The sequence below is a fragment of the Miscanthus floridulus genome, chromosome 7, assembly GCF_019320115.1.
Source record: "Miscanthus floridulus cultivar M001 chromosome 7, ASM1932011v1, whole genome shotgun sequence".
Taxonomy (NCBI): Eukaryota; Viridiplantae; Streptophyta; class Magnoliopsida; order Poales; family Poaceae; genus Miscanthus; species Miscanthus floridulus.
The window spans coordinates 125159465-125231553 of NC_089586.1; the positions used below are offsets into that span (position 1 = coordinate 125159465).

General features: G+C 44.1%; 2 protein-coding genes, 1 long non-coding RNA gene and 1 pseudogene across 9 annotated transcripts in view; 2 read left to right on the top strand and 2 right to left on the bottom strand.

Moving 5' to 3' along the window:
- LOC136467856 (uncharacterized) overlaps positions 1–634 on the bottom strand; it is an 11860-nt gene extending 11226 nt beyond the window's left edge. The window contains exon 1 of the mRNA XM_066466653.1: positions 271–634. The gene's annotated coding sequence lies outside the window, so the exon portion shown is untranslated. The remainder of the gene's footprint in view (positions 1–270) is intronic.
- A 27979-nt stretch (positions 635–28613) lies between these two features.
- LOC136466202 (BTB/POZ domain and ankyrin repeat-containing protein NH5.1-like) lies at positions 28614–29454 on the bottom strand (annotated as a pseudogene).
- Positions 29455–40726: 11272 nt separating this feature from the next.
- Positions 40727–48514, top strand: LOC136464628 (LRR receptor-like serine/threonine-protein kinase ER2). 3 transcript variants are annotated; one of them, XR_010761216.1, is made up of 28 exons: positions 40727–40960; positions 41613–41754; positions 41847–41918; positions 42009–42080; positions 42354–42425; positions 42518–42589; positions 42654–42725; positions 42934–43005; positions 43092–43163; positions 43243–43311; positions 43403–43474; positions 43576–43647; positions 43802–43873; positions 43951–44022; positions 44117–44188; positions 44273–44344; positions 44477–44548; positions 44630–44701; positions 44778–44849; positions 44987–45058; positions 45217–45285; positions 45370–45441; positions 45526–45611; positions 45694–45822; positions 46047–46412; positions 46681–47054; positions 47603–48111; positions 48232–48514. XR_010761216.1 is itself a non-coding variant. In XM_066463582.1 (27 exons), exons 1-27 carry the CDS (start codon positions 40852–40854, stop codon positions 47969–47971), a joined length of 3009 nt encoding a protein of 1002 aa, XP_066319679.1. In that variant the 5' UTR covers positions 40727–40851; the 3' UTR covers positions 47972–48212. The 3 variants fall into 3 exon arrangements, 2 of the variants coding, with proteins under 2 accessions (XP_066319679.1, XP_066319680.1); XM_066463582.1 differs by lacking the exon at positions 48232–48514 and having other exon boundaries at positions 47603–48212; XM_066463583.1 differs by lacking the exon at positions 48232–48514 and having other exon boundaries at positions 46684–47054; positions 47603–48212.
- Positions 48515–49747: 1233 nt separating this feature from the next.
- LOC136464629 (uncharacterized) lies at positions 49748–54678 on the top strand. 5 transcript variants are annotated; one of them, XR_010761220.1, is made up of 4 exons: positions 49748–52332; positions 52408–53512; positions 54088–54237; positions 54347–54678. It is a non-coding gene; the product is annotated as an uncharacterized lncRNA (long non-coding RNA). The 5 variants fall into 5 exon arrangements; XR_010761219.1 differs by having other exon boundaries at positions 52408–52498; positions 53402–54237; XR_010761218.1 differs by having other exon boundaries at positions 52408–54242.
- The last annotated feature ends 17411 nt before the right edge of the window (positions 54679–72089 follow it).

Below are 72089 nucleotides of genomic sequence, written 5' to 3' on the forward strand. Positions count from 1 at the left end.
GAGTGACAGGGACCAGCTCTCTGGTGCCTGGTGGAGAACTGAAGAGCCTATTCACAGTTTCACACGCATGGAGGTCGAAATAATCGGCCAGAATTGCTAGTTGACTACTCCAAAATTCATCAATCCAGTGTTCAAACGGGGAGGGAAATCCGCCCACTCCAACCCACCAGATGCCTCCAAAAATTAGCAGCGGCGGCCGGGGAAGCAGGAATCAGACCTAGGCCACCGGGGGAAAAAATCGGCAAAACCCACCGAGAACAAATCGCTCACCAGTGATTCCCGCGGCGGAGATGGGTTTGACGCCTCGCCCCGCGCTGATCTCTTCCTCCTGCTGCGTGCGGCGCCGCCCAAATAGACCCGGACAAGGATCAGGACCAGCCGGCGAATGGGATGGCCTCCGCCTCCCTCTCTCTCCCTGTCCTCCTTTTTTTTTCTTCTTCTCCTTCTTTTTTTCCCCCTCGTTTAATGCTTCGATTAACTATGGCGATTCGTTATGAATCGCGCAGATTTAAGCGATGCGATTTGGGTGAGTTTGGACAAAAGAGAGAGAGAGATTTGGAAAGCGAGTTTTTTCGTGGCGGAGTTGGACTCTGCTGGAACTGGGACCCGATCTGCTGCCGCTGCGCGTGGGCTCCGGACTCGGGTGGTCTCGTATGCGGGCCCAGCTATGAGGAAGCAGGGTTCTAGTTTGAGTTGACCTGGCCTATCTGCGCTCCACGCCACGTCTTGCGACGCGTGGCCAGCTCTGGGTGGAGCCAGCAGGGTCCCCCTCTTCAGTTTTCTTTGGCTACGGCGTACACGGCGGCTGCCAGGCAGGCACCAGATGTTTTTTTTATACTCTCTGGAATTTTTACTGCTATCTTGTTGAATTTTGGTCCGAATAATTGACTAATTATTTTAGCTTTTTATTAGCTACCTGTTCAGCCAGGCATATATAGAGATAGAAATACGCAGGAAGAGCTTCCAATCCAATGACGTACGTATAGGCAGTGTTCAACTAGTCTAGTTCCAGCAATCAATTTTGCTGTCATTTGTTCACTGCTTGATTAAGATAGTAATATCCAGCAATCAACTTTGTTGTCTTTTGTTCATTGCTTGATTAAGATAATACGGCATCGGTTTTCCAGTCGTTTTCAGCTGCTTGCTCCTACCGAGCATGGCATTAGCTGTGTTTTGGATTTGGGAAGACTGGAAAACGCCCTGTGGATATCAGGATATGCATGCTTATGCTCAAAAGATTCTTTCCTGTTTCTATGTATGGACCTATTGGCTATAATTTCTTTTTCTAGTCCATAGAGAATTATAAAGCAGAAGCTGAGGATTGACGAGTCTCCATTGCATGTCAGGTTGTGTTTCAGATTAGTGGTCGCGTCGGTTCGCCACACCCACACTCATCTTCTCTGTACTGTTCCGTGCAATCCATCGAGGAATTTGTTTTAAGACAGCGATCCATCATACTAGTCCAAGTGAAGATCGATCGACCAATGAGATGGAGTAGGCAGAAATCAAAGCGGTCGTCGTTGTCACTATTTTTCACTAAAATGGGGGGTTGACTGTAGCCAAACCAAGGATTCAGGGATACGTCAAATCGAGCTTTTGCGTTTTGACCTAATTAAGGCTGCCGTTTATGAATACAAGCAGCCCGTTTGTTTCGGCGTAAATTGATCATGAGTTATTTCCTGCTGACTAGTTTAATATGAGAGAAAAAATATTATTTTAGCTTATAATCCATGATCATATACGATCGTATAAGCCGCAGGCTGAAGGCCAGCCAGAAATCCTACACACTCTGGCAAGGTTTGGAAACCAGCTGTACAGAGCCATTACCCTACGTCCAGAAGCTGGATCCATCCAGGAACTTGTCAGAGCCGTTACTCTGACAGTTAGAGGGTATATGGTTTCTCCAAGTAAACTTTAGTCGTTGTCTCATCAGATGTTTGACACATGCATAGAGTATTAAATATAGACTAATTACAAAACTAATTACACATCTTACGACTAATTTGCAAGATGAAGCTTTTAAGTCTAATTAGTCCATGATTTAACAATGTAGTGCTACAGCAAACATGCGCTAGTGACAGATTAATTAGGCTTAATAAATTCGTCTCGTAGAGTACCGACAGATTCTGTAATTTGTTTTTTTATGAGGTCTTGTTTAGTTCCAAAAAGTTTTCTCAAAAAGTGTTATAGTAGCCATCACATCAAATCTTGCGATACGTGTATGGAGCATTAAATATAGACGAAAAAAACTAATTGCACAGTTTGGTTGGAAATCGCGAGACGAATGTTTTAAGCCTAATTAGTTCATGATTAAATACTAATTGTTAAATAAAAATAAAAATGCTACAGTGACCAAATTCCTAAATTTCACCCAACTAAACATCGCCTGAGTATAGGAACATCCGTGCTCCTGATAGTACGCGAATGTTGCACCTCCAAACGGTACGCGTGCTGCATGCAGGATCCGCGTGCGTCCATACGACCACGAGTCGGCACGGCACATCTGTGCTTTGGGAGGACATAAAAAATGGCACGAATGATCAGGCCAGGCGGGGCCACGTGGTCATATGGACGGCGGGCGACAGCGATGCGATGCGATGCGATGCGGCCCGGATGTCGTTTCCTGGCTCCTGAATTGGGATGGTGGTGGTGGCCTTTTCGTTTTCTTTGGCCCACGCCGTCGCCGCCGCGCGGGCCCGGGCGTGATGCGCGGGCCTGCACTGCTGCGAGCCCGCCTAACCGGAGATGCGAGCGGAGGAAATCGTTACGCGCACCCCTGGTCTCACTCCTCCTGCAGAACTGACGGCCCCTTCTTCTAGATCTTGCAGCGACCTTACTACACTTGGAGCTCGGCCGGCCCTCGGTTCGACCTACTACCCCTGAAGACGGCTATGGTCTCAAACTGCACTTTTGGACGTCAACCTGAACCAGAATAGTACGTTGAAATCTGAAACGGAAACATCGAAAAAGTCCGAGGGCACATGCCGGCACGCGTTCTGTCCATTTTTTTTTTCAAAACCCGTGTTGTCACCCTGAACACTTCTGGTTCCTGGTCTGACGTTGAGAGCTGAGGCTTGTGAGCGGAGCATTGGTGCATTGCGCCTTTGGGTGGCGCATGGCATGGCGGGCAGTTGACACTTGTGGACCGTCGTACGTTATTGGACGGCCTGATGCCTGGGTGTCACCGTACCAGTTGCCTGGACCTGGACCTCAGTCCTGAACGGCGGGGAGTGGACATGGGTAGGGTAGCATAGCACGTCGTGCTACGAAAGTCGAATGTGCTGAGCACGCTTCTGAATCCCGGTTGCCAGTTTGCCAAGCCAGGACAGCAACGTACCGTAATCTGATGAGATCATGCTGCTCGCGACAGCACCTCCTTGGACTCGGAGGTTGGGACTTGGGAGCCAGCCAGCGCTTCCTAGTTCAGAAACCAGAACCTAACTGGGCTACTACTCTGCATACCTGGCACTCGACAAAGATGCGTGCACGTTTCACCACATGCACATACTCCTACGTGACAAAGCAGACCGAATTTAGGGGTGTTTTGTTCTTTAGTCGTTCCTAAAATTCATGTCACATCGAATATTTAGATACTAATAAAGAGCATTGAATGTAGATTAATTACAAAATCAATTACATAGATGGAGGCTAATTTACGAGACGATTTTTAAGCCTAATTAATCTATCATTAGCACATGTTTACTGTAGCACCACGTTGTCGAATCATGAACTAATTAGGCTTAAAAGATTCGTCTCGCAAATTAGTCGTAAGTTGTGTAATTAGTTTCATAATTAGTCTATATTTAATACTCCATGCATGTGTCTAAATATTCGATGCGACAGAAATTTTATGTGCCTCTGTAGAAACCAAACAGGGCCTTAGAAGAAGAAAAGATATGCATCTCCTGCACACGACACGACACACCAGGGCAATTGTTAATTTTGGTTTGATTTGTAGCAAAAAAAAAGGGAGAATGGACGGCGCATGGGCAAACAATTGGATAGAAGAGTTTGAGCACCACGCGTTCACGCCGAGCTACCTAGCTTTACGTACGATCGCTACCATGCCCATAAAAAAATAATGACAGGGCCTTTTCGCGTGAAAAGGAACACACTTATTTATTTCTTCATTTGTACGGGGTATATATATATATATATATATATATATATATATATATATATATATATATATATATATATATATATATATATATATATATATATATATATATATATATCAGCAAAGGTTAGCGTCATGATAGTCGATGACTTGGCATACTAGCTGTCAACCACAGTCTTGGGATTATACTCTATCGGGTTTGGCCTGCCGCGCTGCGTGTGTCCCCAATCAGACGTTATGCCTTATCAAGGTCGTCATATATATACTTTCAACGAAAAAGAGTGCGGTGTCAGCCTCCATTTGACGGATCATTAGGCCATGCCTACCGGATGCAGGAACATGACCGTTTCCTAACTTTGATCACTAGGCCATGGCTATACCAGCCTGGCAAGTGTGGCAACTATTATCGTTTTTTTTTTTTTTTTTTGAGGAATCTGACTGCAGAGGTTACTTGCAAACTGTTAGTCTTCATGAAGCGATAAGTCACAAACATCATGTATTTAAAACTGGGGAAGTACTGTACTGCAGTACTTGTTTTGTTGATAGACTTAAGAAACATGGAGTCACTGCAGTCCATTTCTTTGCATGCATGCTTCTCTGCATATGGGTTCTTGTTGCTAATAACAGAATAACGGGTCTAGCAGAGCAACAGGACTGACACTTCATCCAGGTCTCCGGGCCAGGGATACTGCTGTCTCCTGCACAATTGCGATGTCAGGCCTTGTTTAGATCACTTCCAAATTCCAAGTTTTTTCACTCTCTCTCCATCACATCAATTTTTAGCCATTTGCATGGAACATTAAATGTAGGTAAAAAAATAACTAATTGCACAGTTTAGTTGAAAATTACGAGATGAATCTTTTGAGCTTAGTTGGTCCACGATTGGACAATATTTATCAAATAAGACGAAAGCGCTACTATTCATCGAGTTGCAATTTTTTGCAATCTAAACGTGGCCTCAAACACTGACGCTCTACCAACCAACTACTAGTTTTATCAGCAGTCCAGGACCTGCGTAAGCAGAGCTGCAGAGGAGGGGTTGGTATGTTCTGAACTGAACCCCATTATGTCCACGTTGAACACTTCTACTTGCACTGCGATTTTCTGAATACTTCACCTCTTGTTTTCTTCCAAGGTTCAACGCCCAACCACTTCAGGAGCAGAAAGAAAAATAGAGGGCGTTGGAATACTCATCCAATGATCCAATCCAGTAGGAGACATTCGACGCGGTAGGTTTGTATCGATCGCGCGGTGTCGAGTGGATATGCATCGATTTTGATTGGATAATATCGCCTGACCTTTTGTTTGGACAGAGACAGCAGCAAAGGCTTTACCCAGCAGTTGCAGTTCTGTGCGGAGCTAGCAAAGAGAGGTTCAGCGACGAAACCGGGGAATCTCGGCAAGGAAACGTCGTGCTCTGGATCTTCTAGGTTCCCGGTTACCATTACCAGGTCATGCTTCCGCTTATTAGGCTTTACTGAGTTACTGGTAATGATCCAAACTTGCGGAGCATCTGAGGCAAGCCAGCTCTGACAAAGATCCGTAAAAAAAACACTCATAATAAGGTGGTGTTTAGCCGTCCCATCGAATGTACACATATATAGTCTATTAAATATAGACCAATTACAAAATTAAACGCACAGATTAAAACTGTTTTGCGAGACGAATTTTTTAAACCTAATTAGTACATGATTTGACAATGTTGTGCTACAGTAAACATGTGCTGATGATGGATTAATTAGGCTTAATAAATTCGTCTCGCGGATTACTGACGGATTCTGTAATTTGTTTTTTATTAGTATCCGAACACCCCATGCGACACCCATATGTAACACCTCCTAAACTTTAGTCCCTAGATTCAAACACCTCCTGATAACAGTAAAAATATAATTGTTCGTAGGGGTCAGCCCATTAGAATCTTACGTTCATGATGCTTGTGTACTTGTACCGGACCACCCCAATTGCTTGTCTCCTACAGTCAATCATCCCATCTGGCTCAACCCTAAAGCTTCCAAACAAACAAAACAACTCCAAACTTAGCTCCACCGTTCCGCCAACCTGTTTCTAGTTTTATCCCCTCCACCCTACTTCCTCCGTTCTAAGGCACCGTTCGCTTGACTGAAATTGACTGAAAAAAACAAGTCAAAACTGAATTGTTGTGAGAGAAAAACATTGTTTCGGCTGAAAAAAGAAGCCGAACAAGCCAGTTGTTAAGGTAAACCAAACGGGGCCTAAATTATTATGAGTTGTTTTGACTTTTCTAGATGCATAACAAAGTTATACATCTAGATATAGTGAATATCTATATGTCAAAATAACCTAGGGTCCCTTTGGATTGAAGGAATGGTAAAGGAATTTTATAGGATTCCATTGTTATAAGTGCTAGGATCAACTGGTCATAGATCTAGTGGGTGAAACCATTCTATTCGGGATAAAACAACCTAGATCATGAAATGGACAGAGGGAGAGACTAAAGAGGAAGAGAGAGAGGTGTAGAGATAGCTAACCATCGTGGGCTTGGCGGAGCTGCTAGCCATCGCGCCGGTGGTGAGGTCGGTGCAGTCCAGTGGTGTCGGTGAAGACGGGTGGCGGTGAAGGAGAATCAGTGGATACCGGCGTCGGCAAAAGGGAGTCGAGGAGGACGGTGGCGACGCTGGCAGTGGTGCTCCCCGTTGCTGTCAGCGCTGCCCTCTCGATCGGACTAGGGTTAGGATGTATGTGGGGAAAACAACGGCTATGGAGAACCTCGTACCCTGCGCTCTGGCCCCCACCCTCCTCTTTATAGCGCTACGCGACGGGGGTCCACCAACCATAACTGGGTTGGACGCCCCCGATCAGGACGCGGATCAAAGACCCAAATTGGTCGTTCGACCAACTTGGTGGAGATCAACCTAACATTCTTCCCTTTGATCTCACCTTATGACTTAAACTTAAAATACTTTATCTTTTTTCATTCCATCATAGATTAGTGTCTAGAGCGTGCCTCGTCACAACATTTAGTACCATTGGATTGACAGCTATAATACATCTCTCTGTTTTGAAACAGTTTCTTAACTAGGCCCTTGTTGTCCAGGAATCATAGGCTTTCTCGTAAACCCATGTCAGCTAAGTGTTCTCTGAACACGTTGGGTGGTAAGTCTTTTATAAGTGGATCCACAAGCATCTTCTTTGTGCTTACATGCTCAAGATTAATAGCACGATCCCATACTTTGTCTTTTACAACATAGAACTTTATGTCAATGTGTTTGGCAACATTACTTGACTTATTGTTGTGAACATAAGTTGCTGCTAGTTTATTGTCACAGTATAACTTGAGTGGTATATGGATGTCGTCAACCACTTTTAACCCGGGCATAAATTTTTTTAGCCAATTCACCTGTCCCATGACCTCATAATAAGCTACAAACTCAACATACATCGTGGACGATGCAGTGACGATTTGCTTGGAACTTTTTCACAATATTGCTCCTCATGTGAGAGTAAATACATAGTCTGATGTGGATTTTCTATCATTTACATCTCCCATAAAATCTGAATCTGAATACCCTTCTATATGGAGGGAATCATATCTTCTGTACGTTAGCATGAGACCTTTTGTGCCTTGCAAATAACGTAAAGCTTTCTTTACCATTCTCTAGCCTTCTATTTCTGGATTACTCTGATATCTGCCAAGTATCCCGGTAACAAAAGCTAAGTCAGAGCGTGTACATACTTAAGCATACTACAAGCTTTCGATAGCCGAAGCATATGGAACAGCTTTCATTCGATCGATCTCATATTGGTACCTAGGGCATTGAAATTCTCCAAAACTATCACCTGTGATAGAACCGACCAATTATACGAAATTAAGTAAGAAAATCATCCACCAGAGCAGACGATTGACAAACTTAAGCTCGTATAACCCGGTAGTCCGTGAAATCACGAAGGATTTCAAACCAACTCGTGTCCCAGCCATGATCATAATAAGTTTAGCGGTCACCATCACATATTACATAAAAGTTCGTAATCTCAAATACATCAGAGTTTCAACATAGTTATTACAAACCAGTTCGAATGAAAGTAGCGGAAGTCATTTGTTCAAACCACACACACACTCACGCGGAGTTTAAATATAGTGCCAGCGGATGATCATCTCCAACAAAAGCATCAGATGAGACGTAAGGAATGACCATGCCCATGGTCCTAAGCATCACCCATCGCAGGATAAAGGCAGTTGATACAGTAGCCGTAATACATCTGCCCATCTGCAACAAGTGGGAATAAAACCCTGAGTACTAGAAGGTACTCAGCCAGACTTACCCGACATAACCGAAAATAAATGACACCAAGGATTATGAAGGGCTTTATAGTAGGGTAGCTGACTCATTTGCAAAAAGAAGCATTTTTAGCATTTCAAGAACCTTTCTAAAAGCATTATTGCCAAGTTAATTATTATTAACCTGTCAACTAGATTTGCACCTATGCTAGAGTAAACATGTGATTAAGCAGATAATGATAACCAATGATCATTAAACAACTTCCATACTGTCATATTCATTATAACTGTCCAAGTGTTCCATAACATTTACTACGATGAAGTAACTCAAGTCAAGTGCTCACTATCCAGGAGCGATGGCGATTCGAATCGATTCCTAACCAGCTGGTGATTTATTCCTTACACAAACCTCACTCACCCGCTAAAGTGAGATATTGATCACCGAGTCAACTTTCCAGGAATCTCGAGTTTGCCAGGAACCACATGTACCCGGGGGCCGACCGACTGCACTTTGGTCTTATCATCCCGCCCCCGTGTCCTACCACACCTGCTCCGGTACAGTGCGTTGCGGGCAATCTACTCGGCCCGAAAAATCTCCCAGCTTCGCGGTCGGAAGGTACTTTATCCGGCCAGCTAAATGTAAGGCATGCGTTCAACATGACTCGAGGCCCAACAACGGTCGGTCCTTAATCGACACAGACGGAAACACTACAGTCCAAAACTCTGCAAGTCTCCGTCCGGTCTCAACTTCATTTAACACTTAGTTATACCATGACTTCATAGTCATCCAAGCAGATCCAGGTAACCACCTATAGCTCGCAGGTGACAGGAAATCACCCGACTTCTACCGGTCTAAGCCAGCTAAGCATTGACTCGACTGTGGATACCAGGGTAACAAGGATATAGTATAACAAAGGTAAGCAAGGTATAATGCAGCAACGGTTGCAAACAACTCCTGAACGTAATGCATCAATTTAAAGTAAAGTATTTAATTAAATAATTGCAAACCGGGAGAAAAATGCTCCGGGGCTTGCCTCTCTCGAAGGAGCTCGGACGGTGATCGGGGCACTCCGGAAGTTCCTCAACGTCCTCCTCGTCGGCTTCTGGCACTTCCTGCTGCTGCACCTCGAGCTGCTCCTCGGGCTCCTCGGGTATGACGACTGGGTTCTCGGTTTGCGATCCTGTATGATGCAATGCGCGTAAGTGATTATGCAAACGGTGCATCGAAGGAGATGAATGCAATGGATATGTTTTAAATGCAAGGTAGTCAACATCATCCAAGAACTATACTACAAGCACATGTCATCTACTGCATTCTCTTCTACTACTAATATGTTAAGTTAACCTATCTTATGAAATGCTTCAAAGATACACCAAAGCTTTACTAATTTCTTAATCACACTTAAAGCAACACTTGCTTAAACCCTAATTAATAATAGGTTTGAATAGCAACCTATATTTCTGATGCTCCTAAAAATCTGAGAAAATTACAGTAGCATACTACTACCCTAAACAGACTACCATAAAAATTTCATGGCATTTGGATAAGTAAACTATCCTACACAAAAATGACAAGCTATAGCATAAAAATGAGCATGAAATTACTTTGTACTATGAAAAGTGTCAAACAACAGAATTACTATTTTTCCTAGGTTCTTCATAGCATATAATGACTGTCCAAAAATTATCACATGCATGTTTTATACAAAGTTTGCTCTCTAGCAAAAATAACAAAATTCAGCCATTAAATGGTACTTGAACTACACCTCAAAATTTTCCCACAGCACATGCATGAAACATATTTTTCCTAGGAAGTACATGACATAATAAGATTAACAAACTTGGAATCACATTTTTATGAAGCCTATAGATTTTTCTACATATTTTTCAAGTTATCAGCAATATTCATGATTAAATAAAATCCTACAGAAAAGTATCCCAAAAATGACATGCAATAATTTTCCCAAGTAGATCTGATGATAAGGAACCTAGCAAAATTTGTTTCAACAAATTTGGAGCAAGTTTGACCATCCAAATATTTTTCAAACCATTTCAGATTTCAAATAATAAAGAATAATGAAAATCAATTCACTTAAGCGTTACTGGGCCGGCCCGAAGGGACCCGACGGCCCACGACACAGCGCAGCCCAAGCCTGGCTCCCCCTTCGGCTCAGCGACTGACGCGCGGGACCCCCGTGTCAGTGACACAAAACAGGGGAGACGGCACACGTCGGCGCGGCGATGATCGAGCTCGCCGACGGTGATCTCCCCGGCAAAACCGACGGCACCAACGTGCACAGCACGCTGCCCCGCACCGATGGAAGTACAAAACGGACCCCCTAGCCATAATGGATGAGGTCGCCGGCGGCAATGGCGGTCGCGTCGGCGCTGCGCGAGGTACGCCGGCCAACTCCGACCCTAGCGGCCCGCTCTGAGCTTGGCGTGAGCAATAAGGTGACACAGGGAAACAGATGGAAGGGAGAGAAAGGAGTGAGCAGGCTCCGGTGGTGCTTGGCCACGGCGAGCACGCACTCCGGCGAGGCGTCAGCCATGGCGGAGCTCACAGAATCAGCAAAAGGGATCCTCACCGGGGCTCGATTGACGCAGAAACTGGCGCAGCAGGTGCGGCTAAGCAAAGCGGGGCTCGTGGCTCACTGGAGGCGGCAACAACATGAAGGCGAGTGAGCTGAGCAGCGGCGACTCACCCTGCGGCAATGGCGGAGGCGCGAGCTCGGCTCGGAGTGGACTGACGAGGCGAAGGGACGCGGGTGAAACAAATAAGCCAGCTGCGGGGCGCGTGGCGTCTTCGTGGCGGCGATGGCCTGACCGGTGGGGGCAGCGACGGCGTACGGCCACCACTTGGCCGCCATGGCCTGACGATGTCGGCCAGCTGGCCGGCCTGAACCGTCCATCAGAGACCGCCGAGACCGACTGACAGCGTGTTTTCGTTGCTTCCAAACTCCAAAACGGTGACGAGTTAGCAATTTTTCTTTGAAGCAAAGTTGTAGATCTACAATAGGGCTACATTTGTTCTATAGAAATCCTAAGCTAATTCGCAAAGGACAGAGAGTAATTTCGTGCCAAAGTCATGTTCAAGAAACTGAAAACTGGAATTTATACTTAGAAATTTCTAAGTGTTGAAATCAACCTAATTTCTGACTTGTGGGACCATTTTGAGCATGTTGTGCACATTTTCATGACTTGGTCACAAAATACTTTTTGTTCCTCATATAATTTGCTACAACTTTGTTTTAGGTTGCTCAGACATGCAAACATTCTAAGTGGCACTTTTTGAACAGTCAAACCAAAAAGTCCTAGGGTCAAAACAAGTCAAACCATGATTTGAAATCTTAATTGGGCAAAATGATCAACATGAACATTGCTCCTAATGACTTTCTAAGCATAGCTAAGATGTTTAATAATGTATTTAGCCATACCACACCTTGGTCATACAATAATCAAGCACTAAAGGTACTGAAACGATGAAAAACACTTGGAATGGTACTCTTGTTTCAAAGTCATGTTTCCCATGTTTCAAGGTGACATATGCTCATGAATGGATGAATGATGCTCATGAACATGAAATGCAAGTGCAATTAGGCAAGAATAACACCAGGGGTGTTACAGCCCTCCCCCCTTATAAAAATCTCGTCCCGAGATTTGGGTTACGAACCATTTGTTATAAAATTCTTCATAAGCTTTTTGTAGATACTCTCCTGTTTCCCAAGTTGCATCTCCCTCATCATGATGATCCCACTAGTATCTTGTATGTTTTTACCACACTATTCTGAGTAGCACGTTCCTTAGTGTCTAACACCCGTACTGGTTGTTCACGATACACCAAATCTGATTTGAGTTGGATACCTCGAGGTTCTATTCTTTCTTCCGGAACACGCAAACATTTCTTGAGATGTGATACATGGAAAACTGGGAAAACGGTACTCATTGTCTCAGGTAACTCTAACTTGTAGGCTACCGGACCTCTTCGTTCCAAGATCTTGTATGGTCCTACGAATCTCGCGGCAAGCTTTCTTCGGATTCCAAACCTTTTCTTCTTCATTGGCGTGACTTTTAGATAAACATAGTCACCAACTTCAAACACAAGGGGTCTCCTTCTTTTGTCTGCATAGCTTTTTTGACGTGATTGGGCAGCTTTCATATTCTGCTGAATAATATGAACTTTCTTCTCGGCTTCTTCTACAAAGTCAATGCCATAATACCTTCTATCACCAGGCTCGATCCAATTCAATGGTGTTCTACATTTTCTGCCATATAAAGCTTCGAATGGGGCCATCTTGATGCTTTCTTGATAGCTATTATTATAAGAAAACTCAGCTAACGGTAACCATGACTCCCATGATCCCTTAGAAGACAATACACAGGCTCTCAACATATCCTCCAAAACAGCATTTACTCGTTCAGTCTGACCATCTGTCTGAGGATGATAAGCGGTACTGCGAATCAAACTAGTTCCTAAGCCTTTGTGTAAATGTTCCCAAAAATGAGCCGTGAACTGTGAGCCTCTATCAGACACTATGGTCTTTGGTATTCCATGTAACCTCACAATTTCTGCGATATATCTCTCGGCATATTGAGGTGGTCGATAATCTGTTTTGACAGGCAAGAAATGAGCTGGTCTTGGTAAGACGATCCACAATTACCCATATTGAATCATGTCCTTTTTGAGTAGTGGGCAAACCCGTGATAAAATCCATACTGATATCGTCCCACTTCCAACTAGGGACTGATAAGGGTTGCAACATACCGGCAGGTTTCATGTGAATTGCTTTCACTCGACAACATGTGTCACATCTGACAACATATGCTGTAATTTCTTTCTTCATTTTGGTCCACCAATAACGAGATCTTAGTTCTTGATACATCTTACTACTTCCGGGATGGATAGATAGCTTAGAAAGGTGAGCTTCATCCATGAGTTTATTCCTAAGCTCTCGATCCTTGGGAACCACAAGACGGTTGTCAAACCACAACACGCCCTGTTCATCCACTTTAAAGTGTTGAGACGACTTTTCTTTTATTTTCTCTTTGATGTGGAATATCCCCTTGTCAGTTTTCTGACCTTCTATTATCTTACTCTCCAAAGAGCAACTAATCTGAATACTATGTAACACAGCAGGATGCATTAGATCGAATCCATCTTCAAGTAATGGCTGCACATTCAAGTAATGTGACTTTCTGCTCAAAGCATCTGCCACTACATTGGCTTTACCAGGATGATATTGCACATTCAAGTTGTAATCCTTGATCAATTCCAACCATCTACGTTGTCTCATGTTTAGCTCTGGTTGGGTAAAGATATACTTAAGACTCTTATGATCCATGAAAATATTGCACACATTACCAAGTAGATAATGTCTCCAAATTTTAGGGCGTGCACAACTGCAGCAAGTTCAAGATCATGTGTTGGATAGTTGACCTCGTGCTTTCTCAACTGTCGTGATGCATAAGCAATGACTCTCCTTTCTTGCATAAGGACACAACCCAATCCAGTCTTCGATGCGTCGCAAAACACATCAAATGGTTTCTCAATATCTGGTTGTGCTAGAACAGGAGCAGTGGTCAACAGTTTCCGCAAAGTGTGGAAAGCTGCTTCACACTCTTCTGTCCACACAAACTTATGATCCTTCTGAAGGAGGCTTGTCATTGGTTTGGCGATCTTTGAGAAATCTGGTATAAAGCGACGGTAATAACCTGCTAATCCTAAGAAACTTCTAACCTCAGGAACTGTGGTCGGTGCTTTCCAATTCATAACTTCTTGCACCTTACTTGGATCGACTGAAACTCCATTCTCTGACAGAATGTGACCAAGGAAAGGAACTTCCTTCAACCAGAATTCGCATTTGCTAAACTTAGCATACAATTGATGATCTCTAAGTCTGGTCAAGACAGTTCTTAGATGCTCTTCATGATCTTTTTCGCTCTCGGAGTACACCAGAATGTCATCGATGAACACTACCACAAACTTATCCAATTCTGGCATGAAAACTGTATTCATCAAAAACATAAAGTATGCGGGAGCATTCGTCAAGCCAAAAGACATGACAAGATACTCATACAACCCGTATCTGGTGGAAAATGCAGTTTTCGGTATATCCTGTGGCCTAATCTTGATCTGATGATAACCGGATCTCAAATCTATTTTTGAGAACACCTTGGCCTTGGATAATTGGTCAAACAGAACATCAATATGAGGCAAGGGATATTTATTCTTGATGGTCACAGCGTTGAGTGGCCTATAATCTACGCACATTCTCAACGTGCCCTCTTTCTTTTTCTTCACAAACAAAGCGGGACATCCCCATTCAGACTTGCTTGGCCGAATAAACCCCTTTTTCGACAAATCTTCTAATTGCTTCTTTAGCTCAGCTAACTCATCTGGAGGCATCCGATAAGGTCTCCTTGAAATCGGAGCTGTTCCGGGGACTAGCTCGATTCCAAACTCAATCTCCCTATCTGGCGGAAGACCAGGTAGCTCATCCGGAAATACGTCCGGGAACTCACACACTACCGGAATCTGATGAATAGGTGTGACTGCCATAGCACATGTAACACTTATAAGGTCTGTCCTTCGAGGCAATGGTACTTGGAAAGTACCCTTACCTAGGGGATCCTTAAGGGTAAGTACTCGACTTCCCGTATCTATGACTGCTCCCCAATCCTTTATCCAATTCATCCCGATAATGACATCCAAAACTAATCCAGGCATAACTATTAAGTTCACTCGAAACTTCCTGCTACCTAATTCAAGGGTTGCCCCTCAAACCATCTGGTTGGTCAAAACATCAGCCCCTGCTGAACTTATACGGTACCCATAACCCAATTCTGTGCATAGTTGTCCATGTTTCTGTGCAAATGCTTGACTCATAAAAGAATGCGATGATCCAGAATCAAATAGAACAACTGCAGGGTTTTCGTTGACAGGAAACTTACCAGCAGTGACGGGCTCTCCCTCTGGAATTTCATCCACTGTTGTACTATGCACTCTAGCATTATAAGTCTGCTGCTTCTTCTTAGGCGGGTACGGACAAAACCTCGAGAAATGACCGGGTTGATCACAGTTATAGCAGGGTCCTCTTACTGTCCCGGCAGATCCCACAGCTCCCTTGGAACTGCCTTGTACCGCAGTTGCGGCTGCTTTGTTGGGCTGTACTGCCATCTTGTACGGCTTTTGAGGTCCACGGAAATTCTGACTTCTTGGCTGAGGTGGCCTGAATCTAGCGCCAGGTGCCGATGGGCGATATGGAGGACGACCTCCCATAGGTGCCTCTAGCTTGAGACGGCCCACCTTCAAAGGCTCTCTTGCGTGTCTTGGCTGTGGTGCTGGCGTTGTTATTCTTCTCCTGCTTCAGACAGTCGCTGATGAAGTCGTTGAATCTGACGCGGTTGTTGGTACCAACATGCTTCATCATTTTTGGATTAAGACCCCTCTTAAAACTGGCTATCCTTTTAGCATCTGTGTCAACCATGTCGGGAGCATAGCGACACAAGTTGTTGAAGGCATGCAGGTATTGCGTCACGGTTTTGGTGCCCTGGTTCAATGCCAGAAACTCTCCCAACTTCATCTCGGTCAGCCCGGGTGGAATATAGACTCCACGGAAGGCCTCAGCAAACTCTCTCCAAGAAATTTGAGCATTTGGAGGGAAGGTGGTGCGATGGTGCTTCCACCACATTCCCGCCGGTCCTTGCAATTGAAGTGCAGCATATTCCGTTTTCAGCACCTCAGTCATTCTCAACACACGGAATTTATCTTCCATCGTGTTGATCCATTCCTCAGCATCGAGTGGCTCTGTTGCTTCCTTGAATACTGGTGGCCTGGTGTCCATGAAATCTTTGAAGCTGCTATATTGGTTCACTCCCATGCCACCACCTTGATTGTTACCACGTTGAACGTTGTTGGCGATGGTTCTGAGAAGATCCTCCATGTTCTTCTGAGATTGTTCCGTGTTGCGCTGACTCCCGAGCAGCTGTGCGAGAAACATCTCGGGGGTAAACGGGGGAGGAGGTGGCAAATGCGGTTCATGGGGAGGTTCATTGTTGTTGCTGTGGTTTCCACCACCACCACCACCACCGGTCCCCGCACCGTTGGCACCGGGCTCAGCGGCCTCATACGTGGTTCGGCGAGTGTTTGTCATCTGCATATTTCAGCAACAAGTACGATTGAGTGACGCTGTAATAATTGCGAGTGAAGGAAAAATTATGCCATACTGAATTTACTGGAGAGAATAAATTCATACAATAAAAACAGAGGCACAACAATCGCATTCCAATTAAAACAACAGCACTTAATCGAATTACTTCAACGGCAAACATTGCGTCCATACAATCACATTGCCAGCATACATACACTGGACTTTTTATGCGTTCAGATATCGCATTCTAAAATCAAGTTCCAACCATATGCCAAGTCTCATACGTTCGAAGCAACATACGATAGATTACATGCCAACAAAAGAAAGGTCATCGCGACAAGACCTAGATACTAGCGCAAAGCAACTAGCCTACTCCTCGGGGCCATCGTCGGGATCGGAGACGTCACCATCGCCCCCAGGTGAAACTAGCAGGCTCGTTCTCGTTGTCGTTGTCAACGTCCATGCCAGCGACGTTCGGTGGAGCATATGGGCCAACCCCATTGTAGAGCGCGTGAAACTCCTCGTGCAAGTAGCCGTTGTATTCCTCTAGCTCATCGACCCTCTGCAGCAGAAGGTTTCTTGCGTTCCAGGCTTCATTCCTTTCTTGAACCAGCTGTCCAATCATGCTGGTCTGCATTGTTGTTGGCTTGAGTCAACGTATGCACTCGCTGCATAGCTCTATCACCTCTCTCAACCGCTTGATCTCGCTGTAAGTTCATATCAGCCAACTGCTCCTGCAAGCTAGCTATAGCTCGTGCCTGTCTCTTCTTCTGCTTCTTCCCCTTGAGCTTATCCTCACTACGCAAGCCAGTCAAAGTCCAGTAGGTACTCTCGAGACCCTCATACGCTCTGATGGCGGCGAACATAGCACTCATTGCCTGGTTGTCGCTAGCCTGTCCCTCAGCTGGACCTCTGACCAATGCACTTCCCGGAGGCTGAACCCAAATGGCATCACGAGGATCATCCCTAGGAAAAGTACCAGCTAGAGCTGCTAGCAAGCTCACTGGGAAATCTGCTCATAATGTCCCTGATGACACGGAAGGCTGCTCCCTCTACACCCTCAGACTGGAGTGCGACCCTCAAACTCCAAATGCCAACCATCCCAATCTGGAGCATCACCGAGAGCAGGAACCGTGATCTCCACCACTGCAAGTCCATCATCTGCTAACTGGCTTTCATTCCAAGAGTACACCGGCTCTTGACCCTCTGGGTACCCCACATCATGGAGCACTCTCCAAAGCAAAGTTGGCATGCCAAACTCGCTCAAGAAGGTGTCCGTGGTGCGGTGCTCCCTCAGGGCCAACGGACGTCGAGGTGCTCTTCCTCCGGTGGACTTACGGGCGGTCTGCTTCGTGCGGGCCATCTGTAGCAAAAGTTCTCTTATTACCTTCAGGGAAACATATTTTAGGTGATACAACTTTTATCAAAATGAGATAATCAATTTATAAGGGGAGGAATGCATGAGATGAATGAAATGCACTAGTAACATGATGTATGTACGGGTCGTACGTTCTCACAAACTTAGGAAATAATAATTTCTAACGACTAATTCGGTGGCATACAACGATCTCTCAATACGTAGCTAATACGTTCTACACGATAGCGTTGTTATGTACCTGCAGAAGATTCATTTCAGCCCAATTCCCAATGAATGCATAAAAGCAGTAAAGTTTTATCTACACGCTCTACATGAATCCCCAGATACGTGTACAACGGTAGTAACTACCCGAACCATCGTCCTATTGACGGCATCGCCTCCACAGACGGAAGACCCTTACATGGGATACCTTTGTAAAACATGCGTAGAACATGTAATTACTCCAGCATCATATAAGCATTCACCCTAGATCGGCGGTGTATCCGATCATGCTCTCACAACTCACACTTACCGAGGCGTAGAGGCAAATGATCCATTCATTACCACTCAAACAAGTGGCACTCATACAATAGCACGCCGTATGAGCGACGAAAGAGAAATATGATGCAAGAACCCCAGTCAGTACTTAATTAAGCCACCTAAAGTCCTTAACTGGGCATAAAGGATATGATCACTGGCACACTTTATAGTTTTAAAATCACGTTTTCCAAATGCCTTTTTGTTTTAAATACACTTGTGAAGAGTAACACGCTAAACCATGCTCTGATACCAGCTGTGACAGAACCGACCAATTATACGAAATTAAGTAAGAAAATCATCCACCAGAGCAGACGATTGACAAACTTAAGCCCGTATAACCCGGTAGTCCGTGAAATCACGAAGGATTTCAAACCAACTCGTGTCCCAGCCATGATCGTAATAAGTTTAGCGGTCACCATCACATATTACATAAAAGTTCGCATCATCAGATACATCAGAGTTTAAACATAGTTATTACAAACCAGTTCGAATAAAAGTAGCGGAAGTCATTTGTTCAAACCACACACACACTCACAGCGGAGTTTAAATATAGTGCCAGCGAATGATCATCTCCAACAAAAGCATCAGATGAGACGTAAGGAATGACCATGCCCATGGTCCTAAGCATCACCCATCGCAGGATAAAGGCAGTTGATACAGTAGCCGTAATACATCTGCCCATCTGCAACAAGTGGGAATAAAACCCTGAGTACTAGAAGGTACTCAGCCAGACTTACCCGACATAACCGAAAATAAATGACACCAAGGATTATGAAGGGCTTTATAGTAGGGTAGCTGACTCATTTGCAAAAAGAAGCATTTTTAGCATTTCAAGAACCTTTCTAAAAGCATTATTGCCAAGTTAATTATTATTAACCTGTCAACTAGATTTGCACCTATGCTAGAGTAAACATGTGATTAAGCAGATAATGATAACCAATGATCATTAAACAACTTCCATACTGTCATATTCATTATAACTGTCCAAGTGTTCCATAACATTTACTACTGATGAAGTAACTCAAGTCAAGTGCTCACTATCCAGGAGCGATGGCGATTCGAATCGATTCCTAACCAGCTGGTGATTTATTCCTTACACAAACCTCACTCACCCGCTAAAGTGAGATATTGATCACCGAGTCAACTTTCTAGGAATCTCGAGTTTGCCAGGAACCACATGTACCCAGGGGGCCGACCGACTGCACTTTGGTCTTATCATCCCGCCCCCGTGTCCTACCACACCTGCTCCGGTACAGTGCGTTGCGGGCAATCTACTCGGCCCGAAAAATCTCCCAGCTTCGCGGTCGGAAGGTACTTTATCCGGCCAGCTAAATGTAAGGCATGCGTTCAACATGACTCGAGGCCCAACAACGGTCGGTCCTTAATCGACACAGACGGAAACACTACAGTCCAAAACTCTGCAAGTCTCCGTCCGGTCTCAACTTCATTTAACACTTAGTTATACCATGACTTCATAGTCATCCAAGCAGATCCAGGTAACCACCTATAGCTCGCAGGTGACAGGAAATCACCCGACTTCTACCGGTCTAAGCCAGCTAAGCATTGACTCGACTGCGGATACCAGGGTAACAAGGATATAGTATAACAAAGGTAAGCAAGGTATAATGCAGCAACGGTTGCAAACAACTCCTGAACATAATGCATCAATTTAAAGTAAAGTATTTAATTAAATAATTGCAAACCGGGAGAAAAATGCTCCGGGGCTTGCCTCTCTCGAAGGAGCTCGGACGGTGATCGGGGCACTCCGGAAGTTCCTCAACGTCCTCCTCGTCGGCTTCTGGCACTTCCTGCTGCTGCACCTCGAGCTGCTCCTCGGGCTCCTCGGGTATGACGACTGGGTTCTCGGTTTGCGATCCTGTATGATGCAATGCGCGTAAGTGATTATGCAAACGGTGCATCGAAGGAGATGGATGCAATGGATAGTTTTAAATGCAAGGTAGTCAACATCATCCAAGAAACTATACTACAAGCACATGTCATCTACTGCATTCTCTTCTACTACTAATATGTTAAGTTAACCTATCTTATGAAATGCTTCAAAGATACACCAAAGCTTTACTAATTTCTTAATCACACTTAAAGCAACACTTGCTTAAACCCTAATTAATAATAGGTTTGAATAGCAACCTATATTTCTGATGCTCCTAAAAATCTAAGAAAATTACAGTAGCATACTACTACCCTAAACAGACTACCATAAAAATTTCATGGCATTTGGATAAGTAAACTATCCTACACAAAAATGACAAGCTATAGCATAAAAATGAGCATGAAATTACTTTGTACTATGAAAAGTGTCAAACAATAGAATTACTATTTTTCCTAGGTTCTTCATGGTATATAATGACTGTCCAAAAATTTCACATGCATGTTTTATACAAAGTTTGCTCTCTAGCAAAAATAACAAAATTCAGCCATTAATGGTACTTGAACTACACCTCAAAATTTTCCCACAGCACATGCATGAAACATATTTTTCCTAGGAAGTACATTACATAATAAGATTAACAAACTTGGAATCACATTTTTATGAAGCCTATAGATTTTTCTACATATTTTTCAAGTTATCAGCAATATTCATGATTAAATAAAATCCTACAGAAAAGTATCCCAAAAATGACATGCAATAATTTTCCCAAGTAGATCTGATGATAAGGAACCTAGCAAAATTTGTTTCAACAAATTTGGAGCAAGTTTGACCATCCAAATATTTTTCAAACCATTTCAGATTTCAAATAATAAAGAATAATGAAAATCAATTCACTTAAGCGTTACTGGGCCGGCCCGAAGGGACCCGACGGCCCACGACACAGCGCAGCCCAAGCCTGGCTCCCCCTTCGGCTCAGCGACTGACGCGCGGGACCCCCGTGTCAGTGACACAAAACAGGGGAGACGGCACACGTCGGCGCGGCGATGATCGAGCTCGCCGACGGTGATCTCCCCGGCGAAACCGATGGCACCAACGTGCACAGCACGCTGCCCCGCACCGATGGAAGTACAAAACGGACCCCCTAGCCATAACGGATGAGGTCGCCGGCGGCAATGGCGGTCGCGGCGGCGCTGCGCGAGGTACGCCGGCCAACTCCGGCCCTAGCGGCCCGCTCTGAGCTTGGCGTGAGCAATAAGGTGACGCAGGGAAACAGATGGAAGGGAGAGAAAGGAGTGAGCAGGCTCCGGTGGTGCTTGGCCACGGCGAGCACGCACTCCGGCGAGGCGTCAGCCATGGCGGAGCTCGCAGAATCAGCAAAAGGGATCCTCACCGGGGCTCGATTGACGCAGAAACTGGCGCAGCAGGTGCGGCTAAGCAAAGCGGGGCTCGTGGCTCACTGGAGGCGGCAACGACACGGAGGCGAGCGAGCTGAGCAGCGGCGACTCACCCTGCGGCAATGGCGGAGGCGCGAGCTCGGCTCGGAGTGGACTGACGAGGCGAAGGGACGCGGGTGAAACAAATAAGCCAGCTGCGGGGCGCGTGGCGTCTTCGTGGCGGCGATGGCCTGACCGGTGGGGGCAGCGACGGCGTACGGCCACCACTTGGCCGCCGCGGCCTGACGATGTCGGCCAGCTGGCCGGCCTGAACCGTCCATCAGAGACCGCCGAGACCGACTGACAGCGCGTTTTCATTGCTTCCAAACTCCAAAACGGTGACGAGTTAGCAATTTTTCTTTGAAGCAAAGTTGTAGATCTACAATAGGGCTACATTTGTTCTATAGAAATCCTAAGCTAATTCGCAAAGGACAGAGAGTAATTTCGTGCCAAAGTCGTGTTCAAGAAACTAAAAACTGGAATTTATACTTAGAAATTTCTAAGTGTTGAAATCAACCTAATTTCTGACTTGTGGGACCATTTTGAGCATGTTGTGCACATTTTCATGACTTGGTCACAAAATACTTTTTGTTCCTCATATAATTTGCTACAACTTTGTTTTAGGTTGCTCAGACATGCAAACATTCTAAGTGGCACTTTTTGAACAGTCAAACCAAAAAGTCCTAGGGTCAAAACAAGTCAAACCATGATTTGAAATCTTAATTGGGCAAAATGATCAACATGAACATTGCTCCTAATGACTTTCTAAGCATAGCTAAGATGTTTAATAATGTATTTAGCCATACCACACCTTGGTCATACAATAATCAAGCACTAAAGGTACTGAAACGATGAAAAACACTTGGAATGGTACTCTTGTTTCAAAGTCATGTTTCCCATGTTTCAGGTGACATATGCTCAGGAATGGATGAATGATGCTCATGAACATGAAATGCAAGTGCAATTAGGCAAGAATAACACCAGGGGTGTTACATCACCCTTGACTATAGGAGCAGGTGAAGGCTTACACGCATGCACACTGTATTTCTTTAGAACATTTTCTAAGTATGCCTTTTGCGATAATACTAAAACCCCCTTTCCTCTATCTCGGTGAATCTCTATTGCTAAAACAAATGAAGCTTCACCGAGATCCTTCATGTCCAAATTTGAGGATAAGAACTTCTTCGTCTCCAGTAGTAGATTAACATCACTACTAGCGAGTAAGATGTCATCCACATACAGGATTAGAAAAATGAATTTCCCATTCTTGAACTTTGTATAAACACAATTGTCCTCTATATTCTCTTTAAACCCAAACTTTTTTATCGTTCCATCAAACTTTAAATACCACTATCTAGAGGCTTATTTTAAGCCATAAATGGATTTCTTCAGGCGACATTCCATACGTTCTTTCCCTTTCACGACAAAACCTTTTGGTTGTGCCATGTAGACATTTTCATCTAAATCCCTGTTAAGGAAAACTGTCTTTACATCTATCTGATGTAATTCTAAATCGTAATGCACCAATAATGCCATTATGATTCTAAAAGAGTCCTTGCATAAGATTGGAGAAAATGTCCCATTATAATCTATTTCTTCTCTTTGCGTAAAACCTTTCGCCATAAGTCACGCTTTAAATCTTTACACATTCTCTTTGGAGTCATATTTAGTTTTGTAGACCCATTTTATAGCCTACTGTCTTGGTTCCTTTAGGAATTCTTTCTAAGTCCCAAACACCGCTGGTGCTCATTGATCTCATTTCATCTTGCATGGCTTCAAGCCACTTTGATGAGTGAACGTTTCTCATGGCTTCTTCAAATGAGGTGGGATCACTCTCTATTTGAAATTCTTCGCATTCAGAGACTTCGTAGTCATCAGTTGGCGCTTGTTCTATATGGGGTTGCTGTTGCTCTTCCTCATGTGCGACAACAAGTTCTATAGGATCCTGAAGGACAGGTTCCTCATGTTCATTTATTGTTACCACAAGAGAACTAACAATAGGTGTTGTCACTACAGTATCTTGTATTGTTGGTGCAGCAGCAACAGGTAGTGAGAAAATTGGCTCCTAAATCATCGGAGTGGGCACGTATACCCGCTTTTCCTCAAGGTTAATTTCTTGCCCTACCATGGTCCCCCTAAACATATTATCCTCCAAGAACACAGCGTGTCTTATTTCTACAAAACTTCGTATGTCTGTCAGGATAGTAGAAATAATAACCTTTTGACTTATCTGAATAGCTAATGAAATGGCAACTAACTGTCTTGGAGTCTCGCTTCCCAATCTTTGGGTTAAATACTTTGGTCTTAGTTGGACAGCCCCACACATGTAAGTGGTTAAGAGAGAGTTCCCTACCTGTCCACAATTCATATGGTGTTTTGGACTCTGACTTGCTCGGCACTCGATTGAGAATATGAATGGCGGTTTTTAACGCCTCCATCCATAAATTTATCGGTAAAGTGGAGTAACTTATCATACTTCTCACCATATTCATTAAGGTACAGTTGCGTCTTTCAGCTACTTCATTTTGCTGAGTCTCGCCCGGTGTAGAGTACTGGGCAATTATGCCATTTTTCTGTAAGAACTTTGCAAAAGGTCCAGGAACTTGGCCATATGGGGTATGTTGACCGTAGTACTTCCCCCATGGTCGGATCTTACTATCTTAATCTTTAAATTGTGCTGATTTTCTACTTCAGCCTTAAATATCTCAAATTTATCTAATGCTTCTGATCTTTCCTTAATTGGATAAATATAGCCATAACGAGAATAATCATCTGTGAATGTTATAAATGAATCATAACCATTCACACTTTTCATAGAAAAAGGACCACATATATTGTGTGAATTATTTCTAAAATTCCTACGCTTCGTTTGGTATCTTTTTTATTTTCTTAACATACTTTCCTTTTATGCAATCAATGCATTGTTCTAAGTCTAAAAATTCTAATGGTGGAAGAATTGATTTCTTAATCAATCATTCTATTCCCCCCCTCAAAATATGGCCTAAACGACAGTACCATAATTTCGATGATACATCATGAATTCTCTTCTGCTTATTACTTATATTCATAGACGAGGAGACATTCTCATTATTAGTGCTCACAACATTCACATTCTCACAAAGTGATAACAAATAAAGCTTGTCTTGTCGGAAGGCAAGACTAACACACTTATTATTAAACATAATCTTACATTGGTCATTACCAAAATGGCAATCATATCCATCATCGTCTAAACATGAGACACTTATTAGGTTTCTATGCAAAAATGATACATAAAGGACATCTGTAAGCTTGAGTATAAAACCATCCTTTAATTCTAATGGGAGTTCTCCAATAGCTTTTACTTTAGCTTTGACTCCATTTACCACCTTAATGTATCTTTCTCCTCTTTGCAGGGTCCTCTTATGGATTCCCTGTAATGAATTTATAACATAAATAGTTGCACATGAATCAATCCACCAAGTAGATTTTGCATAACTTAAATACAAGGACTCATCTACGAATGTAATAATGTCCTCACATTTTCTCATCAGGCGCTTCAGGAAATCTGGACAATTCTTCTGATAGTGTCCAATCTTCTTGCACCATTTGCAGGTGGCCTTATCCACTTGAACACAGTTCAATTTTTTATGGTGGTCATTCTGAGGGGCCTTTCCTTGTGACTTAGAGGAGAAGCTATTGTCCCACTGAGATATCCCTTGTGATTTGTCTTTCTTGTTGTAAAAGTTCTTCCTTTTATTTTCCTTCGCATGGTTAGTTGAGTCACCATGTGAGCTCTTAAGCCTCTCCTCTTCTTGCACGCACATTGCAATGAGCTTCTCAATGTCCCACTTATCTGGCTCTAAGTTGTAGTTCACAACAAAAGTCTCATACTCTTTGGGCAAAGAAACAAAAATCAAATGAATTAGGAACTCATCCTTGAGCCCCAAGTCCATTGGCTTGAGCTTAGATGCCATGTTGCTCATCTTCAATATGTGTTCTCTAATCCGTCCACCAAAGTATTTCTCATTAACTAACTTCTTAATGAGAGTACTTGCATAAGCTTTTGAAGAGCTAGTAAACTGACTCTCCTCCTTCTTGAGATACTCAATGGCGGTGGTACATTCTGGGATCGAACCCCTTATTGGATCTTCAATGGTGCCCTTAATCACCATCAAACACTTGCGGTTTGAACTATCCCACTTCGCACAATCAAGTTTGTACTTCATTTTCACTTCAGCATGATCACACTACCGAGTAGCGAAAGTTGCATCGGTCTTATTTTTTGCCCTCACCGGGTCCATAGGCTCAGCGAAACATGGAGAGATAAGTGCTAGATCATTGTCTGAGAGTGCAAGTGCTATCTCAAGCTTCTCTCGCCATGTGTTATAGTTGCTCCCGTTGAGAGACGGAATGGACGAGATAAACGTCGGGTTATAGCCTAAAACAACGTAAGAGAAAGTGAGAAACAGTTGACATAATAATTGTATGCCATCATTTAACGTTGGTTAAAATTAAAACATATAATATTCTTCTACACTAATTCTACATCACCGTCGGGTAGAAATAGAACTAATGCAAAAACTCATAAATAAAATTGATAATGTTGCTATCATCAACTTTGGTTAGAAAATAGCAATATCATAAATAAAACATTCTTCTACAATAATTCTATATCACCGTTGGGCAGAAATGGAATTAATGCATGAAAAACTCTTGAATTAACTTATAATATTGTTATTATCAACGTTGGTCAGAAAAATAATAATATCATAATTTACTGAATAAATATAACTGCTCTACAAATTAAATCATGCCGTTGGTTGGAATTTAATTAGAAGATAATAAGTATCAACTTTGCAGCAGAAACATGAAAAATAACATTCTTCAGAAGCATTTTTATATACTTAACTACTCTCCAAACAAATTTTTCCGTTGGTTTAAATTTGAACAGAGATTTAATCATCAAAACTTATCTTAATTCATTGAAATCGCTTCTAAAAATACTAAAACAAAAGGAAAAGGTCACTGTGCATTTGGCCTGAAGGCCCACTCGTGCGTTGCGCTCTGCCGTGGCCCAGCAAGGAAAACGGCCCGCGACGGCCGCTCACGCCGCGCTCCCCTATGCTCAGGCCGCAACCTGGGCCTAGACCAAGTAAGCGCCCTCCTGCTTGGGCCTATAGCCGGCCCGATCAACGTCGACCGATCAAAAACCACGCTACGCCGCTCCCCGAACCCTAACTCCATTTCCTCTCCGTCCCCTTTCTCTCAGAGCGCCCCGACGGAGCGACGGTGGAGCGGCGGCCAGAGGAGATTGTGGCACCGCCGCGCGCCCCTTTGTCAGTGCACGCGTCCAGTCGAGGGTGAGCGCTCCACCGTCGAAGGGTTGTGCGGTGGTGCCCTTTACGCCCGCACGCGGAGTGTTAGAGGCGTCGGTGAGCCCACGGTCCGATTGATCTTCCCGGGCGCCGGTGAAGCGGCAGCGTAGTCGTTCTTCTCATGCACGGCGGTGTCGACGGTGGTAAGGAAACCAGGTAGATTCCTCCCCTTCTCCGTCCGTTCCCCTTCTAGGGTTAGGGTTAGGGTTTCGATCTGAATCAAAATTCGTTCATCTTCTTCTAATTTCTTCTTTTCTACCCCAAAGCCTGGATCTATATTATAAGTGCTAGGATCAACTAGTCATAGATCTAGTGGGTGAAACCATTCTATTCGGGATAAAACAACCTAGATCATGAACTAGACAGAGGGAGAGACTAAAGAGAAAGAGAGAGAGAGGTGTAGAGATAGCTGACCATCGGTGGGCTTGGCGGAGCTGCTAGCCATCGCGCCGGTGGTGAAGTCGGTGGAGTCCAGTGGTGTCGGTGAAGATGGGTGGTGGTGAAGGAGTAGCAGTGGAGACCGGCGTCGGCAAAAGGGAGTTGAGGAGGACGATGGCGGCGCTGGGAGTGACGCTTCTTGTCGCTGTCAGCGCTGCCCTCTCGATCGGACGGTTAGGATGTAGGTGGGGGAAAACGACGGCTGCGGTGAACCTTATACCCTACGCCCTAGCCCCCACCTTCCTCTTTATAGTGCTGCACGATGGGGGGCACCAACCATGACTGGGTTTGGCACCCCCGATCAAGGGTGCGGATCAAAGACCTAAATTGACTGTTGGACCAACTTGGTGGAGATCAACCTAACATCCATTTCCTAATAAATTTTCCAATGCTATCCTTTGGTTGACACGAAAAGGCAAGGAAGTCTTCCGTAGAATTGCAATCCTATAGCTGATTTCAGAGGGAAAAAAGCAAGAAGTCAGACCTCTTGGAAACTATCCTGGCGCGAAAGGAAATCGCTCGCACGCTCCGCTCAGGCTTGTTCGCGCGTTTTTCTCTCGGCGGCGCTGGCTTGCCGTTTGTTTTGGAGAGGATTTTTTGGTCCGTCTTTACCCGATAGAACCTGGGCCTTCTAGAGCCAACCAGCAAAAATCCGAGGGGCTCCCCTATTCCCTCTATGGCATGGCTGGCTTTCGCATCCACCGCAGGCCACAGGAGCAGGCATCAGGCGATGTCCGTCTGTCGGCCCCATCGCTGGCTGGTGCAGTGGTGCCCAACCATCCCTCCGTCGGCCATGCGACGCCGGCTCAATGGCGATCTACGCAATGCCACCCTCCCCTAACCCCATCAACCAAGATCCCAAATCAAAACCCAGAGCTTCCTCTAAGACCTGTAAGCTTCATGTCTATCTTTTAGGCACATATGGTAGTACTTAGAGTTAAATGCACCAGGCTACATGAACTTGTCGTGGTATATCACATAGGTCTATGAACTCTGAAAATGCATTTATAGGTCACCTAACTTGTTAAATGGTGCACTGCAAGTCCATACTGTTTCGTCAGCATTTTCTTGCTTACAAAGCTGCCAATGTGGCATGTTCTTTTGCATCTAAACCCTTACAGCCCGGAACAAAGCGCTCGTCGCTGCTCCTACTTCTTCCACGCGCTGACCCGGCAGGATGCGGCGGAACAGATGTGGCGCCCGGCAAGAGAGGCGCGGAGGAAGAGGCCAAGGAGAAAAACAACTTGCCAGGCCCGGCTTCGCGGCTAAGGTTGCTGTGCGAGGACGATGCAACTGACAAGCGTATGTCCAACATCACCACGGACTGCACGGGCTCGAGGCCGAGCCTGAACTTGTTGGGCTCGATGTGCGTGAGCCCCAGGAGGGCGCCCTTGAAGATGAACTCGGAGGTGCGGCTACGGAGCACGTCGAGCGGGGTGACGCCGTCGAGTGTCCTGGCGTTGGGAGCACCGACACCATGTCGGGGGACACCATCTCGGCCGCCAGGTGCAGCGCCATCTTCCCCGCGACCCCATGGGCCCGGCGCGGGAGTTGATGTCGGCAGCGCCGAGCTCCAGCAGCGCCTTGACGACGTTGCGGCCGCAGTGCTGGACGGCGTAGTGCACGGCGAGCGTGTCATCGAGGTCCAGCCCTTCGCCCATGACCATCAGCTTGACGAGCTCGAGGTCGGCCGCGTCCAGCGCGCGCTTCATGCGTCGGATCCTGTGGTCGCGATTGGCCACCGAGGACGCCGCGTTGATGGGGAGGTAGTGGTGGGTGAGGAACGGTGACTGGACAGGCACTCGAATGCATGCCTTGCCCAAGATGAAGGCGAGGACAGGGAGCTGCCCCTTGCTCGTGTACCTAGCTCTCTTCGCCATTGAGGTACTGCACGCCGTTCAGCATTGGTTCGTTAGCATGGCCTTATCCCGCTCTCCTTCCGAGGAACCTAGCTAGCTGAGAGTAGAACCACTGGTGCAACGACAGAGATGGCGCGACCGGGCATGGGGAACCCGTTACCCGTCGAGACTCGTCTCCGCGTAAGCAACGATGGTGACGGAGAGCAGCATGAAGAGCGTCCACAAAGCCTCAGCGGCGCAAGGAACCGCTCCTGGTGCCACTGCCGCCCGAAATCAAACTGCGGGTACGCGGCGAGCAGCAACCACGCCACTGCCCGCGGGGCCGCAATCACCTGATCCACGAGTGCTCTCTGGTATGCTGCTGCTTACCATGCGCGGTGGAGGTTCACGCGGCCATGCGCGTGCCCGTCGTGCTGTAAAAGAAGAAATAAGTGTGAGGGGTTAGATGTAAAAGAAGATACCACACTGTTATGCCACATCGGCAAGAAATCGCTGACGGAGCAGTATGGACCTATGGTGCACTAGAAAACAAGTTAGGTGATCTATAAATATATTTTTCGAGTTTATGGACATAAGTGGTACATCATGACAAGTTCATAGGCCCCTGACGTATTTAACTCTAGTACTTACTAGGTCTATGTATGTCTGTATGTTGGAACATGATAAAAAATCATCAAATACCATTTTAATTGGGGGATGAAAATATAAGAAATTCCAACACTTTCAGCTAGGTCGAGAAAGCAAAAGAAATCAAATATGAAAAAATTTAAATTTGGGCGAGATGTTCACCATGGGTTTCGCTTGGTGATTCTTTTACACGTGTTTAACCTTGCAAGCTCTCTAACACATGTTTTAGTCCTAAAATTGTGTTTTCATCAAAACTAAAAGACATGATAATGAAAACATGATCCTTATAGATGCGTCACTGCGCCGCTCGGCAAGCGGTACCTTGCTGCTACATTGCGGTGTCCAGACGCCACCCAAACGCAAGTCTACAACATGCAGTGCTACCTGGGCCGAATTTTTTACTTTTTAGTCTTTTTTTTAAAGTTTCTCACAAATAGACTCCTGACGGAAAGAATTCAGAAAATGAACCCTAACTCGGCGCCATCGATGCTGGCGCCGAGCTAAGATCCATTTTTTGGCGCCAGCATCGATGGCGCCGAGCTAGGGTCCATTTTCTGAATTCTTGTCATCGTCCCTGGCGCCGAGCCCTTGGGTTGGGGTGAACTTACATGAAAGGAAGCTCGGCGCCAGTCACTCTGGCGCCGAGCTCGGCGTGGTTGACGCTGGCGCCGAGCATGCAGTTTCTCACCCGTGCGCGTATGGCAGCTTCTCACCCGTGCGTGAGCTGCCAAGGCATGGGAGAGAAAGAGAACCGCCCGGCGTGGCTCCTGCAGACTTGGCACCGTACCGCTCAGATCGCCGCGCCGGCGAGAGAAGCAAGGTCCAAGGCAAGCATGCCGATCAACACACCCATCCCCCGAGCCGTGCTACGCGATAAGGAACGTCGCACTGGCCCGCCCGGCGCCCGGCCAACCAGCAGACGCAGAGCGACGGCCGGCTGCGACGCATCCGCCTGGGGCTCTGCGCAGTGGTACTGGTATTCCGGCTGTCTACACTTTCCGTTCCACTCTTGTCTCCCTATTGGCTCGGATAGATAGATGTGCTGCCTCGGCCGCGGGGTTGCAGGTCCAGTTGCCATGCCAGGAAGCATGATACTCGGAGAATACAGCTGGTATGCTGCAGTGTGCTCATGTATCTTGGAGCCTAAAAAACACGCGGCATTTCGATTTTCGAGCGAGGGATCTGAGACCAACTGAGACCGAGTGGCGGTGTGATCGATCGTACGGCCCACTCGGATTCGGGCCTCTGCACGGAGACGCCACCACGTCGCGCTCTCTCACCGACTCCTACTCGTGTCCTGGGGCAGCGCATGCGAGCGAACCTGCCTTGTCAAGATACTTTGGCGGCCGCCGCATTTCGATGAGGGCCTTGTTGATCGTAAATTTTTACAATCTGGATACTCTTGTATTTGACAAACTTTGTCTGATTATGTACTAACTAGGCTTAAAAGATTCGTCTCGTGATTTACAACTAAACTGTACAATTAATTATTTTTTTATCTATATTTAATGCTCCATATATGCGTCTAAAAATTGATGTGATGGAGAGAAAATGAAAAAACTTGGAACTTTGGGGTAATCTAAACAAGGCCGAGCTTCTCTGCTCTGCTCCCCGAGTTTTAATGCGGTATGGCGAGCGCGAGATATGCTCGTGCGCGAGGTCGCCGCGATCTGTGCCCAACTGCTCGGTTGTGTCCAAGCAAACTGTGAAATTTCGGTAGGGGGGGACGGCACGGTCTCATCGCCAGCCAGTCCACTTCCAGATGAAAGATCAGGTGAGATGCGTACGTACTTGCACGCCGGATAGTCACGATATCACATTACTGGTCTTTCCGGCACTGGGAATTTCATGAGAACCCGCAAAAATATGACGTGACAACCCACCGAATTCGACGTGATATCTGCGGCGGATACTGATATCGGGAGCACAGGAAGTGTGTCCACTGTCCAGTCAATCGACAGCGTCAACAATCAGTCGCACAATCGAGATCCGGTGCTCTGGTGGTTGTCAGTTTTGTATACGACGGGAGCGTGTCGACTGATTTTTACTCCCTTCGATAAATTGCCTCGATGCATATATATATGCTGCCAGTTATATAGGCTGAACCAGCAGATCAAAAGCGAGTTTGCGTTGTGTATCCACGAAAGGGTGGGAAGGCACAGCGTGCTGCAGCAGCTGCAAATTAAAAACTGCGTGTCACTGTAGCGGCAACAAGTGCAGCTGCAGCCGCTGTAAACGGTTAGCAGAAGCTAACGGACCCAATTGTGCAACTAAAGAAACTTAAAAAAAAAAAAACTGTGCAACCGAAGAGGGTATGCAGCTGAACGGACGGAGACTGTGCTTCGTATCACTCAGAAACGCGAAGCGGCTAGTGGAGACGCACTATCATCCCAGAGGAGCCACTATCGCAGTTTCGCTAGTATCATTGCAAAACATAATTGTGACAACTGACCAAAGACGACTGATGCATGTCTATCTAAGGGTGCGTTTAGATCAAAAAAAATTTGGATTTTGGCTCACGGTAGCATTTCGTTTGTATTTGGTAATTAGTGTCTAATTATGGACTAATTAGGTTCAAAAGTTTCGTCTTGCGATTTCTCGACCAACTGTGTAATTAGTTTTTTTTCGTCTACATTTAGTACTCCATGCATATGCCGCAAGATTCGATGTGACAGTTACTATGCAAAATTTTTTGGCAACTGAACGGGACCTAATAACAAAGAAAAAGAACACAGCAAGTCAGCAACATCTTCCGAGATATTATCTTTATCTTATGCGGGTACTCTTGGTCGAGCGATTGGAAGGCCAGAGTTGAAAGGAGACAGAACTGCTTACATGGAACGCAGTGAGTTCCTTTGACGTCAGTGTGTGTAAATGTCAGCTATAAGAAAAGTATTAGTCAGATCACAGAGATATGACGACACTCCACATAGCAAACCTCTGCAACTATCGTGCTTTCAGAATCTTGGTTACGTGCGCCCGAGAGATCGAAGTACGCGCGTCCGAGAGATTTGCTACATGCCAAGTCTGCAGGAGCCACGCCGGGCGGTTCTCTTTCTCTCCCATGCCTTGGCAGCTCACGCACGGGTGAGAAGCTGCCATACGCGGGTGAGAAGCTCATCTACGGCGCCGAGCTCGGCACCAGTTACTCGGCGCCGTAGATGCTGACGTCGAGCTTTGTTCCATGTAAGTTCACTCCAACCCAGGGGCTTGGCGCCAGGAACGCTGGCATCGAGCTAGGGTCCATTTTCTGAATTTTTTCCATCAGGGGTCTATTTGTGAAAAACTTAAAAAAAAAAGGCTAAAAAGTAAAAAATTCGGCTACCTGGCTACACCACTCTGCTTTGATTCTGTCCCTCGCCTGAACGCTTGTCGGTGCTATCGCAACTTCTTTGCTCATGGGTTGCACCTTTTGGGACCGTTCGTGTGTCCTTAAATCTGACTCGATCCGCTTCTTTTTTTTTTATTCGAAATAGTATTTTTCTCTCACAAATTCCTCCAGATTTCTCTAGAATTCATCCAAGCGAACGGGGCTTTTGTGACGTGCCTGGGTTGGGAGCTGACGAGTCGGGATCGACCAGGTAGGGAGACTTGCCACTGGATTTGTGATAAGGGCGTGTTTGGTTCATACCTCCTAAAGTTTAATCACCTAAACCAGCTGCTAAAGTTTAGTCACCTTTTGTTTGGTTTGGTGGACTAAAAGAAACTAAAAGATGTCTTTTAGTCCATTTTAGTTAGGGTGTTTGATCCAAAGTGACTAAAAGGTGAGGCAACCTGACTAAAATGTGGGCTTTAGTCCTATTTAGTAACACTTGGATGACTAGTTGGCTAATGTATTCTTTAGTACCATCTAGTTATAGTTTTTGAATAAAAGTAACTAAATATGAATAGATTTAAGAGGTGAGGAGTGAACCAAAGACAGCCTTTATGGGTTACTTTCTTATAGGCCTTAATAGAAAGTCTAGTTGTAAAAATCATTGACCCGACTCTTTAGCCCATTGATTTGTTGGCCCAAACCGCAGCTCCTCTTCATCTCCAATCTCCATAACACTCTCAAGCACCTCCTAATTGGCGGAGCCCTCTTAGCTACCTCCTAGATCCGCTACTGACTAGTAGTAGCACTATGGAGCTACTTAGACAACCTCCGGATGCATGTGTTCCCTTCGAGTGTTGTCAGTTCTTTATCCATCCCAAAATGTGAAAATAAATAGGAGCTCCCAAACTGCAACATAGACCGGTACGCTATGCCATGTTGCTTTTTACCCCTTTGTTGCAATCTTATTATTGGTGAGTATGAAATTACCTGCCTGTTGAAACAAGGTAGGCAATGAACTCCTCAGATATTGCTTGGCGAAGGCAATGGTGCCTCATCCTTCCCGTCGCACTTGCGCTAGCGCCCGGTTGCCATGGTTCTAAGTAGGCTCTCCCCCTCTTTGTCGGGCTTGATCTCCTTCCTATTATCCACTTCGGTTCATGACATGGACCACCAAGCTTCGTTTCTTATTTTTCCCTACAAGATGTCATTTGTGACCATGAATGCTTCTGTACTTCGTTGCATTTGACTGACTCTGTTGTTCTATAGGCTATCGTTGCGGTGTGCAAATGGTATTTTGGTTATAGTTGTCGTTTTTTTGCTGCTCGATGTATCAACCGCAAGAGAGATGAGAGGGGGAGAGATTTTTTTTGTCATTGACATGTAGATCGCATATAAATAAAGGGGGTGTGCTTTTAATTCTCAAAGAAAGGCGATGTGCTTTCTCAATCTGATAGAGCTCATCTCTATATCAAGCTTTTTAGAAAAGGAAAAGGAATTTGGTGGAGATGCTCTTAGACTACAAAATGTAAGGTAGTTTAGTCCATCTTAAGCTAGGTCTATAAAATGGCGACAATATGTATAACAAAAGAATTAATTGGACACCATGAAGTATTAACAATGCATTTATTTGGTACCGTCACTTGCTACTCAAAGTCGATGAAAAAAAAGTTCGATTTAGGAGCACGGGGACATGGGCTCGCCACTGGCGCGCGGCCTTGTTCGCGCGCTCGTGGCCTCGAGCAGTGGGTAGCTCCCGGGTCTCGGCTCTCGCTGCTTTGTGCGCGGCCGGGCGGGCTTTCTCAGTACACGTACTCCTACGTACTGTAGTCACCAGCCCAACATTCATTTCGTGTCCTTTCGTCCGGTTTACGGTCATACGATGTGGAAATTTTTTTGTCTCGGGCAGTCGGGTTTCAGCAGCAGGGCCGCAGGGGAGAGTACCAGATCCAGATGGGTCAATACGTACGGGCTACGGAGAGTCGCCCTCACCTGCTGCTGCTGCGCCTGCGTGAGGTATATAGTACGTGCGTATACCGGATCCAGTCATCCAGTCTTGTTACTAGTGCTGGCGGCGCATCTATGGTCAAGGTACGGCTTGTGGGTCCTCTGGGCAGCTCAAGCAGCCCATATGGGCGTTAAATGGGTAGCAGGGAATGGAAAGAAGATAAAGTTTTGGAAAGACCAATGGATAAGAAATACAAGTTTGGTTATCATGTTCTGCCCGTTGTATGTCATTAATGAACAGCATGGTAAGTCTATAAGTCAGGTTTGGGATGGGCATGAGCTTATGCCCACTTTTAGAAGAAATGCATCGAGGTTCTTATGAGCATGTCGTGGGACCTCTTTGGTTTAATAGAGGGAACCATCCTCAACGATGATGAGGATCAGATAATGTGGAGCTATACTTCTCATGGCAAGTACGCAGTCCAATCTCTTTATGCTGTGATCAACTGTAGAGGTGTGTTTTCGGTTTATACTCATGCCATATGGAAGCTTGTGATTCCATCTAGAGTACAGTTCTTCCCTCTCTCGTAACAGAACTCTTATGATGGACAATTTACAAAAAAGGGATGTTTCAGATCTCACTTGCCTTTTTTTTGCAGTGAACCTGAATCCATTCCGTATTTATTTTTTGAATGTTGTGTAGCTGTGAATGTTTGGAGGTTGGTTGCTGAGGTGATAGGTGTGAACATCGGTTCTGACTATGAATCTGTAGCTAAGCTGTGGGTTGCGAATAAGAAACATTTGGTTATTAATGTGTTTTCATCTGTTGTTTTGTGGTCCTTATGGAAGTTAAGAAATGAATTTTGCTTTCAGGGAGTGGTTTGGCTAGGTACAAGGATGGTGCTGATCAGGATCACAAAGATGCTAAGAGGCTGGCTTTCGATGTTCAAGCAAGAGGTTGGAGTGTTGCTGGAAAGCAGAATCGTCAAGATGGAAGAATTGTCAAGGCGCCCCACATAGATCTAGTGGAAGGAGGAGATGGCAACGGCTACATCGTCACAATCGGTTCCATCGGAGTCTCGGTCTTCAACAGATGGCAGGAGTGATTTAGTTTTTGCCGGTGTTTTATTAAAGATGGGCTAGACTGTATGCTTCTGTGTGCTACGCTTATACGCCTAAACTTGTCTGAACTCGAACCCGTTATTTGCTTTTTGAAATATAAAAGCAGGGAGACCTTTTGTCTAAAAAAATGGTACCAGAAGATTTGACCTGAATATTGCCGTCTTCAGAAAGGGTCTGTTAATGGATGTACGGGACACTGGCACTTGAGCACTGCCCGTCCACCACGTTTACGTATGCAGCCTTATGCAGGGAGGGAAACTTGCGTGCGCTCTTTCTGCTTCAATGGAATCGCAGATACTCACGCATATAAGCATCTAATTAGGTGCGGTTTGATATATAAAGAAATTTATTGTTTGTCAATTTATTTGTAGTCTTAGTCTATCAAATAGAGGAGCTACAATTAGTTCTGATCCAAACTAGTTATTATAATTGACACAAGACCTCAACAATTTGGACTAAAAGCGCTGATAGGTGACAAAAAGACTAAAATACTCCCGCTAATGGAGCTAGACAAAACATCACAAGCAGGGAACAAATCCAAGGACAAGTCTACGTTTTAGCAGAATTCCACATATCCATTAGCCTTTAGCCCTTTATATCCAAGTAACACTTAGCTCTACCCATTAGACAACTAACAATTAGGTCTATTACGGTAGACAGATAGATAGATATACAAGCTTCACGCTTGTTGTAACTAGCGCATGCGCATTCATCTGTTCAGGTTTGCAGACTGCAGTCAATCACACGTTTGTATATACGTGCTTCATCTGACCGGACGTACGGCGGCAGCCAGCCCCGCGAGAACTTCAGTCTTCAGATGAACAGAAGGTCTCACGAATGATACTGCGAATGTATCAGACGAGAGGCGCCATTGCGCGCCCGTGCCGAAGCAGCACTTCGGCTTTGTCCATGGTCGCCGTCCCTCGTCCCTCGTCCCTTCAAAGATCAGGCCGCTACCTTTAAAAAAATTCAGGTTGCTCAAGAATTCGGCTTATTCGCTCGTATCTGATTTATAATCCACGGCTTAAATAATATTTTTCTCTCACACCAAACCAGCCAGCAGTACTTCCAATCATGGCTTATAAACTAATTCAGCCGAAACGATTAGCACGGCGAGTCTTTTGAGATGGTGTGTTTGGGGTAAGCAGAGCAAAGCTTTCCACAGTCGCCAGTCGGCACCGCACATGCTAATCCAGAAAGGCTGCTGCTCTGCCGCCGGAAGCAAGAATGAATCCTGACTCCTGAGAGGCACAGTAGGGTCGTTAATCTTACCATGGCCCGTTCTTACGTTGTGCAATGCTCCTTTACACAGAGGTATCTTTATGCTGCTACTGGAAATCTCAGAGAGAGAGAGAGAGAGAGTAAGGGCCTGTTCACGTGAACTGCTTATCAGCCATGGTACAGTATTTTTCTCTTACAAGAAAATAGCATCAATCGCAGAAACCATTAGCTGAATAGGCCTACAGGGAGAACATAATCCATGCTGCTGTTTCATGCATGTATGGCAAATTACAGCGTGCCAGGATAAACATAGTCATATAGATATATATCCGCCTCCGCTGAGTGCTGCTTTGCTTTCATGCCGGCTGAGTTTTCTCCCTCGTCTTCTAAAGATACCCTACGTATACTAAGAGTTAAGAAGTCAACTGTTTCATCTGCCAGAGAATTGATCACGATGTTTATGCTCCTGTCCATTTTGAAGAGTGGACGTGTGGTGATGAGCATGTGTGTTAGGATGACGAAGAACCGGGGGACCGTTTGCTTCTTGGGTCCTTTGATCGATTTCAAGGCTGTGTCTGACGAGACGGCAGGGCAGGCGGTGCCATTCAGCCTGTTCGCTTGTCCGGGCATGGCTCTGCGGCTCTGCTTGGACCAGAGCGACACTGTTGCTCGAAGGATGGGGAGGGTGTCAGCGACGCCGACGAGGGTCTGGGGCTCTGGGCTCTCTGCCCCCGCATGTGCCAGTGCCAACCCGTCCGGGCCTCGCTGGCCTCGGCGTGCTTTCGGAAGAGATTGGGCGTGCCCACTGCCCGCCATGCACGCGCGCCCGCCACGGCGCCAGTGACCGTGAGGCGTGAGTGCAGAGCGAGACACTCGTCTGTGTCCTTCCCTGCTCACCGCTTGCATAGATTGCTCTCGGTGTTTCACTCCAAAGTCAAAACGTTTGTCTACGCAAATTCAGTTACCTACGATTCGGAATGTAAAAGCCGCCGATGTGTAAAGTGTTCACGCTACAGCTACAGGTAAGGAACGCGTTATCGCGACGCGCGCGCGAGCGACATCCTTCCTCCTCGCCGACGCAGTCCTCGCCTCCTCGACCCCGCCCTCCCCTAACCACAGGGCAGCTCGATGGCAATGGTGTCCTCGTCCTCGCCCCCGCGTCCCGTCCCTGCCTTTCACCACCGGCGGCGTCATTCTCGTCCTCCCCGCGCCACCCGCCCCCGCCCTCTCCTAATCACAGAACAGCTCGTCGACGACTCCGCCGTGACGCCCCGATGCTATCTCGCCCGCCACCACTGCCGTGTCATGCCCCCAAACTCCCTTCTAAAGCCCCGGTGAGCAGATCCCTAGCCCTGGCGCGTAGGCGTGGATAGGTCACAGGCGACCCATCGTGTGTTTGAGTTTGCGTGTCAGGCTGTTCGGCTGGCTTGAAAAATAAACCAAAATACTGTTCTAACTAAATTATTGTGAGAGAAAAATACTATTCTGACTGAAAGGCACTGTTAATATAAACAGTGCCGCGTGAGTGGGCTGGCCAGCCCCAGCCCAGCCAGGCAGCCCGCCGAACAGCGTTTTGAAATCATCTCCGATACGTCAAATTCTCTCTGTCACTGTTATCCAACTGCACCCTGTTGTTCTCTAGGTCACTGTTACGGTGGACAAGTGGTACTAGACTAACCACAACGTAGTGTGCAACCGATGCCTCAACGAAGAGAGAGCGCGCGCACCAGGCAACGAAGCATGCCACTGTAGGAGGCGACGTTTGAACGAAAAACATCTTACCCGAGTCATCTACATGACTCGTTGAATGAATTACTATTTGCTTCTCACTTGGATGTGAGTGATATCAAATCATCTATACTGTTGAGTCGGTTCCACGTGTAAGATGTGTTTCTCGGACATGTAAGATGTTTTCACCAAAAAAATATCTCACATCAATAGACCGAATGTAATGTCAACAACTGAAATGGAACAGTACAATGTCCATACATACGGTACTTTGTTGATTAATCTAACTATATTTACTTGATATCATGTATACTGATATTTTTTTTAACTTTTCGAAAACGAATTTTATGCTCTCTCTTTTTTTAAGGATTGAAATTTTGGCATTTATAAACATAGGCCTCTGCATACAACTTGTGACTTTAGATTTGTTTGTTTCAGTTTTTATCTAGCTCCTCCCCTTTCAAAAGCTAGAAGCTGAAACAAACAACCCAGTTGTTGAGTTGGCTTTTAAAAAACTAGAAAGCTGGCTTATGAGAAAATGAACTATGATAATAACTAAAAAGCATGCTCTAAAAAGCCTTTTTTAGTTTTTGTTGCGTTGTCTTCTGGTGGAACCTGCTCATCCAAATTTAAGTCCTCGACTTGGTACGGGTTTTTGTCTTTTTTTTTGGATTTATTCCAGAATTTAATGACGTTGTGTTTTTAGTGGTATGCGAAGTTTTCGTCGATAGCGAGGTACCCGGGGTGACTTCGTCAATCTCAAGATGTGCCGGCACAGTCTTTCGAAGGTACTCATGGGGATAGGTTTTGCGTACGTTTGTTCATAGGGACGAGTGTGCGTGCGTGTGGATAGTTTGGTTGTGTCCTTATGTACTTCGCAAAAAAAAAGAGAAGCTTAAAATTTATTAGAAAATTAATAGCAAAAAACAATATTCAGAAAAAAACTAGAAAGCCAGCTTTTGATAAAATCCAAAAACTACAGCTAAGATAACACATGGACGGTAAAAATCCGGGTAATCCCGGATCCAACCGGGCCAAGGGCATGTTTAGTTGGCGATTTTTTTTTTAGGAAATGGTAATATTATACTTTCGTTGTTATTTGGTAATTAATATCTAATCATAGTCTAATTAGGTTTAAAAGATTCATCTCGTGAATTTCATCTAAACTATGTAATTAGTTTTGTTTTTTATTTATATTTAATATTTTATGTATGCGTATAAAAATTCGATGTGACATACAATCTTAAAAATTTTTGCAAAATAAAGTGGAACTAAACACTACCCAAGTGAAGTGACGACCAATGCGGCAGTGAACCACATGGACGTGGCCCCCTTCCACTGTCTGTCTTCACTGCACAGGAACCCAAATCCCCTCCTCCTCCCTCGCCTCGCCAACCCGACGCTTCCCACGAGGAGAGCGCAAGGCTCGGCATCCCGAGAAACCAACCAAAAACCCCGTGCCATTAAACCGCGCCACCCCGCCTCGCGAGCGAATGCCACTGCTGCCCCGACCCCGACGCGGCTCAGCGGCGGCCATGGCCCGCCTCCTCCGGGCCCTCGCCGCCCTCCTCCTCCTCGCGGCCGCCGCCGTCGCCGACGACGGTTGGTTCCCGCCGACTTGCTGTGCTTCGGTTCGGTTCCCGCTGAGGTTTTACGCTACGGGCGGTGGGTTTCGCGCTGCTCGAGAGAGCAGGTAGATAGGATTCAGGGGCCGGCCGCGGGTGCTTACGCTTGCTCGTGCTGTGCTGCGTGCTGGTATTTTATTAGCGCTGCTGCTAGGATGCCGGCCGCTTTTAGCATTAGGGGGGCGTGGTCTTTGTTTATATCCGGCTCCTTTTCCTATTAGTAAAGTACTTGATTAATCTAATCCTGCCTCCTGTTCGTAGTAGCATCTTCTGTTCTTTGCTGTACTTGGGGGAGCAGTCTCTGCAGTGCAGTGCCGCGGCAAGCCGGCAACCCGAGCTAGCTAGCGAGCACACCACCCCCGATCCTATCCTAGAGCGCGGCCTGTTGTGATTCTGTTTGTTTTTTTTAATTTGGTATTCATGCGCTTTGCTTTGTGTAAAAATGCGTTTTTACTGCCATTTCGTGCGCTTGGATGCTCTTCTCTTCCTTGGGTGTTAATTTGTATTCCGTTGATATTCATTTTTTTCTACTTGCCTAACGAACTCCCGTTTTTCCTTAACTTCCTTGTATTGATTCTTCTTCTTCTGGTGCCGCCCGTACGTGTACGCCGCTGCTTTTACTGATCCAGGGGCAACACTGCTGGAGATCAAGAAATCCTTCCGCGACGGCGGCAACGCGCTGTACGATTGGTCCGGCGACGGCGCGTCACCGGGCTACTGCTCGTGGCGCGGCGTGCTATGCGACAACGTCACCTTCGCTGTCGCCGCGCTGTAAGGAGTTTCCTGTAGCGAAACTACTGGCCTCTCGCTCTACTGCTAGCGCCGATGTGCGGTTACTGATGCCATTCCTGTATGCCATGCAGCAACCTCTCTGGGCTCAACCTCGAGGGTGAAATCTCACCGGCCATCGGGAGTCTACAACGTGTTGTCTCAATGTAGTGATGCTGCATTGTTTCCTCATATGAACGTCAGATGCTGAGCTGTGCTTAACTTTTTTTTTCCACTGTATGTTGGTTTGTGTTTAGAGATTTGAAGTCGAATGGACTCTCGGGACAGATCCCTGATGAGATTGGTGATTGTTCGTTGCTTGAAACTCTGTAAGTAGGTTTCAGTTTTGCTTATGTCATTTTCTTTTGCAAAAAAAAAATGGTTTTGTTTCAATTATTCGTTGGCTTGTTTGACTGTAAACTCCCCTCAGTATTGGATATTTAGCCTCCCCCCCCCCCCCCCCCCCCCCCCCCCCCCCCCCCCCCTTTTTTTTTTTCTTTTGCAGTTTTTTTCCTTGTTAAATTAACATTTCTTGTGTCCTTGATTACCATCCCTATATTTCTATACGAATACTCCCTAACAGCACTCCTATTTTGATACAGGGATTTGTCCTCTAACAATCTAGAAGGAGACACACCATTCTCCATATCCAAGCTGAAGCACCTTGAGAACTTGTAAGTTATATTTTTCATGCCAGGTATAGGTTAAACAAAATTATCCTCACTGCTTGTTTCATCATGTGTGGTGCTGTTTCCTGTTTTCATAGGATTTTGAAGAACAACAAGCTGGTGGGGGTGATTCCATCGACACTCTCTCAACTTCCAAATTTGAAGATATTGTAAGTCCTAATAACATATTATGTGTTATTAATTGAGCTTAATCTAATGCGATATGCACCATAGGGACTTGGCTCAAAACAAGCTAAGTGGTGAAATTCCGAATCTAATATATTGGAATGAGGTTCTTCAATACTTGTAAGTATTTCTTGTGAAGGACGAAATTTTGTTTATGTTTAGTACCTCGGTTGCCTAGTTTAAGAGCCTAGCAAATGCTTACAAAGTAATTTTATGTCATTTATAGCTTGAACTATTTATGATATTTACACTATATATACACATAATGTAGGGTGAGGCCACCTTTTGGTTCATCACACTCGTTCATATCTAAATTTCTCATGTGCAGGGGATTGCGAAGCAATAGTTTAGAAGGAAGCCTCTCTTCCCATATGTGCCAGTTAACTGGTCTGTGGTACTTGTGAGTGAATTGCCTCCCTTCGTTTATAATCACGGAGCAAGTTATGCCCTTTATTAAATTCAGAATGTTATTTGTGTTTATCTCAGTGATGTGAAGAACAATAGCTTGACGGGTACAATACCAGAAACCATAGGGAACTGTACGAGCTTTCAGGTCTTGTATGTACATTCTATTCCTTTTGAATAACGCTGATCAATATTTCACTTGTAGAGCATTCCTGACCTTTCAGTATTTTAGGGATTTGTCAAACAATCACCTTACTGGAGAAATCCCATTCAATATTGGTTTCCTGCAAGTGGCTACGTTGTATGTGATAGTAATCCTATTTATTGAAAGAAATGCTTTTGGTTTAATTATTGCAAGCAGTGATTTGAAATATGTAAATTATCTGTATCAGGTCTTTGCAAGGGAACAAGTTCTCTGGCCATATACCATCAGTGATTGGCCTTATGCAGGCACTTGCAGTGCTGTAAGTTAAATTATGGCTTCTAAGGTTTCTTGAGTTTTAAGCAGACGTAGTAGCACTAATGGACTTTCTTTTCTTTTCTTTTTTACTTTGTAATGATCCAGGGATCTGAGTTTCAATGAGCTATCTGGCCCAGTACCGTCTATACTGGGCAACTTGACATACACTGAGAAATTGTAAGCTCTTTTTTATTTATTTGTTACGCAGTTGTTTGATAGTTGATTCACGAGTGATGATTTTACCTGCGCAGTTGCACTGACAAAAAATTCTAGCTTTCATCAAACTTTTTAATCATAAGTAAGGCCCATTCACAGTATGTTGTGCTGATAGATACCTGCAAGGCAACCGGCTAACTGGATCGATACCACCAGAGCTTGGTAATATGTCGACACTGCATTACCTGTAAGGGTGTAGTTTTTATGTTACTTTGCTTCTTGTTAGTTTAGTGTTCTTCCCAGTTTAAATACAACTGGTTTCAGGGAAGTGAATGACAATCTGTTGACTGGGTTCATTCCTCCTGATCTTGGAAAACTCACAGAATTGTTTGAATTGTAAGTATATTTCTTTTCATATTTGTTACATATGATGCTTACGGAATGCTAATTTAGATGTTTGTCAATGTCGCTTGTCACTTATTATTCACAGGAACCTTGCAAACAACAACCTTATAGGACCTATCCCTGAGAATTTAAGTTCATGTGCAAATCTCATTAGTTTGTAAGTTCCATCTGTTCTCCTGAAGTTTTATGGCATCTTTGGCGGTTCGATACATGATACATAACCTTCTGGCTCTTGCAACAGCAATGCTTATGACAATAAATTGAATGGAACCATCCCACGTTCATTTCACAAGCTCGAGAGTCTGACTTATCTGTAAGCGGTTTGGTGATTCCTAATATTTTCTTGTTTAAATTGTATTTTTAATTGATCAACTAGGCTGCCACTATATAATAGTACAGATCTGATCATATCACTTAATAATTTGTACTCATCCATACCTTTTAGGAATCTGTCATCAAATCATCTCAGTGGAGCACTTCCAATTGAGGTAGCAAGAATGAGAAATTTAGACACACTGTAAGTTCCAGCAGCTAATCGGTCATTGTTTTCAAGTAATTGCTTTGGGTGCTATGATATCGTACATTAAGATATCTGTAGGGACTTATCCTGTAACATGATCACTGGTTCAATTCCCTCAGCTATTGGGAAACTAGAGCATCTTTTGAGGCTGTAAGTCTTATAACCTATCATTTTAATGCAAATGTTTGAATGATGTCATGATTTGATATCACTGTAATTCCTGCAGTAACTTAAGCAAAAATAATGTGGGTGGACACATTCCTACTGAATTTGGGAACTTGAGGAGCATCATGGAGATGTAAACACCTTCTGACCTAACAGTGCTAAAATCTCTACTAGTTTGTTTTTTTAGTTTTTTTTTTATAATGAAAGAATATTCTACTATGTTGATCCCTTCTTATGCAAGTAACGTTGACACATTTTATTTCATTTCAGTGATTTGTCCTACAACCACCTCCGTGGCCTGATTCCTCAAGAGGTTGGGATGCTACAAAATCTGATACTGTTGTAAGTGTACATGTTTCCTCTGATATCATTTCAAAACTGATAAAACGATAAAGTACAGTAAAAAGCTTTAAGCAATGGACTGCATATTAATGGTGTATTCTGTGCATTCTGTGCCAATTATTGCAGGCTGATCTTTATACTTTTTTTTGTCCTTTCAGAAAATTAGAAAGCAATAATATTATTGGAGATGTCTCTTCACTTACTTACTGCTTGAGTCTCAATATCTTGTAAGTTAACAGCTGAAAAAGTTATTTAAACCGTCTGTGTCTGGCTTTCACTTATGGTGCCTTTATTATTGAGCGCTTTTGCAGAAATGTATCATACAACCACCTTTATGGTATTGTACCTACAGACAACAACTTCTCACGATTTTCACCCGACAGGTGGTGCTCTTTGTCCTCTGGGATTAAATGATTCCTTTGTAATGTTTTTGTTTACCAATCCATATTTATATCTTAACTTTCCAGTTTCTTGGGTAACCCTGGACTTTGTGGCTATTGGCTTCGCTCTTCTTCATGCACACAGTTAGCCAGTGCTGAGCGAATGAAGAGATGTATGCACATTGTTACCTTCATTAAGTTGCTCTGAGCATAAATACATCACTAATAAACCATCCCGTCTTTTTTCGTTTGCAGCCTCTACCTCAAAGTCTGCATTTATTGGTATTGGTGTCGTAGGGCTTGTTATTCTGCTGGTTATCCTAGTAGCTGTTTGCTGGCCACAGAATTCACCAGTGCTCAAAGATGTCTCTGTAAACAAACCAGGTGATACATCTTTTTGGTTTCCCATCTGTTGCAAAAAACAAACAAACAAACAAAAACTAATAGCTATTTTGTAACTGTTAATATTAGTCATATTGGAAGTTTCAAATCATTTTGTCCCAAACAGTTTTCTTTCTTGTCTCCCGAGTTGAAAATTCAGATGTGCTGACAATTTATGTGACTTGTATGGCTCTTAATTAAATAATATTACTAATTCACTGTGACAGATAACCTTGCTGCAGCATCAAGCAACGTTCCTCCCAAGCTTGTGATCCTCCACATGAACATGGCCCTCCATGTATATGATGATATAATGAGGATGACTGAAAATTTGAGCGAAAAATACATTATTGGTTACGGAGCCTCAAGTACAGTCTACAGATGTGATCTGAAGAACTGCAAGCCGATTGCGATTAAAAAGCTATATGCTCACTACCCCCAGAGCTTGAAGGAATTTGAGACTGAACTTGAGACTGTTGGAAGCATCAAACACCGGAATCTTGTAAGCCTTCAGGGGTACTCCCTGTCACCTTCTGGGAATCTTCTTTTCTATGATTACTTGGAAAATGGCAGCCTCTGGGACATTTTACATGGTGAGTGAAATGCAGATTACATTTGGGAGTAAGGCTGCATATAGCACCATTTTTGGCAAAGCGCATAGTATTTAGAGGACGAGTCTCTTTTTCACTTGTGTTAGCTTTCACATGTTCATCCCCCAGCAAGCACCTACTGGTCACTTTCCTATAAAGATGTCTGGATATTGTCACTGTTCCTTTGCTTAGGGTATTTCAATGCATTAACAAGACAATCTCGTAAACTTCCTGCAAATGGTTCTAATTGGTACATTTTTGTTAATTTTAGCAGCTTCATCGAAGAAAAAGAAACTCGATTGGGAGGCTCGCCTCAAGATTGCTCTTGGTGCTGCTCATGGCCTTGCTTATCTTCACCATGAATGCAGTCCGCGAATAATTCACAGGGATGTGAAGTCAAAGAATATCCTCCTAGACAAAGATTATGAGGCTCATCTTGCTGACTTTGGTATTGCCAAGAGCTTGTGTGTATCGAAGACGCACACATCAACATACGTGATGGGCACCATTGGCTACATTGACCCTGAGTATGCACGAACATCCCGGCTCAACGAGAAATCGGATGTATACAGCTACGGCATTGTCTTGTTGGAGTTGCTTACTGGCAAAAAGCCTGTGGACGATGAGTGCAATCTTCATCACTTGGTAACTATTTCATGTATCTTTTTACTTTTCCAATAATTTACTTGTTTTTTTTTCGTAGTTCCACTTCACATATATATACCTTTGGATTTTATGGCTCAATATGTACTCAATCATGTGCATTAGATCTGGTTCCATCCGAGGGGACCAGCAACATGAAACCCATCATGTGAATAGATCTGTGCTCACTGTGGTGGTGTGATTCATTGTATGGCTGGTGAAAGTTCAATTATAACTTGCCAGTGTCCCATAAAGCCTGCCATACTTGTCCCCTGCCTTCAATCATGCGCCTGAAAATTTTACATGCCGCACACTATTATCACGATATTTGTAGCTGACTTTTACTTTTTGACAGATCGTTGATATGTAATGTTGTTAACTTCTTTCGTCCTTAGTCTTTTTAAAATAAAATCCCAAAGTTGAACTAATACTGCCTTTCTTGGATGTATTGGTGGCACAGGGAAATAACGCTTCTGTCTAGGAATGTTTGTATTTGTAACTTGCTGAACTAATCGAAGTTGCTGTCCTCATTTGCTACCTGCTACCTCCAGATCCTATCCAAAGCCGCAGAGAACACGGTCATGGAGATGGTCGACCAAGACATCACCGACACGTGCAAAGATCTAGGCGAGGTCAAGAAGGTGTTCCAATTGGCACTCCTTTGCAGCAAGAGGCAGCCGTCGGATCGACCAACCATGCATGAGGTCGCGTGCCTCCTGGACAGCCTAGTCTGCCCAGGCGCGCTCCCGAAGCAGGCACAACCACAGGTGTCGGAGAAGTCATCCACCGCTCCGAGCTACGTCAGTGAGTATGTCGGCCTACGAGGCAGCAGCGCGCTCTCCTGCGCCAATTCATCGAGTGCGTCCGACGCTGAGCTCTTCATGAAGTTTGGCGAGGTGATATCGCGGAGCACAGAGTAGATCGATCGTCTGTCTGATGGTCTCAATGAGTTAAACCTGCAGTTTGCAGCATTTTGGTTACAAATTCACAAGAGGTATCTGGCGCCCTGTGAGTCTCTGTAAATATGCTGCCTTCTCCTTGAGACACCACTAGGCACTAGGTATTTTTCTCCGTTATTTCACATCTTTTTCCCCTGTGGTTTGGGATTGTGTGAAGTATACTAAAATAGAGTTTTGCTGGGAAAATCGAAGTGCAACTAAAGGAATGGGTTTATGTGCAGGTTGCTTTTACTGACTTAATCTGTTATTCATCTGGGACGGTTATGCTCTGCTCAATCAGAGCACTGTTTAAGGTTGGCTGGAGATCATCTGGGCAGTGTTACTGTTACGCTATCCTGGCTCCAAATCCTGGGCTTCCTACTCCTGGATCATGCCACTGGGATTCCCAGGCCACTGCTGCACTGCACTGCACTGTCGCTTGTGTTAGCACCGGCAACTACCCTGCCGTGCATGGTTAGTTGGTTACCAGTAACAACTGCTGCTGTAAAAAATTCTCTTGCTTCCCGGTTTTCCCTTTTGAGTCCGTGGGGAATGGGGACCGAGGCCAAGGCCATGCCCATGCATGGAGGCCTGTCGCAGTGTCTCATGGAGTGTAGGGATGGGTACAAATTTACTACTCCGGTAGGGGCCGTAGGGCCCTGTGTCCGTTCGAATGATTGATGGGGGACAACCGCAACAGCGAGGTGATGGCATTGGCATGGCGCCACCAAAGCCTCTGCCGACTCGCCTGGCCTGGCATGGCGCCCATGGTGGGCAACTGGACAACAGCCAAGAGCCGAGGTGCCGAGACCCACCCGAGAGGCGATCGAGTTCCTCGTGACCCGCGACACGGGCTGGGCACAAACGCCACGACTGGAGTGGAGCGGAGTCGCGGCTCGCCGCTCGCGGGCGAGGGGCGACGGGCCGAGCTGGGGGAGCGCTGCCTCCCGTGTCGTGTCGAGGGAAAGGGTCTGGCGCACGCAGCTTTTCATGCGTTTTCGTGGTGATTTTGATGGTGGTAACCGGTCAGGGTCAGTGGTGACCGGTGAGGGAGCGCCGCAGCGGCAGGCACGAGTGAGAGTGACCGACGGTTCAGAGGCTTTTGCTTCCTGCGGCGTGCCGCGGTACCGTCACGTCACCGAGCCGAGGTCCCAGGCTGGCCAGGCGCCAGGCCCCAGCCACTGAAAGAGAGCGCTGTTCTCGCTCCCCTGTTCCTTCTAGCTGCCTGCACTGCACGCCTTTGAAGAGCTCTCCCTTCAGGTAAAGGATAAAAGGAATCGTTGATAATCTCTTGCTAAGCAAGCACTTGATATGGATTAGGATGGAAAAAAAATCATTTTCAGTTACTCCCTTAGCAACAACAAAAATGGAAAGAATGCCTACGCTGGTAGTCAGACTAGTGGGACGTGAGCAGGATCGGATGTCGCTCCTTGGTTAATGATGTTTTTTTATCTCGTTGGTTAATGATGTTGGTGTCACTCTAAGAGAACCACCCCCCTCTAAAACCAATCAAAAGAGGATTTTTTAAATAATATTTTTGTAATGATTAATGACAAATCTAGAAGCTGTTGTATAAAAAAATTCACATATAACGGCTACGGCCGATAGGATACCTGTCGCCTAGCGAATAGGCCTGTCGGCACCGATGGGATCACTGGACAAGACCAGTCGGCCCGTGGAAGGCCGACAGGGCAGTCGTGCGCCGACAGGGAACGCCAACCGGTCGCGCTCGGTCACGACCGCGCGACGCCTCCGAGACGAGCCCGGCCCAATAATGTCCCACGCCTTCGTGCGGCCTATCTGAAAAAAAAAAACCCCGCAGCTCAGCAGCCTCCTTTCCGTCGGCAGCGCAGCCGGCCGGCGAACCCGGCGTCGTCGGCATAGGCGACCGACCTATAGGGCGAGGTAGCTCTCCTCCGGCCAGACCTGAAGTCCTGACCCCCGGCGGTGCTCTGTCCCCGGGACTTTCAGTTCCATGCGGTCGACGACGATACACGAGACGAGAGCGGCAGCGGCGCAGCTCTCCGACGATGAGGCAAAGCCCGAAGGCGCACGACACCGCGCAGTCGCGCACCGTAGGCGGCGGCGACGCTCTCCCTCCTGGACTCCCGATAGCCCAGCAGTGCCTTGGCCGCCGGCCCTCGGCGGGCAGCTCTGCACCTGCGTTGCGGCCAGTTGCGGCGCGCCTCCGCTGCGCTATTGGTGGGTGCATGCCTCTGCGGCTGCGGGCTGCACCTGCGTGCGGCATGCTGGCAACCGCGGCAGCGACGATCGACCGGCGCGCGGTCACTATCGAAGAGAGCAACTGCCTCTTGGCCAAGGTGCAAAGTGAGCCATCGTACCCTGCCTGCACTAGTTAATGCCCCACTATCCCCTCTTCTCTCTCCCGGTTTTCCAGAGTCAGCCCGCAAAAAAAGCAAATTTAGTGAACAAAAGCTTTAGTTTTTTGTGTGCTCTTCAGAATTTAGAAAGGATGAAAAACTACCTGTACTAGTTAATGAGTTGAGAGTGTCCTAACAAGAACTCTCTCTAAATAAAAGAAAAAAAAAGGATGAAAAATACAAGACATCTCGGACCTGGATCCAGTGCAGTTACAACTGCTACTGCAAGATATGCAGTAGCTGCATCTGACCCATTCAAAAAGCCACGGATGGCTAGGATCAAAGCCATAGTTTCTTCTCCTTCCCTCCCCATGCCTGTCCTGCTGTTAGACTCTGTTTCTTTTAGAAGAAATTATAAAGAGAAGAGAAGAGAATACATACATCTTATAATCCAATTAAATAGAACAAAGCTGCATGTGTTTGCTACAATTTGATTGCTTAATACAAAAAAACTTGCATATACAAAAGACATGCTAAACTGAGATCCTTTTCTATACACCAAGGTTCTCTATTTCTAATTTCATATACAAAAGCTTGCATCAACCATCAGCAGCCTTCCATCCACAAAAGAGAGTATGATTAATGGGGAACCTTTTGCACATAAGAAGGTTCTCTTTTCCATTTCATATACAAAAACTTGTATCACCCAATAGAAGCCAATGTTTCTCTATGACGGCATCAAATGACTAGTTTGAGCAGTTTGGAGAATGTGGTTGTGCTCAATAAACAAGTCATGTACCTTGTAAGTCCTATTTTCTCTTTCAAAAGTAATGCCCATGCGAACTTTACAGCCTGTTCTAGTATGAGCTCGATTACGCTTGCTGACACAGAACCTTTTATTTTCACCCCGAGAACCCTCATTTGAACAAACGAACCTACTCGATGTTACCAATCCATCAAGAGTACTTGTGTTTGTGTAACACTTTCGAACATCAAAACCAATCCGGCCACCATATGTAACCCAAAAGTCCCAAGCTTCATCGAAACTGCTAAATGTCATACCAATATGTGGGATCCAAAAAGGAATTGCAGCAACTCTGCAATTATAAATAATGCATTCAGAACATGACCAACAACATTTGCTCATTTGCAGTAGAACTTCAACTATGGAGAAGCTAATAACTAACAAGGCTAACAACAAGACGAGCACAAACCTTGTAGGCGATTCCTCGAGCAGCTGCTGGACGTCATCCATTGCAACGGCATCTATGGCTTCTTCAGCACTCGTCGGCGTCCTCGGTGCTGCTGCAGATCGTAGAGGAGCTTGGGGAGGCTGAACATCACTGGCTCTCTTCATCACGCCTGTCTTCTTTGGCGCCGGCGCGGACACCTTGGTGCCTCCACGACCGATGGAATGAGAGCACGGGAGGACAGCAGCTCCAGCACGCGCAGTGCCGGCAGCCGCGATGACGCCTTCATGCTTCGCGGGGGCAGGCGCTGGGACAAGAGACGGAGGAGAAGGCAAGGCAGGTCCGACAGGGCGCACCCATGGCGGAGGCGGCCCCGGAGGTTCCATGGCGAGGCCACTCTCTGGCCTCCCTCGCGATCGCCTTGGCTCCGTTCCGAAAAAACAGAAAAAATGGCGCCAAACTTCTGATTTTCTCTCCAAAATAGCAGAGAAGATAGGCATCGAGACTAGTAAAGTGGATAGGATTTCCATCCATGCTTTGCCCTACGATTCGCTATGGACGATCAGGATGGTGGGACTGCTGAAGTTACAGTCGCTATAGCAACTGCACTGGATCCAGGTCCATGTGTAAACGTACATGGGTATTTGATATACAAATCTACAACTTTTATTCATGATATCCTTGTTGTTGTTTTTAGCCAAAATTTTGCAATCTAGAAGTTTGCCCTACCTCTATTTTTGAGTTGGGTCCGCCACTACGTCCCTGTCGGAAGACGAGTCGGCGGCAGCTTGTGACGGCTGAGACGATGCAAGTGCTCTGGTTGTACTCTAAGGTATCCTCTCTCTTAGTCACCAGTCCCAATTGTTGCTCCCCCGGCTTTCATCCGACTGGGTTGTGGCTGCTGCAGTGGCCATCCGCAGCTCCTTCAACCGCCGTATAGCTCAATCGCACCTTCTTCCTCCATCCACCAACCGCGGCTTCCTCCATCGACGTCCGATGTGAGTACAACCCAAACACTATCACTGCTCCTTCCTGCCCCCATTCGTGCTGTATGTTTTTAAGTTGCATTTGCGACACATAGAGTTTGCGATTTTGGGTTTGCGCCTACTTATGTGGATGAAGCAACATTGTAGGGTTCTATTGTTAGCATGATGTATATGTATATATATAGGACCATATCTGTACAATCTAATTTGTTTGAGTTAGGATGTATCTTATAGCAACTTATTTATCCTATTTGTGGCATGTTAGATGTAAATGATAGAACAATCATTACTGCTTATTTGAATGTTTTAATCTGTGTGCTTTTCTATTAGGAACATATCTAACCCACGCATGTGCACATAGTTTGAAAGACTACGGATAACATGAGCCTCCCAGAATCTAATAAAAAAGACCACCCGATTTTTTTTTTGATAAAAAGGATTACCAAATTTTTTTTATACCATGTCATTTGACAACCGCCAATGTACATTGACCTTCTAAAGCAAATTGATTGTGTTTTATTGAAACTATCGTCAGGCAATTTGTTCTAAACTGTCTATAGAAAAATAACAGATAAGTACACATGGATAAATGAGTATGTAGGACCAATAGTGAATAAGGAAGAATTGAATCGAAGCTTGCCATATGCGGATATGCCAAAAAGAGATTCACTACTACTATCATTACTGCTTTAGGAACAGATTGCTTGTGGTCAGGATTTTCACACACACAAAAAAGAACAAAACCAGGCACCCAATTCGCTACATAACCAAAGATAGCAAGGCATAGTGAACAATCGGCATGGAATCAATTCTAGTAAACGGTAGTTTCAGTACTATGTTTCAGTTTTTTGTTTTCATTGTGTCTACTTTAGTTTTTAGTTTCTATTTGTCAATTTCAGTTTTAGTTTTTGGTAGCTATTTCAGTTGTTCAGTTCTCAAGGCAATCGGGTACTTTGATGGTGAGAGGTTGCCTGAGTTTGTTGGTCCAAATGAATTAAATCTAAGGTGGCAGATTATTTTTCAATGGTGAGTTTTATGTTTTTTTTTTGTTTTTCATTTTGTCTACTTTAGTTTTTAGTTTCTATTTGTCAATTTCAGTCTTATTTTCTGGTTATCAATTTTAGTTTTAGTATTATGTTTTAGTTTTTTGCTTTTCATTGTGTGTACTTTAGTTTTCTTTTTTTTTTTCTGTCAATTTCAGTTTAATTTTCTTGTTGTCAATTTTAGTTTTAATTTTTGGTAGCTATTTCAGTGGTCCAGTTTACTCTCAAGGCAATCGAGTACTTTGATGGTGAGAGGATGCTTGAGTTTGTTGATCCCAATGAATTAAATCTGAGGAGACATTATTTTTTAATGTTGAGTTTCATGTTTCATTTTTTTTTTGTTTTTCATTGTGTCTACTTTAGTAGTTTCTATTTGTCAATTTCAGTCTTATTTTTTGGTTATCAATTTCAGTTTTAGTATTGTGTTTCAGTTTTTTGCTTTTCATTGTGTCTACTTTAGTTTTTGGTTTCTTTTTGTCAATTTCAGTTTTATTTTTTGGTTGTCGATTTCAGTTTTAGTTTTTGGTAGCTATTTAAGCGGTTCAGTTTACTCTCAAGGCAATCGAGTACTTTGATGGTGAGAGGATCCCTGAGTTTATTGGTTCCAATGAATTAAATCTTGAGGAGGTAGATTCTTTTTCAATGGTTGACTAGTCCATCAAATGAAATTGATTGGAAGACTATTTTGATGAAAGAAAAAAGTGCAAAGTAAGGTGACCAAATATTGATCAATGTTTTGTATATGCCTTGTTTTTAATTTTGTAATCGTTCTTTTTCAGCAATCATTTACAATGTAGTTTTTGTTTTTCATCTTTAGGACCAGGCAACAAGATAAAACTTCTACTTCCTTGATCTTTCCAGAGATTATTTTCCATGGTCCCAGTGTGATTGAGAAGAAGGGAAAATACCGACTGCCTGTGAACCTACTGGACTAGCTACCTTCTACATCAATGTGTCATATTTGCAACAACTAATTATAGATAATGTTCTACCTTCGTCCAAGTGAAGGTTCTAATGTTTGTTAGTATTCACTCCTGTTAGTATATATGTATTTTATTTTTATAGCAATTAACTATGCGAACAAGAGTAGCATGATCACCTGTATATATATGGTACCATATGGTCTCGTGGTGCAAGAGGAAGAGTACCTTTTTAAACCTGGATTGTGACCATGTTTGTGTTCAAGCTCATCCGTGCAGTCCCAATCATATTACTGTTGGTTCACATTCACAGTTTCTGGGCTAGTTGTTGTTTGCATAATTTTTTTTTTTTTTGTTCCTTGCGAGTTGATCATGTATATTTAACCTGTTGCTTCATTTTCTGTCTTCCATCCATTTTCTCTGTGTTTCATTCGAGATCAATTTGCATTGCAGGGAACCACTGGAATTCTGTTTATACTTTTATCTATCTGATCTATATATACTACGGTTTAGCAAATGGCAACTGAACCCTTGCCGCAGAATCTTAATAAAACCTGCTGCCACGGAGAGATTTGTGAAATAGATAGAGATTACTTTTATTTATGAGTTATGAGTGTACACGTCGACAGCCACATGAAAGATTGATGCAGTATTATAAAGTTTTATCGCTACTAAAAGAGATCAGGTGCTCATGCCAGTCCTTTTATTGATTAGGATTCAAACATGGAGGGCCGAGGGCCTCCACAGCCTTTACATCTGAAGACACCTGCAAGAAAACAACACACTTACTACTCTCTCTATAAGAGCATCTCCAAGTATCTTTGCAAAACCCACTCTCTAAATCATAACTTGCCACTTGGTCAAACTATAACTTGACAGTTGCTCAAAACATAACTTGGTACATACTCAAAAATTTGTCACACTTACATAGTTTAAACGTACTTGCTGAACGGATAAGTATTGTTGCCCCCAATTGATTAGGGGTCGCAGCGTAGGTTGCGATTAGGGATCGCAGCGTGGGTTGAGATTGGATTAGGGGTCACAGTGTGGGTTGTGATTAGGGTTCACAGCGTGGGTTGCGATTAGGGGTCATAGCTTCGGTTGGGATTAGGGGTTGCAGCAAGTATGGTGATCAGGGTCAGTAGCCTTGTTACGAACTATGATCGCTGCAAAGGTTCCTAGTTTGAAACTTGTTATTATAAAATTTCTATATAAACTTGCTACTAGGAATTCATTATAAGTTGCTACATCATCTACACAAGTTGATACATCTAGGGCTTCATACACAAGTTGATACATCTATAGCTTGGGTTGGGACTAGGGGTCGTGATAAGTATTGGGATTAAGGTCCATGGATTGTGTTGGAATTAGCGGCCACAACAAATACTGGATTAGGGGTCACCACTTGGGTTGGGAATAGGGGGTCGCAACTAATATTGATAGCTTGTCATGTTTCCCTGCTCCCACAATAGGTTGTATAATAACTTGACCTTAGTTGGCAACTTATGCAATGCTTGTTCTAATAATTTGTCCCTCAGGCTACAACTTGTCTTGTTTGGGGCCACTACTCTCATTTTTAATAAATGGCCTCGAGTTGGCAGTTAGTCATGTTTTTTAGCTCCTTTAATGAGTTGTATAATAACTTGCCCCAAGTTGGCAGCTTATGCAATACATGTTCTAATAATTTATCCCTAAGGCTGTACCTTATCTTGTTTTAGGCCGCTACTCTCGTTTTTAATAAATGCCCCTGGTTGGCAGCTTGGCATGTTTCCTGGCTCCTGCAATGAGTTTGTATAATAAATTGCCACCCCTAAAGTTGGGAGCTTATGCAATACTTGTTCTAATAATTTGCCTCCTAGGCTATGACTTCTCTTGTTTTTTGCCTCCTAGGCTATGGCTTGTCTTGAGCTAGTTGTATAACAGTTGTACAACTATAGTATCACACGGTAGTAACTCCTTTGATATTTTTGCCCTTCCGCTTGTGCATACTATGTAATAGCTTTAGTATATTTCTGTTGTAGCAACTTTAGTATTACACGGTAGCAACTCTCACTTTTTTTCAGTTTTAGTTTTTTTGTGGTTGTCAATTTCAGTCTTATTTTCTAGTAATTTTAGTTTTATAGTTGTAAATTTAAGTCAGTTTCTAATTATTTTGGTTTCAGTTTTATATTTCATTTCTGCATTCATGTGTTTTAGTGCGAAGATGAGCGGCCAATCTGCGGAGAAGAGCAGATTTGGATCGATGGAGTGGGGGTGGCTGCCGACAGATTCGAGCGGATGAGCAGATTTGAGCTAGTTGTGTAATAATTTGCCCGTGGGTTGGCAAGTATACCATGCTTACTTTAATAATCCCCCCCCCCCACCACCACCACCAGCGTGGTACTAACTCCATATTTTTTGCCCCCACCCCTGCGCTTGTGCATACTTATATAACAACTTTAGTATATTTTTGGAGTAGCAATTTTAGTATTACACAGTAGTAATTCCTTTTTAATATTTTTGCCCTGAGCTTGTGTATACTATGTGACAACTTTAGTATATTTTTGTAGTAGCAACTTTAGTATTACATGTTAATACCTTTTTGATAAATCTGCTAGCACGTATTACACATAAATTGCTATTAAAATAAAATTCATCAAAACATATGCAAGTGAGGTTTAGTTTTGTTCGTCTCATCACATAGAACAACCGGTGCAGACGGAATTAAAAATAAATATAACATTTAAAAGTTATACCAGTTGAAAGAAAATGTTTTGGTTTTTTGGTTTAATGTCAGACTGACGTCAGGTTGGTCGGAAGTGGATCTTGGCGTGGGGCTGGGGTCATGCAAGGCTGGTCGGAAGTGGATCTCGGCGTGTGGCTGGAGTCGTGCACGTGTGGCTGGGTAGCGGCGTGGGGCTGCGGTCGCGCGCTTGGTAAGAGCCTGACGGGTCGCGGCTCGTCCAACAGGGAAGTCGGCGGCCCAGTTGTCAATGCGACTGTCGGGCACGCGATCAACAACTCGGGGGTGACGCACTTAGGCTGTCCGCACCGCGACCTGGAAACAGGCCTGCAAACGCGCAGCAGCGCCTGTATCGCGCGCACCGCGCACCTGCATGCGGCACGCGACGGTAGCGGTCCGCGCGCGGGCCGCTATCCATGGAGGCTGCGCTGCCGGCCGCTAAATGCCTCCCGAGGTTCCTGCGAGAGAGAGAAAGAGAGCTGGGGAGAGAGAGAAAGGTGAGAGAGAGAAATAAAATATGGAATAGTGGGTGTAGAGTATGGAATAGAGGTAATACGAGTGCAGAATGAATGAGTATAGAGTAGAGAATCTCGATGACTAGGATAGAATATTCCTTTTTAGATATGAAAATAGAGGTCGACGAGTGCGGACAGCCTTAACGTTCTATTGTGGGTTAGAAATGACCACCATAAACCGTCTCCTTTTTAAAAAAAATCTATCGCCAAACAACATGTTGCATATGAACCTTGTCATTAAACATCTGCTCTTGTCTCACCTCAATCCTTGGGTACTCCCACTAAAAATGATGACCATCATCGACCGTCATGGCATCAGGTGCGATGTGAACCTAGTCCTGAGGGATGTCGGTCTCGTCATCGAACCTCCTGCTAGCGAATTCATCCACAAAGGCGACGTGCTCCGCATCGTCAGCCTCCATCTATTCGATGATTCTTTCGTCCTCCTCACCCAGGTCAAATTCCATGGAAGGACCATACTCTTCCGCTTGTCCACCCTCTGATGTGTTCTCAACCGCTTGAGGATCGCAAACATAGGTCTGCTCAGTAATTGTCGATTCTAAGTTCTCCTTTGCTGCACGTGTGTTGCTACTCTCACCCTGCATGGCACCATCCAAGAACTCAACAAGCATGATGTTGGCATAGCGATGCTCCAATGCCTTGGACACAAGAAAATGCCACTTCTTCGTGTTACTGGCCTCGTACAGCTCCCATCTCTATCCATTCTCCCGCTTTTTAGGCACCAACATACTAATCCTAAAATGGTGCTAGGTGGACGGAACACCTAAGTGCTCATGTAGCCAGGCTAAAACTTGTTTCTGGCTATAATCTAGTGGCGAATTCAATTCTATGTCAAACAACTGGAACTCGGTAAGGTCTACCCCGCTGTCCCCATATCTGATTTCACCGTTGCCATAGTAATTTCTAGAAGGGACTAAATCGGTCGACATTCTTGTTCGCATAGTGCAAAATATCGTGTAAGTTAATTGAGATACCCTTAAAATTTATACCCTAAAATTAACCCTAATCTACAACTAGAACCAAAACTAATAACTAATCAAATACTAACCCTAAAACTAGAAAAAAACTAATAACTAACCCTACCCTAGAAGAAAATTTATTAACTAAACTAACTAACCCTAAACAGGAAAAAACTAATAACTAACCCTAAAAGTTAACCTAACCCTAAAACTAAAAGTACTCCTAAAACTAAATCTAGCTAATAAAATAAACTAACAAAATCTAACTAAACTACCAAAACCTAACTAAACTAATAAACTAAACTAACAAAAAAAGAAAAGAAAAAACGTGCCTGAGAACTCCAAGGGCTGGCGGCGGCAAGCCCTCCGCCGGATCCGGCGGCCGACGGCGAGCCCAAGCCACCCATGCGGCGGAGGAGAAGTGGCGTCCGAGAGAGAGAAAGAGTGAGCGAGAGAGAGAAAGAGAGAGCTAGGGAGAAGATAATCGGTTAGATATTTTACGCGCCGTCGGCTGGACCTATTGGCCAACAGGTGTCGACAAGCCTGTCGGGCCGATATGGGTCCACTGGGATGGCTTGTCTGGTTTAGTCACGTACCTAGTCAGCTGCTGGGTCGCCAACAGTCACCTGTTGGCCCACCAGATGCTGATAGGGCCCTATCGGCTAGCCAGAAGCCGACAGTATACTATATTTACAATTCTTACAATCAAATGCTAGATTTGCAATTAGTCTTTTAAAAAATATTATTTAAAAAAATCATCAAAAGAGTTCCTCAGATCCAATATTTATTAAAAATAACGGCTGACACAAACAGATGGATACCTAAAATAAGCGTACATCGAAGACCAGTCTAGTCATCTTCATCCTTGGATCATTCGCCGTCCCTAGAAGCTTGAAAATTATACAATTACAAAAACATAAAAAAGAACACCTGCACACTCTCTCCGTCCCACAATAAAAGTCGTTATAGGATACGTGCAGGTTAAACTTTCTCAACTTTGACTAGGTTTATAGAAAATACGTGCAACCCTTATATCTCTAAATAAATTTATTATGAAAGTATATTTAATATCTATCTAATGATATTAATTATATATTATAAATATTAATATTTTTTATATATAATTGGTCAAAGTTAAAAAAAAAAACTGACTTCTCGAGAAGTGAGAACGACTTCTATTTTGGGACAGAGACAGATGGAGTATAAGGCTTTAAATACTACAAAGGACACTTGTTGACAGCGTGATCTGCTAACCACTAAAAGAACATCAGTTTGAGTAAACCCGAATGAATACGAGTTTCTATACCCGCAAAAAAAAGTTTATAAACCTTACCACCAAAAAAAAGGTGTGGGATAAAATGGATCTCTTACCCTAACAGATCAAAAGAATACATTGAAATCGCCACATGACAACCAATTGTGCTGATACAGTAATATATATCAACACTGAGTTGCTCAGTGCTGGGACAAACCCGATACATAAGGAGCAGGGGCACGTGTCCACTCAAATTCTAGGTTTTCAAAGAAAATATGTCTTCTTTCGTATAGACGTAGAGGTCAATTAGAAAGAAAAAAAAACGCCACTCAAATTTTGTACTAGTTTTGCCCCTGGCTCAATGGGTGTTATTATCCCGATACACAAAAGTAGTCATGTGGATAAGGATAAATATTCAATTCAGGGTCTCCCTCAAAATGTAACGTGGTTTTAGGAAACACATCATCGACCCTACAAAAGTAAAATTTGTGGAAAAAAGAGCGCAAAATTTAACAAGTCGATCCGTTTGAAAGACACGTTACAGAACTTTGTCAGTCTTTCCAACTTAAATTCTATAGTGCTGAAAACACTGGAAGTCCTTGAAATTGTATAATAATGTATAACTGTGACAACGAATACCTATAATATCCAAAAGAAATTTGCATTGTATAAGCATATATATACTCCGTATATGTGAGAACTGATGCAGGGGCATGCAAGATTTCATACAGCGATCGCTACAGCCTCGTAAACAACTTCCGGGAGATGCACCAATGTAGTGCCGCTATCAATGATGGTACCCTTTTCATTTCCAGTAAAAATATCCAGAGGTAGCAGTAGGGTAGTTCCACCAACATCAATTAATTTTAGGTTTAGTTATAGTTTGATCTACATGCATAGCAGGGAAAAACAAGAAGATTAACTGGTACTACTATAAGTCGCTAGCTAGTATAAAGTGGCATACGTGTTAGGCGTCAGACCTGTCGTCTTCGCAATGTTAGGCTGCACATGTTTTCGATAACAAAAATTCCACCACCATTAGTGATATCCAAATAGCGAGTGAAATTTTTCTTGCTTTACTCGCAGCAGCGAGCTGCAATAAAATCGAGGAATCGGATCGACCAAAACCAAGAACCCCATCAAGTGCTTAGTCTAGAGAGCCCAAATCATGTACACTTGGCACCACACCTACAAAAAATGGATCACAAGGTTATCAACAGGGGCAAAACTAACACAAAATTTGAGTGACGATATGTTACTAATGGACCTTTATAGCTACACAAAAGAATATATATATTTTTTGGAAGCCCAAAATTTGAGTGGGGGGCACATACCCCCGCTCCTTGTGTACTGGGTCCGCCCCTTGTTATCAATTGTATTGGCTAGCTCCTAGTATATCATTGCCAAACATGTATGTTGCTAATATAACAACAATGTCTCTCACTCGTTAAGAAAGGGATAGACAGTATACCCTAAACCCATTTTTGCTTGGGTACGTATCGCAGTTGAAACCATTCTCCATGTCCCAGTGTCCACTTGAAGATGGTAAGCATTTCCCAGCGTGCCGAGCTAGAGCTCACTGAAGTACAACCTGTACATACACAATGATCTCGCTCGCCTTATTAATTAGCAAGTTAGCAACTAATAATAAAGATGAAAACGAGTGCACTGGGGGCAGGGGTGGAACCATCAATTTTTATTAAGATGTCAGGCAAGTATAATGGCACATTTAAGTGTGATAAATATATTTAATCGTTTTGTGTTATAAATTAAACTATTTATAGGGGTATTAAACCTTTTTCTACCGTGTTGGGGGGCATGCCCCTGGTTCCGTCTTGGGGTCTTGCTCTACCAATCTTGTCACTGACTGGATTTCCTCCAAGAGTGACGTCGATGCCAGATAGGTGCCTGCAAAGATCATGTATCCGCAAATCGGCGAGGTGGTCACCTCCCCTACCACCATGGAGCCGGACCTCGCGATGCACCTCCAACACAGCGGCGCCAACAGATGCCACGTGGTTGTTCGCTACAAGAGCTGTGGCCAAGATCATCAGTAGGAGAAGATGCTTGCCGTTGGTGAGAGATGGAGATGCCATTTTGCTTCAGTGTTAGAGAGGGGAGGCAAAGCGAGGCGAGAGAGGGGCAAAGAGGATGTGGGCGAGGACACATGGGATCGGAGTGGGAGATATGCTATATGGTGTTGTTGGAGGTCTAGCGGGCTAGCTACGAAAATGACGCAATGAACGGGCGCGAGGAGGTTGGCTTCACCGTAGCAGAGGCAGAAAGTCGAGAGTAACGTGGTAGGCTGGCGGGTTTGCAGTACTGACGGAGAGTAGAGGGTCGCCGAAGTGGGGATGGAAGCCACTGCGATCGAGAGAAGGTTGGTTCCCTTTTTACGTTTGCAGGAGAGAAAGAGCACGGCCCGTGGAGGGTGGAGGCGTGCCTCTCCTGTTGCAGGGGTGCGTGCAGGTAATAAAACCCAGCAATAGTGTGGTGAAAGCGCTGTAGGATAAAGCTGTTAGCTTTGCTTGTGGTCTCTGCATCTCTGTTTGATACATCATGAATATAGAAGAAAAAAAATCAGTTTTGCATGCTGCATTGGGTAGTGGAAAGCTAGTCTTGTTCTTCATTAAATCGTTTTCTTACTAAGAAAGATTTTTACTGATTCAAGACGATTATATATAGAGTTAATACAATAGTTATGAACCTACTTCTGATCTCTGTACAAAAAACACATAGCCAAAATAACAGAAAAAAACTGCTACTCTAGTGAGTAGTGACTATCAATTTTATGTCTTTGTTGTTGTTAGATATTGGATTGGTCTTGAGTGTCCAATGCCCATTGCCCAATGGGCTATTACTTGGCACTTGCTTTTCTTGTTAATGATATACTGATATATATGCGCCCAGGCCTCAAGCACTATCGGAAAAAAAATGTTTCGATCGAATGCATTTCAGGAGCGCGTGCATTAGTGGATGCAACTCTGCATGCTATGGTGTAGTTGTTTCTCCGGTCGTCAGAGATATCAAATTGAACTAACTGGATTTTTTTTTGAAATGAAGGTTTCCCCCGCTTTATTATTCATAAAGCAAAACGGTTCACAGCATAGTTTGTGGCATTTAGCCAACAGATTCAGGCCTTATGGCCGATACAGAACAAGACGGGCCAACACAAACATGTTCAGAAACAACAGCTTCATGCTGAGCCAAATGAGCATTTGTATCCGAACGCAGAGCAGCCGATAGTGCCAACTCTGATGAAGTACTCGTCTCCACCGTATTCCACATGATCTGAGGCGGTAAGCTTGCGTGGATCTCCAAACGACTTGCAAAACTTTCCACTTGACAGCCCAGCTCCTGCTTGAATATTGGAATCCAGCGCCGCAACATCCTTACAATCTTCAGTAACAGTCTTGCCATCCCTGTCCATACTGTGCCCTGAAAATAGATTTCATTCCGCAATTTCCACATCGACCACAAGACCGCCGCAGAAATCACATTTGTCAGTCCATGTCTCTTGTTAGCAAGCCAGAACCGAGCCACTGATTCAAAATCACAGCCTAAGCTAAAACCCAACAAATCTGAAACTATCATCCAAGTGTTCTTAGCAATTGTTGATGGTAGTTAACATTCATCACAAACCATCAACATAACTTGAATAAATGGTTAAAATGGATCACCAATATAGACTTAGAGGTTTAAACTAATAAATTCTACGAGTTTTGGTGAATCTGTGTTTCCAGCAGGATTTAATCAGAAAACCGTAAAGGAGAACCTATTCGTCAAAGAAAATTACGGAATTCCACAGCGTAAACAGCGTGGGAAGACTCTAGAAGACTCTAGGAGTTTCTCCACCAAAGCAGACCCCGAGACACTGCCATGTGGGGCTGGCTGGCCCATCTGCAGGCCGGCCGACCTATGGGGCCCCCATGTCAGCCCCTCATTGCTATGTTGGTTCTCCACCGCCTTAATGATTGCATCTCCGTCATTTATTCAAGTCGGTTTGATCCGATGGCTCAGGATTGACGCTTCGACCTATATATACATGCCTGCACCCCCCTCTAGGGCATGCCAAGTTACATCCTAAGAGCCTGAGGGCCAGAAACCCTAATCCATATCTCCACCAAGATCAGAGGTAGCAATCAAGAGAAGATTAGTCCTCAATAAAATATAGTCTTGTATTAGAGATAGAGAGATAGAGTGAGAGAAAAAAAATTTAGAGAAGTCCCGACCTGTCGGTGCTCTCTCTACGACTTGTACCCTGGCGGAATCAAGTTCTTCTTGAGCTTGCTTCTAAGATTTCTCTGGTAATCGACTTCTAATTCAAGTAAGCATCTTGTTCATATTGTTCTTTAGGTTTACGACTCTCTTTTGAGTACTTTAATCCTTGTAGCTCCTAGGTTAAAGTAGTATTCGTAGTGTAAGCATGGTGCTTAGACTCGGTTACTCGTGGATGTACCCTATTTTCCGGATCGGTGGTAGCTTGCGAGGGTGACTCTTATAGCCTTGTTAAATCCTTTGTAGTCCACCTCCCGTTAGTAGGCATAGCAGGACCTTGTTACTATAGGAAACATACTCTGTCTATGTTTTCTTTAGTAATATCCTCATAATTGAACAATAGAAGACAAAGTTTGCCGAAGTTAGAACTAGAAGACTTTAGCAGTATCATCTACGCTCCTATTATCTAGCCTTGATTGTGAACTTGGGTTAAGTTAGATTTGGTTATTCTCACACACGTTTTCTCGAGTTCGATATAAAACTAGGTACTCCCGGTGAAGTGCTACATCGGTATAATATTCGTGCGCTTGTGTATTATTCTGTGTGCATTAATTTATACCAACAAGCATTTCTGACGCCGTTGCCAAAAAAACGGTTGCTGAGTTAACTTCGAACCTAGCTTAATCTTGTATCAGTATTCTTTTATCTTTTCGTTTCTTTTTATAATGGATCTAGAATCCACCCCTATCTACCAATATGGTGCACCTACGAGCGCACGCCTACAGCCATAAGAGTCTTCAAAGCCTATCCTAACACCTGGCTATGAGCTGCGTCCGTGTTTAATTAACATAGTTTAGGATCAACCCTTTTCGGGCGAAAATGATAAAAACCCATATTTCCACCTAAATGAGTTTGAGTAAACCTGTGCATGCTTACACATTGCGGGCATGTCAGACGAAACCTTACGATAGAAGCTTTTTCCTTTCTCTTTGATGGGAAAAGCTAAACGTTGGTATAATCTCACCACAGGGAGTAGACAAGGAGATTGGGATGCCTTGTGCTCTAACTTTTGCTTGTATTTCTTTCCTATCTCTAGGGTAGTCAGCCTTCATTCTGAGATTCTATATTTTAAACAAAAAGAAAAAGAATCTCTAGACATGGCTTGGGAACGCTTTAATACTCTCATTAATACTGGCCCTGACCTTACCATTCAAGACCTCATTCTTCTTCAACACTTCTATATGGGTCTTGATAGGAAAACCTCGAAGCGTCTTAATACGACTGCAGGAGGTTTGTTCTTGCATGTCTCTGCCAATTTAGGGAAAAGCATTCTTACCAAAATCTTAGAGAACACCCCTGAAGAAGTAGAAAAGAAGCCGTTAAAGGAGGAATCCTAGATAGCTAAATAAGAATCTATGCCTAACCCATCACCAGCTTCAGCTATCCCAGATCCCAAACCACCGGAAAAGAAGGAAACTCCAATTTTGAACTTTATGCTTGAATTCGAGGATGAACTTTTTGACGAATATGGAAATACCTCGAATTATCATACCATGAAGAGACCCCAGATGCCTAGGAAATCATCATCCAATGAAGAACCTTTAGACCCTTATGAGGAAGCTTTCCTTAAAAAGACTATGAAAGAGCTAGTGTCTATTATAAGCAATGAATGATTAGAAGAATCAGAGTTTTCCTCTGATGTGATTCGTTTAGATTCACCATCTATATCCATTTGTTGCCAAATTAATAAAGGTCCTTTCGATGCCCTTTATAATCTAGTTGTGGGTGTTAATATCATGTCTATATCTTTTGCTCATGATTTATTAAAACACATGCCATTAACCCCAACAACAAAGTTATTGAAAAGTCTTTCAGGACATATTTTTCTAAGTTTAGAAATTTTGTATGTCCTCCCTATCCAGGTAAAAGGAACTAAGGTTCATTTGAGCTTCTATATCTTTAATACTATGGAGTTCAACCTGTTGATAGGACAACCAATCGAAAGACTTATCCAAGAAGGACAAACAGGGAAGTTGAATATAAGTCTTGGGAAAAACTTTAAACTTTCTATACATATCACTCATTCTCTAAATGCTGAGACTGAGCTAATTCTCGAGGAAGATCCAATGAAAGAGGTAAAGGTTGCATCTCTTGATGACTTGATCGAACCCAACCTTGAAGAAGATGCCCAGTTCTTCATCGAAGAAGAAAACAAAAATCCTATGGAATCTAAACCTCTAGATGAATTGTTCTTCTGGTCTTAGATATGCTTTTCTCAATAATGATCAGAATTATCCTATGATCATAAGTGATAAACTCTCTCAGGAAGAATCCCTACGCTTGATAACTGTTTTAGAAAAGCATCGCTCTGCTTTTGGCTACTCGCTCCAAGACCTTAAGGGAATTGGCCCTGCTCTTTGCACCCATCGCATCCCTACAGATCTTGATTCTATACCTTCTAGGGAGCCCCAACATAGGCTTAACAATGCAATGAGAGAGGTAGTTAAGAAAGAAGTCTTGAAACTCTTGCATGTCGGGATCATCTATCCCATACCGCATAGTGAGTGGGTTAGCCCTATTAAAGTTATACCTAAAAAGGGAGGCATGACTGTTGTTAAAAATGAAAAGAATGAATTAATTCCCCAAAGAACCATCACTGGATGACGGATGTGTATTGACTACCGAAAACTTAACAAGGAACAAATAAATATCACTTTTCGTTGCCCTTCATTGATGAAATATTGGAGCGACTGGCGAATCACTCTTTCTTCTGTTTCCTTGATGGGTATTCAGGTTATCACCAGATTTCGATTCATCCAGATGGCCAAAGCAAAACCACATTTACATGTTCATATGGAACTTATGCTTATCGTAGAATGTCTTTGGATTATGTAATGCTCCAGCTTCTTTTCAAAGATGCATGATGTCTATATTTTCTGATATGATTGAAGAAATCATAGAAGTTTTCATGGATGACTTTTCTATTTATGGAAAAGCTTTTGATGATTGTCTTGAAAATTTAGACAAAGTTTTTGCAAAGATATGAGGAAAAGCACTTAGTCCTTAATTAGAAAAAATGTCATTTTATGGTTAGAGAAGGCATAGTGCTTGGACACTTGGTGTCTGAAAGAGGGATTGAGGTAGATAGAGCTAAAATTGAAGTAATTAAATAGTTACCTCCTCCCATAAATATCATAGGGATCTATAGTTTTCTTGGTCATGCAGGGTTTTATCGCCGCTTCATAAAAGATTTTTCACATATTGCTAGACCACTTACAAATCTTTTGGCCAAAGATGTTCCCTTTGAATTTGATGACGCATGCTTGAAATCTTTTAAAATTCTTAAGAAAGCACTCATCTCTGCACCAATCATTCAACCCCCTAATTGGTCGCTACCTTTTGAAATTATGTGTGATGCTAGTGATTATGCTTTGGGGGCAGTTTTGGGACAAACAAAAGATAAAAAGCATCATGCAATTGCTTATACTAGCAAAACTTTGATAGGACTTCAACTTAATTATGCAACAACTGAAAAAGAACTCCTAGCTATTATTTTTGCTATTGATAAGTTTAGATCTTACTTAGTAGGAGCCAAGGTGATTGTTTATACTGATCATGTTGCTTTAAAATACTTGCTCACTAAGAAAGATGCTAAACCTCGACTTATAAGATAGATTTTGTTACTCCAAGAATTTGACTTAGAAATAAAATATAAAAAGGAAGTAAAAAATTTTGTTGCCAATCACTTGTCCAAAATGCAGTTTGAAAATTCACAGGAATTGCCCATTAATGATTCTCTGTGGGGCGACATGCTCTTTGGGATCACGAAATCCGATCTCTGGTATGCAAATATTGTTAATTTCATAGTTGCATGCTATGTACCACCAGGGGAGATCAAAAGGAATCTCATCTACAAAAGTCGTCTCCACATATAAGATAAGTCGTACCTCTTCAGAGTCTGCTCTAACGGCCTGCTCAGAAGATGTGTACCGGTGGAAGAAGCCATTAAGATCATAGAGCGATGCCACTCATCACCATATGGAGGACATTATGGCGTATTACGCGCTCATTCAAAGATCTGGCAAAGTGGATTCTTTTGGCCAACAATGTATGAATATACGAAAGACTTCATCAGGAGGTGTGAAGCGTGTTAGAGGCATAGAAATATCAATCCAAGAGTTGTCATGCCACTCACCACCAACCTCTAGATCAGGCTCTTCAATGTCTGAGGAATCAACTACATGGGACCATTTCCAAAGTCAAAGAACTGTGAATACATCTTGGTGGCGGTTGACTATGTCTCCAAGTGGGTTGAAGCCATGCCATGTAGAGCTGTTGATGCTAAGAACTCCAAAAAGATGTTTGAAGAGACAATATTTCCAAGATTCGAAGTTCCAAGGATGGTGATTAGTGATGGAGGCACCCACTTCACTAACAAGAATTTTCACAACTACTTGTCAAAACATGGGATCCATCACAATGTCGCTACTCCATACCACCCTCAGATAAGTGGCCAACCAGAAATATTGAATAAACAAATCAAGAATATTCTGCAAAAGACAATCAAAGAGATGAGGACTGCATAGAAGGATAGACTACCCAATGCATTATGGGCTTATAGAACAGCCTATAAAACACCACTTGGAATGTCACCATATCAACTCATCTATGGGAAGACCTGTCAGCTACCTATTGAGATATAATTCAAGACTCACTAGGCCATCAAGCGATGGAACATAGACTTTAAAGCTGCATGAACCAAGAGGAAGATGCAACTCTCTAAGCTTGATGAATTGCGTGAAAAAGCATATCACAACACCAAGATTTACAACAAAAGGACAAAGAGATGGCATGACAAGAGGATCAAGAATAAGAAGTTTGCCCTAGGAGATAAGGTATTACTTTTTTAATTCTAGGGTGAAATTATTCAGGCACAAAAAACTTCGGAGCAAATGGGAAGGATAAAAGTTGTAGTTTGGTTTTGGTGAATTGATGAAACCCTAAGTGCTAACCTAGTTTATCTAAGTGATCATGAGATAGATAGCACTATTCCAAGTAGTGGAGCAATGGTGAAGATCATGATGATGGTGTGACCATGGTGATGATCAAGTGCTCGGCTTGAAAAAAAAGAAAGAGAAAACAAAAAGCTCAAGGTAAAGGTGAAACTTGATTGGAGCTTTTTGGTTTAGTGATTGAGACACTTAGCGAGTGTGATCATATTTAGGATTGATAGTCGTACTATTAAGAGGGGTGAAACTCGTATCAAAATGTGGTTATCAAAGTGCCATTAGATGCTCTAACTCATTGCATATGCATTTAGATTCTAGTGAGTGCTAACACCCTTAAAAATATATGTGAAAATATGCTAACACACATGCACAAGGTGATACACTTGTTGGTTGGCATATTTGAGTAAGGGTGGTGAAGTTTGGAAAGTCGAGGAGGTCACTATGCTGACCGAACATAGGACTAGACGCTGCACCTGCGCGCCCGGTCAGTAGTGGAGCAGTGGCGAGGTCTCGATCTAGTTGACCGAATGCTGGTGCGAGAAGTGATGGGACACGCAGCCTCTGGGTCTAATCAATGATGACATATGGTGATGTGGCATCGAAACTGTTGGCGCACAGCGATAATGAGGATCGGACTCAGCCCTAAGTCCGGTCATGCTCCCTTGAACGCGTCGGATCAAGAAAGTGTGGCTCTAGATGCTCTCTAGAAGGGACCGGACTCCACGTTGATGGAGCGTCCGATCATTCCATCGGCGCATCAAGTTGCTGGGTTGGCGCCTCAGGCAAGGGTGAGAGTGGACGTAGGGTGGCCGCGTCCGATCGTTGTTCATTGAATCTAGTCGCCACTTGATCGTTGAGATTGGGTGATCGCGGTTGAACTAAGAGGCTACATGGTAGCAGATCAGCAACTGGACTCTAAGGTGGTGTGTCTGATCAAACCACCAACGTGTCCGGTCTTGTCGTGGAAGCTGACAGTAGAGAGCCAATGGCTCTATTTTGAGGGGACGCCTATATAAGGAGTTTTGCTGACTCTAGCTCACACTCTTGGCCATTTGCATTGACATAGCAACCTTGTGAGCTTAGCCAAAGCCCTCCCACTAATCTCCATTATTGATTCATCATCTTTGCGAGATTGGGAGTGAATTCAAGTGCATTGCTTGAGTGATTGCATCTAGAGGCACTTGGTGTTCATGTTTCACTATGGGATTTGCTTGTTACTCTTGGTGGTTTTCACCACCTAGACGGTTTGGTGCAGTGAGGATCGTTGAGCGGAGGAAGGTGTTTGTCTCGGGCTATGATCAAGGTGATTGTGAGGGGTTCTTGACCTTTCCCCGCCGGAGAGCCAAAAGGTACTCTAGTGGATTGCTCGTGGCTTGTGTGATCCTCATCTTGTATTGGTTGTGCGGCACCCGGTTGCGGGTTTGGCATGTGATGCCAATTAGCCTGTGAACCTCCAAGTGAGTGAATCACCACAATAGGGACTAGCTTGCCGGCAAGCAAGTGAACCTCGGAGGAAAAAATCATTGTGTCTTGATTATCTCCTTGGTATTCATTGATTGATCACTTGCCACGGCGTTATACCTCTCTACCACTCTCTTGTATTACATTGTGCCTTTACTTGTGTAGAGCTTGTGGTAATTGAAACTAGTTAGTGTAGCTCTTAGTTGTAGTTCTCTTGCTAGCTTGCGACCTAGGTGTAAATTAGTGACTAAGCCTTGTTGTGACATACTAGAGATCTTAGTTTTAGAATTGGGTAGGTGGCTTGCAACACAAGTGTAGTGCTACTGCAAAATTCGCTTCGCCGTCTTATTTACTAGTCACTTGCCTTAGTGTTGTTGTAGAATTTTTAATGGGCTATTCACCCCCATCTAGTCATTAGGACCATTCAAGGTTATAAGCACCTCGTCGCATGGAGCGACAACACTTTAAAATGACGAAGGTATGTTATTCAAGGTAAATGGCCACCATCTCAAGATCTTTCTAGAACCTAAAAACCCACCTGAGGATTTGGATGAGGTAGATTTTTTGATTTTACCACAGATTTACACCTCTGCCATTTTCTTTATGTTTCATAACGCATAAATATACTTTTTAGGATTAGATAGGGATTAGAAACCACCGCGAGAAAAAAAAACCCACAAGAAGATGACATGTGGGGCCAGCCGGCCCCACCTATAGGCTGGCCAGCCCACCTGTTAGTCCCCTCATGCCTAGTCAATTCTCTCATGTCTTCTAGATTCTTCCTCTCCACAACCCCGTAGTTTTTTGACATATTCATTTTTCTTTCGTTATGAGACCTCTAGAAGATAGATCTTGACCCCTGCTGCAAGTTGTTCCCTCCTATATAAACAAGCCCCTGCCTGCTTCCATAGCCATCCCATCAAAGCCTCCTTTCTCCAACAACAGCAATGCTCTCCTCCTCCCTAGTTCCAATGGCAGGAAAAGAGGCCATCCCCTTCGGTTCTGATCTAAACAAGAAGCCTGATGCTATGGCACTAAGCATCGTCCCACCGTGAGAGATATCTCCTATTCGTCCCAATCAATCTTACTATGCCCAAATTGTCCATCGTCCGGTGATCGCTCTGCCACCGTCGTGTCCACTTCTTGAAAGACAAGCCACGTCCGTAGAAGCCTTAATTAGATGCCCAAAAGTTGATCAAGGTGACAAAGGAAAATCAACCTCCTTTCTCCAAAGGGGCATGGGGTGCTGACTGGGTGAAGACCAACAAATTCAGAGATGTCACATGTGCAAAGTATAAGTCGGCCACCCCACGTACAACCATTGATGGAGTTTGGGCTCTACCAGAGCATAACAAGGTTGTTCCCCCAAAGAGGAAGGCGCCACCAGCTGTTCTAGAGAATGAAGATAAGAATCCATGGATGACCATGGAACTCCTATAGAATAAGATTGAAGATCTCTCCGATGTTGTCTATACCTTAG

What these genes read in the sequence shown, in the direction of transcription:
- LOC136464628 (XM_066463582.1), top strand. Translation starts at nt 40,852, where the DNA reads ATGCCACTGCTGCCCCGACCCCGACGCGGCTCAGCGGCGGCCATGGCC. An exon ending in TGTACGAGCTTTCAGGTCTT is followed by an intron (nt 43,164 to 43,242) that starts GTATGTACATTC and finishes TCAGTATTTTAG; the next exon opens with GGATTTGTCAAACAATCACC. An exon ending in TCACGATTTTCACCCGACAG is followed by an intron (nt 45,442 to 45,525) that starts GTGGTGCTCTTT and finishes TTAACTTTCCAG; the next exon opens with TTTCTTGGGTAACCCTGGAC.